This window comes from Beta vulgaris, chromosome 7, assembly GCF_026745355.1.
Source record: "Beta vulgaris subsp. vulgaris cultivar EL10 chromosome 7, EL10.2, whole genome shotgun sequence".
NCBI lineage: Eukaryota > Viridiplantae > Streptophyta > Magnoliopsida > Caryophyllales > Amaranthaceae > Beta > Beta vulgaris.
Genome location: NC_079208.1, coordinates 1,146,851 through 1,218,939, shown reverse-complemented (window position 1 = coordinate 1,218,939; position 72,089 = coordinate 1,146,851). Strand labels below are relative to the sequence as shown.

General features: G+C 34.1%; 5 protein-coding genes across 6 annotated transcripts in view; 4 read left to right on the top strand and 1 right to left on the bottom strand.

The window, feature by feature from the left end:
- Positions 1-12,829: 12,829 nt before the first annotated feature.
- Positions 12,830-29,753, bottom strand: LOC104898194 (pullulanase 1, chloroplastic). The gene is made up of 28 exons (XM_010685234.4): positions 29,229-29,753; positions 27,530-27,677; positions 27,099-27,151; positions 26,695-26,803; positions 26,137-26,273; positions 25,829-26,028; positions 24,912-25,061; positions 24,576-24,636; positions 23,344-23,464; positions 22,526-22,616; positions 22,352-22,445; positions 22,135-22,230; positions 21,904-22,044; positions 21,509-21,559; positions 20,391-20,461; positions 20,151-20,243; positions 19,425-19,515; positions 18,357-18,428; positions 18,195-18,251; positions 16,911-16,979; positions 16,745-16,801; positions 16,582-16,656; positions 15,228-15,316; positions 14,993-15,070; positions 14,717-14,855; positions 14,069-14,178; positions 13,843-13,942; positions 12,830-13,336 (listed from the first exon to the last, which is right to left on the bottom strand). The coding sequence occupies exons 1-28, from the start codon at positions 29,469-29,471 to the stop codon at positions 13,226-13,228; spliced, it is 2,907 nt and encodes a 968-aa protein (XP_010683536.2). The 5' UTR covers positions 29,472-29,753; the 3' UTR covers positions 12,830-13,225.
- A 2,104-nt stretch (positions 29,754-31,857) lies between these two features.
- Positions 31,858-36,424, top strand: LOC104898193 (GDSL esterase/lipase At1g31550). 2 transcript variants are annotated; one of them, XM_010685233.4, is made up of 5 exons: positions 31,858-32,184; positions 33,088-33,261; positions 33,849-33,997; positions 34,523-34,796; positions 35,974-36,424. In XM_010685233.4, exons 1-5 carry the CDS (start codon positions 31,902-31,904, stop codon positions 36,234-36,236), a joined length of 1,143 nt encoding a protein of 380 aa, XP_010683535.2. In that variant the 5' UTR covers positions 31,858-31,901; the 3' UTR covers positions 36,237-36,424. The 2 variants fall into 2 exon arrangements, with proteins under 2 accessions (XP_010683535.2, XP_019106248.2); XM_019250703.3 differs by lacking the exon at positions 33,088-33,261.
- A 2,626-nt stretch (positions 36,425-39,050) lies between these two features.
- Positions 39,051-43,916, top strand: LOC104898192 (acetylajmalan esterase). Its single transcript, XM_057396269.1, has 5 exons — positions 39,051-39,357; positions 39,879-40,112; positions 40,193-40,341; positions 41,301-41,574; positions 43,329-43,916. Exons 1-5 carry the CDS (start codon positions 39,051-39,053, stop codon positions 43,583-43,585), a joined length of 1,221 nt encoding a protein of 406 aa, XP_057252252.1. The 3' UTR covers positions 43,586-43,916.
- A 15,752-nt stretch (positions 43,917-59,668) lies between these two features.
- LOC104898191 (acetylajmalan esterase) lies at positions 59,669-68,054 on the top strand. Its single transcript, XM_010685230.4, has 5 exons — positions 59,669-60,139; positions 61,098-61,310; positions 64,062-64,210; positions 65,375-65,648; positions 67,617-68,054. The coding sequence occupies exons 1-5, from the start codon at positions 59,857-59,859 to the stop codon at positions 67,841-67,843; spliced, it is 1,146 nt and encodes a 381-aa protein (XP_010683532.2). The 5' UTR covers positions 59,669-59,856; the 3' UTR covers positions 67,844-68,054.
- Positions 68,055-71,695: 3,641 nt separating this feature from the next.
- LOC104898190 (probable pectate lyase 5) overlaps positions 71,696-72,089 on the top strand; it is a 7,302-nt gene continuing 6,908 nt past the window's right edge. The window contains exon 1 of the mRNA XM_010685229.4: positions 71,696-72,089. This exon is cut by the window's right edge and continues 259 nt beyond it. The gene's annotated coding sequence lies outside the window, so the exon portion shown is untranslated.

Here is a 72,089-nt window from a genome sequence, read left to right as displayed (position 1 = left end):
CGAAAGTTTTTCTGGGAAAACTCCTCGAAGGCACAAGGTATCTCACTCATTTCTTGGGATAAAATCTGTAAACCAAAATCTTTAAGAGGACTAGGTCTCAGAAAAACAAAGCTAGTAAACCAAGTTTTTTTTTTTACCCAAATTAGGATGAAAAGTACTCAAACCCTTCCAATTCATTATGTACTTCAATAATAATGAGAAAGTATTTGCTTACAACCTCATTCTTTGAATATAGAAACAAACAATCTGACTCTGTCATTTGGAAAGCAATCCTCTCTACCCGCAATCTCATTATTAGACGAGGAATGAAATGGAAATTGGGAACGAGAAACAATATATTATTTTGGCTTGATAATTAATGCCTCCCAACTAATATCATTGAATGCTTAACACTAGATCCCAACTCTATTCAGAACCCCCACTTAACAGTAGATGACTGTATCACCCCTTCTAAATAAAGGAATATAGATTACTTACGACTCCTTATCTCCGAACAATTGGTCCAAATAATATTGGGTATACCTATTTCAAAGTAGGAGCAGTTAGATGTCCCAGTTTGGGGACTTACAGATAACAGAAATTTCTCGATCAAGTTAGTCACTTGGCTTGCACATGACCCTAATAGTTTCCTAAAATCAAAATGGCCCTTTAATTGGATTTGAAATGTAGACATATCCCCAAAGATAAAAGTTTTCATACAAATGCTTCAAAACGCTCTGCCTACTCGTGACAACTTGGTAAAATGAAATATCATTACTTCTTTAGTATGTCCTTTATGCAACAACCAACCAGAATCTCGAAATCATATCTTTGGCGAATGCTCTACTGTTAAGAGATTTTGGAATTCCCTAGATGTTCAAAGCTTAATTTAAGGAAAATTTCCAAACCAATTCACTGAACAATGTTTGCTTTTCCTTCATTCAAAGAAAGACACATCCATCCCAAAAGTCATATTAATTCTGTGGAGTATATGGAATGAGTGTAATCTTCTCATTTTTTAACAATGACCGTACCATTTTCAACTTATAGAATTCTGTATAGAGCAAAATATAAGTTCTCTGAATGGCAAGCAAAATTCAAGAAGATTTAATTACTAACAACCCATTTTAAATATTCAGGTACCCCAAAAATATTCTTATTCGATGGAATCGACCAACACCCAATACTATTAAACTCAACTTTGATGGGTCAGCTAACAAAAAATCCTTAACTGTAGGCATTGTGCAACAACTGCGACTGCGATCTCCTTAATACAAGTGCATTTAAATTTGGACATACCACTCCTCTTGTGGCTGAAGCTCTTGCTCTCCGAGAGGGTCTTCTCACTGCCAAAAGTTTTAATATTCACTAGTAGAAAAAACGACGATTTGCGTCCCCTTATATGCGTCGCACTGAAACGGAAACGACGCAAAAAGGCAATATACGTCGCATGCCACACTATGTACGACGCAAAACATCAACAATCAAGTATCAGGGACAAAGAATATGCGTCGCACATGCCTTTGGTGCGTTGCAAAAGCCTAATGTGCGTCGGATTCCCTGACTCATGCGACACAAATCGTCTCCACCTTGAAAAAAATTCACATTATCTGCGTCGCACGTGCCTTAGATTGGTTGCAAAATCACAATTTGCGTCGGACCATTAGGCCCATCCGACGCAAGGTGGACCAGGCCCGCTCACTTTGTTTAAACCCTAACGCCCCATCTAAACATTGCAGCGCCTCTCTCAACTTCATTTCACTGTCACTCTCACTCTCACTCCAACTTCTAGCGCCCCATCTTCCTCTTCCATCTCACTGTCACTCCCCCTCTCTCTCTTCATCTTCCTTTTCCATCTCAACATTGCAGCGCCTTTCTCTCTCTTAATCTCGCTGGAACGTCGAAATAATCACTCTCACTCTCGCCGGAACAGTAAACGAAGATCTCCCACTCTCGCCGGCGAAGGGCGAGTAGAAGGAAAGTTGACGGTTTGTTTATTGCTTTAGATTTTAGGTTTTTTTTTTGTATTAGATCTAATTTTATTTATTTCGGTTTTTTTAATTTCGTTTTCTACTAGAAAACTGGGTAATTTAGGACTGTCTCTCGTCGGTTTAAAGGGTGAGGATTGAAGATTAAACTCTCGTCGGTGAAGATCGAAGAACATTAAACTCTCGTCGGTTCAGATTCTTTTTTAGTTATGTTTTTTGAGTTTTCCCCTGCGAATCAAGAAAGAAGATATTTCCAAATTCAGTTTTTTGTTAATCGATTCGGATTTTTGTTTTTGTTCAATATTTTCATTTCATTTTGTTCGTGTATTTTGTTATTCTATTTCGATTCTTGTAGTTCTTGTAGTTTCTCAGTTTTTTGTTAATCGATTCTGATTTTTGTTTTTGTTCAATATTTTCATTTCATTTTGTTCGTGTATTTTTTTAATCTATTTCGATTCTTGTAGTTCTTGTAGTTTCTCAGTTTTTTGTTAATCGATTCAGATTTTTGTTTTTGTTCAATATTTTCATTTCATTTTGTTAGTGTATTTTGTTATTCTATTTCGATTCTTGTAGTTTGAGATCTGATTCTTGTAGTTCTTGTAGTTCTTGTAGTTTGCAAGTTTGCGTCGCACGTAGCCCAAGGTGCGACGCAAATCACTCATCTGCGTCGCACCCTAGGCGATGTGCGATGCACATTACCCTTTGAATCTTGGTGTTGGGCTGGGGAGAGCCATCTGTGTCGCACCGTATACAACGTGCGACGCAAATAGCTAACTAATCTGCGTCGTTTTTGCATACGACGCAGATCAATTTTAGGTCATCTGCGTCGTGACCTGTGACGTCGGACCCAAGTCAGACGCAAATAGGGGTCCAGGGTCCGGCGCAAATCGACGTTTTTGTACTAGTGATTCCTCACCATTTAGTTGAAGGCGATAACCAAGTCCTTATCAGCATCCTTCAAGGTAAATTCAACTGCCCATGAAGCTTGAGTACCTCATAAAGGATATTCTCCAAATCATTAAAGAATTTTGGATGATCAAGTTCAAACACATATTGTGATAAGCAAATCAAGTTGCTGATCATCTATCAAAATTAGGGCAAACTCTGCCCAATTAAGCAACAATCATCAACTCGACAACAGACAAGAGTCTTTTCCCATATTCTATATTTTGATAAATTAGGAAATTATCTTGAGAGAAGGATTTCCTAATTTCCTCCTTGTAAATTGTAATTTATAAAAAAAATATTATAATTGCTACTTATATATATTTGGAATCAATTAGGCATTCTTCATATAATTTGTTAATCCAATACCTTTTAATTGTTCACTAAATTTTTACTCTATTATTTGCATCCACACTTTGCTTCCCTATTTTAATGTTGGGAGATATTGCAAATTGCTCAACTTAATTAATTTCTAGTTGCTAGAATCGCAAATTTCATGGCTACAATCTATCTGATATGAAATTTTGGAGTTCTTTAACATATAGGCGGTCAAGATGATAATGAAGTTTGTGATACACAAGTACAAATTTTTATAATATCAAATTTAAGAAATCTTTGAACAACACATAACAAACAACTGTAGTTTGAAAAATAAGATTTCCAAGTCTTGCCAATGTAAACATAACGCAAGCTTTAAGCAACATGTTACCGACTCACTTCATTAGTGTGCGTCCTTTCAACATACTCGTAGATTTTTTCAAGGAAGGCGAACGTCGTCATATCCTTGTTATTCTTATTTTATATTTTCCAAATTTAATAAAATTTTGTTTTTTTGACGGGAAATTTAATAAAATTTTGATGATAGAAACATTATTATGAAAACCTATAGTTATAATAAGTTGATCAATCATTTTGTAGATGGAATAGTATAAATACTATAATGTGTGACGCATATTGCAAATAGTATAATACTATAATGTGTGACGCATATTGCACATTCTAATGTCAATATGTATCAATTTTCAAAGTAATTTCTCCAATATAACTATATGTCATAGTTTGAATGATGAACCTATATTTAGCTGCTTTCTACGTAAGTATATAGCATATATTTTGTTGTCAATGATGCTGAATTTTTAAAGATACCAACTACATAGAAAAAACAGACGTCCAAATAGCGATTGTGTCGCTTCTTCATATTGTAACGTAACTACTAACTACGTAGTACGTACTAGCTATAATATCGTGAAGCATGACTTTGCTTGTACGATGGAGAAGCTTAAGAGAAAAAAATGTTAGCAATTTCAGTAGGAAAATCTCTCTTACTAAATTGGGAAGAAAAACTTCTAAAATATCATGCATGGGCAACTGACATTGGCGTATTTCAATAATATTAGGAAGCACGATAGATCAGTGTATCACTTTTACTCTGGTATATGTAGGATCAGAGAGTTGCAAACTTTCATATTTTTTTAAAAGCAATAGTTTCTCACTTACCGTACTATCGATATCTTTAATTATTCACTAATTAAAAAAATTGTATTTCTAAAAAATTTGAATTCGAGTTGCCACCTAAATTAAAAGAAGCTTATGTAACCGGCTTCTAGGTCTACCCTTCAGACAAAAAAAAGGTTGATTATACTCATTCCTTTCTCAATTATTAGTTGTTCCACTTTGACTTTTGTGGCATTTACATATTTATTTGACCATCTTTTTCTCACTGATGTATATAAAAAAAATATTATAATATAAAAGATTATTGCATTTTATGTATATCTTCACAATATGATCAACTTACTCTTAAGCGATGAAATATATTGTATAAAATTAAGCACACTAGTGGTTAAAATAAAGTGTGTATTTCCTTCTATTTAAATTTAATGAAACATTTCTTTCAAAAAACTCTCATATAAAAAAAATTATTTAATTTAATTTATTTTAAAAAGAAGTATCAAAAGTCAAACTCGAACACTGAGTAACAAATAGAGTATATATGGTTTCATATTCATTATTACCAACTAACATCCAATTATTGTGCAATCTAGTAAAATCCATCTAAGAGTCGGCATAAACTTTTTACTTGAAATTAAATAGAAAAAGTTTACTTCAAAGGCTAATGTACCCATTAGATGACCTAAACCCAAAAACTATTGTCGTTGACAAAGGCTATAGAACTAAGTACAAGTTATCGGCCGATTCCTGCTTAATGGTGGAAATTTTGAGAAGAAACTTTGAACTTGGAACTCGGAAGAAAATCTTGGTAATCATGTTTAGAATGATATTGGTGATCATGTTTCACGTGCTAGGTAAGAGTGGTAAGACTTAATTAATACATAAGTAAGTATAGAAAATTTACAAACGTGTATCACGCTAATGTGCTTTCACTTTGTTGGGTTTTTCTGATTTCAGTTGGTTTGTCGGAGCTAGACATGGTCAAGGGCCAACCGATCCGATCCGATTCAAGTTTAGGATTGGATTTTCTCAAACTTGAATTGGTTTGGGTTGGACCGGTTTAGGTTTGGTTTACCGGTTCAATGTTTATTTTGTGTAAATTAAAACGCGTTTTGATTTTAAATGTAATTGCATATACACTATTATTTATAATAAATAATTTTCGATACCATTCTTATACACTAGTGTTTTTGATAAATGGGCTGAGGATAAAGTACTTTCTGCATTTCTCGCCTGATTTAATGGGTCGTTTCGAAGTAGAGTGCAATTCACGATCGGGATATGTCGGGTCGATTTACTCATCCATCAATTTCGTCCACGAGAACCCAATTGGTAATATGCTCTAACGGTGAAGCATTTTTTTTATGTTAATTTTTGGTACGGACAATTAGTTCTTGGTTATGTGTTATAAGTTACTCATAGTAAACAAACTTATTAACTTCATAACTTTGAATTTGTAGTTGCAAAAATATTGAATTTTTATCACATATTTATATTTTATATGATAATATAGTCTTTTATTGTTTATCTTGTAGACAAGTACTACTATAAATTGTATTCCTTGCAATATCGACATGTGTTTTTCTACGTTGAATAAGAGGATAGAGATAAATCACTTCATAAGTTTGAAAAAATAATACTCTCGTTGTTGATTGAATATAGGATAGTATATTCTTTGTAGATGCAAGTGGTTAATTCGAACCTTCTACATTTACACTGTGTATCTCATACTCATTTAATTATCCGGCTTATAAGTCGTAGATTATGATTATAACCCTAATTAGTACTAGAATTTTTAGTTACTTAAGCATAAGTATGTGTGCCTATTATTAGAATTTCGTGTAACTTAAGTAAAGGTTTATCTTCATTACGTAAGGCAAAAATAGAAATATTACATCGTGTATCACGTAAGCCAAGAGTAGTTATTTACAACGTGCATTATCACGTAAAAGCAAAGACAATGTCATATGCGCATAATTGTAACTTTAAAGGCAACAAAATTAAACGTGGCGGGACGTGACTTGTCCTTTTGAAAAACTTTGGAGCTACGTTAAAATCCCAAAGTTTATTTTCGAGTGAACAAGTTAATTAATCTTTGCATAATAATATAGACAGAAAAGCCAAATACTAGAGGATTCCTTTGGATGATTATTGTTGCTTATGTACGTAAGATACCGATTTTGACTATAAGTGGTAGTATATTGTCATATAGATTATTGTAATGTAATTATTTGTGGAAATGAATGATATCATCTGTTAGTTGCATCATGATATATGATATTCGTGGACTATGGGAAGTTTCTAGAGGAAAAATCAATTTCTTTTCTTAGTGTAAATTAGTATATGAAGGAACAATAATTCAACTCCTTGAGTGATTCTTAAGAAAAAAAACTTCACGATTTATCTATCTCTTGAAAGTAATTTTAATATGTCAACCCTCTTCCAAATATCTTAAATTCATAAAGACCTCACTCACTATTTTGATTTTCCAATTTATGTGATCCCGAGATTTTGGAGAAAAATCAAAAAGCTACACCGAGACTTGAAATCAGATCTCAAATGATGATACTCAAGAAATGTCTCTATTCTTTTGGTTATCTAACCTTTTTATAGTGGTCTTAACTTGTTTTCTAGTATGATAATTTTGTTCCAAGCTCCTCAAAACGACCTAACATCTATTTATGCTATGTTAACTTTCAATATAATAATGATCGTAAAAATTGTCTTTAGGTTATCTAAATTTTCTATACGATTTTTTCACCATATAACCCTAACAAATTTTTTATTAACCAGATACCTCCGTTTTTTTTTCCAGAATTTACCATATACCCTCGAGTCTCTTGAAAATAAATTAAAATGCCCTTAATGACTAATGCAATTAACTCCGTTAGTTATTAATCCTAATTAATCCTAAGTGACCCCAATTAACCCTAATTCTCTAATGAACCCTAACTCTCTCTTCCTAATCCACAACACTAAACCACCACTACCTGACCCCCACCCCTAACCCCATCAGCCCCAACCTTTGCCCCACTAGCCCCCAACCCCCAATCCCAACCCTACAACCCCCCTTCCCCCTTCCCCGCAGTCCCCCTCGATCCCCCCCAAGCCCCTCCCCCGCAGCCCCCCCTCGATCTCCCCCAGCTTGCAACTCCCTCCCCCGCAGCCCCCCCCCCCCTCGATCTCCCCCAACCTGCAACCCCCTCATGAAGCCCTCCCTCTCTCTTACTCGCAGGATGCTAACCAATTTAACTCCTCTTCTTCAACACAATTTCAAAGGATTATGACTCCATTTTTCAGGTTGAATCCGAAAGAGGGTAAGGGATGTGAGAGAGGGGGACAACAGGGAGATCGGGGGATTGGGGGGAGGGGGCGCGGGGGAGATCGGGGGATTGGGGGAGGGGGGCGCGATGGGAGATCGAGGGGGGTTGGGGGAGGAGGATGGGGTTGGTGGGGGTGCTGCGGAAGGTTGGGGCTGGGTAGGGGTCATGTGGTGTTGGTTGGGTGGTTGATATTAGGATATTAGACTAGAGGTTAGGATTAGGATTAGGGTTAGGTTTAGATGAGTTAACTAGGGTTAGAGGGTTTAATTAGGTTATCCACTAATGGAGATCTAACGTCCGTTAGCTAAAAGGTTTTTTTTTTTGGAACTTGGAGGTATATGGTAAATTATGAAAAAATGGGAATATAGGGTGAATAAAAAATTTGTCAGGAGTATATAATAGAGTTCTTAAGCAGGAGCAGGCACATCGTGTTGAAGGCCGGGCGTTCTAAAGCCATTACTTCCCGTTTGTTTCGAGCAAAGCGGATTCTCTGGACTTACTGCTCGAATTGCAACTTACTTTATACTCCTTGCATATACCACATATATCATCTACGCACAAACACCCAACATGACCACATGCAACAACACATGCACAAAGACATGCATGATTGTGTACGAGGAGAGTCTCGCCGCATAACAAACATACACAAGGTTTCATATTAACATTGGAGTAGCTCATACAACTCATAAGTGTCAAATTTACTTTCTATCTTTACATACGTATATGAGATAATTTGTATTTAGGGATGTTTTTTTGTAACTCTTACCATTGCTCCTCCCCTATGGCCTTATCTATACTTCTATACTAACGTATTAAAAAGCGTTTTTAAACATGTATACGCGTTACATGGCACTCGCCTTATAGTTGTTCATTACATATCATCATTTTGCACATTTTAAAAAAATTAGAAACATGTTCCGTATAAAGTATGATCACGTGACCTCAAGTTAATATACGAAAGTTCTAATCCATAAGTTATGCAACATTAGATGATATCTTTTAACATGAAAATGTTAATAACACGGAAATTGCCGGGACTAAAAGCTATTTTTTTTTTTGGTTTAATACAAATTGGTTTCGTCTCTTCTAGTTTGATTTTTTCTACTTCTCTTCAACACTCAACATCTTGGGTTTAGGAGGGTAGGTAGGGGGGCAGTTTCTTTGAAATATTTATGGTTTAAGACTTTAAGGTTAGCTAAATATTAATATGATAACCACGGTCGAAGTGGTGATCTATGACTACTCAGGTCTCGCAATCCACCGTCCACTACTTAAAAGAATTATGGACGCTTAAGCACACAGAAAAGCTAAAACATATGGCCTGGATAGTTGATATTTATCACAAATTGGCTCTTTATCCTATTGAATAGGAAGCTTCATTTGCTAAAAGAATTAGAATCTCCATTATACATTTGGGTACTACAGGTATTTATTGCTAATTGCTAATTGCTAATTGCTAATTGCTAATTGCTAATTTGGAAGAGAAGAGTTCTACCAAGGATGTTTTGGCGGCTTGGCTTAGTGGTTAAGATTGAGGTGCTGTGAACGTTAGGTCACAACTTCAAATCCCTTCCCCTTCTTTGTACTTTGTACTGCTTTCGTGGCTTATATGGATACAAAAATAAATTTGAAAGAGTTTTTAAAAAAAAACAAATGATCGAGTAGAAAAGAAATTGTAAAAACGTACATACAGGTAAATTTGGATGTATAGAAAAAATGTAAGATTATCCAAGAACATAACTTCAATTTGAATGTAGAAAGGAAAGAAAAAATGGCCAAGAAATTGTTCGGCCACACCAAACCACGATGAAAGTGGTTAAGACTCGTAAATTAAGTATGTAACCCCAAACTCATATGTTCTTGTCGTGTTTTAAATAGTCGCACTAGAATTTTGATGTTTCTAATTTATAATTTAAGAAAAAAATAAATAATTAAATATGAATATTATTGTATGCTTTGCAAATACTGATATTACAATATGAAAAAATAAAAATAAATCTTAGATGATAATCATTCTACAATGTTTGGAAATTCAAAAATTGTTCAAAACATATAATTAGAACATTCAAGAGGAGAATTTGCGTAGGAAACTTCTGCACCTCCCTCACCATGAATTCCGCATTTTTGGAATTAAAAAGCAAAATAAAAATCAACTGAAAATTACCAAAAATACACCAAAATTTCTCAAAATTATTTAATAATTATTTACCTTTTTCTTTGGAACATGACATACTTGAAATAATTTGAAACACACTTAGAATATTTTAGAAGATACTTAATATATTAAGGACATAAGCTTGGAAATTCAAATCACGTATATATATATGTGTGTGTGTATATGTGTTTGTGTGTGTGTTTTGATTAGTTTCTTACGTAAAAAGATGTTTTCATGTTCTAAAAATCATAGCATATGTTCTAAAAAATATTGAATAATGTTCTAAAAACAAAAAGTTCAGTATGTCCTTTATTTAAATGTAATGAACCTATCCTCTCTTCTCTGTTGATATTCGACAAAAATGAAAATGGATCATTAATCAAGACTCGAGTATTTGGAGGACTCTTCTGATCCGAACAAAATTATAGAAATATATATAAGTAATTGTTTGCGAAGTTGTTTTTTACTTCAAATCCAAATTTTTTTCTTACTTTATGCGTAGGTCATCGACTCGCGTTTGGCATTTATTTACTTAATATTAATAAAAAAAGAAAGGATAATTTTTTTTCCAATAACAATAGACAAAGGATTCAAATTATTTTATCGACATGAGTGATATATATCAAAAAATTTATAACTTTTTTTATTAAATATTAAAAACGTATCGTAATATGTTCTAAAAAGTGTTGCGTATCTTTCTAAACATAAATATGCCCTCTCATATGATATATGTTCTCACATAAGGATAATGATATATTATATAGAGGCAGGAACCGCTGAAAATTAGCCTCAATATGAAAACTTAAAACCAACATTTTTGCTCATTTTACAAATTTTTACTCATTTTACAAATTTTTACTCATTATGTTTTTTGCTCATTTTTGAAACTTTTGCTCATTTTACAAATTTTTATTCATATGTTTTTTTACTCAATTTATGTTTTTACTCATTTTAAGAAACTTTTGTTCCTTCAACAAATTTTTGCTCCATATTGCCTTTTCAGCATAAGGAATGATTTTCACATGATCATATTTGCGTGTGGGGAAAGGGGGGGGGGGGAGATTATGTGAGATTGAAGCCATGATTTTGGTGAAGGTAGTAAGTAACATTAAGTTAGAGGTGATAAACATGGGTCCAACTCGACCCGAGAATGGGCAAATATTGGAGATAATTTTTTACTTGTGATTCGGGACCATCCCGGCCCGATTTTCGGACAAAAAATCCGGGCCACAGAAAACATGAATATGGGAAATCAGGTTAAATTTTCACCCGGTCCAAAGCCTGCTTGAATTACCGAAAATTTCGGTCCGAAACCTTGGCCTAGAATAGGTCATTTTATTTTTTGCCAAAACCCGATCCGACCTATGACCTCTTCATCATGTGACTTGTCGTAATTCCACAATGTTAGTTTGTATATGTGGAATTGATTATTGAGCTTTAAAGAGGATATTTTTGTCATTTTACTAAAATGGATTTGGTTAAGGACTAAAATACAGGATGCAAGCAAACTTCATTTGTGTATTTATCTTATCTTAATTACTTATATTAATCATGTATGGTATTTGGCAGATTGCTCATATTATTCATGCTCACACTAAAGCTTGGTTTCCATGTTTTATTACGATAATATGTACAACAATATCTTGATTTGGCTGAATAGAAATTTGCTAATTGATTGATAGACTATAATTTTTACAGAGCTATTATTAGTGGGTTGGCGTGTCTAAGTGCTATATCTATCAATCTATGTGCTATTTTGTCTCCTAATGCACCAAAATCATTAATCTCAATCAACACATATGACATATATAATTTATCAATCAAAGGGTTGCCAGATGCACATAATTACATAATATATACACTTTAGTAAGTTCGATCCATTAAGTAACGTGTATTTTTCATGACATAATTATTTGAATATCAAGCTTTTTTTTGTGTAATGCTGATCAATGAAGAAGAAATGAAGTTGTAAAGCTGTGGCATTAAGAAAACACGTTGTTAAGTTTCTATCTAGTAACCCGTACCAATCTCGCTCAATATTGCTCACATCTTTTCTCATTAATCAATCACGTATTTATACTACATGGTCAGCAAACCTTACTAAACATTAACTCATACAACATATCCAACTAGACTCATAGTTGTAAAATATTTCCTAATTCTATCTTATTAACTTTAATCTTATCTCCTAATACTAGACCTCTAGTATCATAATAGTACCATATATAATATTCTATCAACTACGATAACTATCCTCAACACCCTCCCGCAATCGTAACGACAATTTTATGGACGATACGATTGAAAAGTAAAAAGAGTCGAGATGCACAAAACCAGTGATGTCGACTTCAACAAAAAAGAGAATTATTCTTTCTTGATGATGAAAATGTTACAATCCATCAATCACCAATCAAACAGGAACACCTTCTGTTAAATTTCTCTATGAAGGACGCCATTTTTTTTATCTCCTAATTCTATCTTATTAACTTTAATCTTATCTCCCAATACTAGAATCCTATTATCATAATAAAACCATATATGACATTCTATCAACTAACATACCTACGTTATTCTCAACAAACGTACAATATATGATATGATTACATTCCTTATAACTAGATCATATAGGAAGGAATCCAAGCTGCGGGTGTTAGCCTAGTGATGTAAGGAATTAAGAATAACCTCCGATTCCAAGACCCTTGAGATCAAGTCACACCCCTAACAAAGTTGTATTTACCTCTATATATAGCTTTGAGCATTATTTTGTCCCTTCGAATAAATTTCCTTATAACTTTGTTGGTTAAATCTCGTCTTAATGTTTCAAAACTATCAATCAATAATTCAATATGGTATGCTATATGATGAAAACAATACAATAAGTCAATAATCTTCTTTACTTCTTCCTGTAAAAGGAATTTTAGGTGTTGAATGATCGTTACATTTAACACTACTACATCAGTACAACTTATCGAGCCATATTGATATTCGACGTAAATATAACAAGTCACTGTTTTATTTACGAGTCACAAAAGGACTACACAACACATAAGATTTGGGACTTGGGAGGCCCTTTATTGGGACGAACAAGTAACAAATTTGTCACCCTTTCTATTTTATTTATTCATATAGTGTAATATCCCGAAAATTTAAACCTAACTTCAAGGAGATAAAAGAGAGAATAGCTCTAAGTTCTAACCACCTGAGCCACCTGCTCGCTTGATTGGTACAAAGTACACTTATTTTTGCTGAAATGTAAGTACTATGAGGCCTCAGTTGTAGGCTTAAGTTATTTTGTTGAACCGTGCATTATTTAGAAAGAAACTCCTCTTTATGACAGCCATAGGCAGTCGTGATCTCAGACAACAACCTCTGAGTTCAGCTTAACTCTGTCGGGGCTCAACAAACACCGCGGTTGTCTTAGGGGGTACAGTAAAGCATCCTGCGGATGGCTCGTACTTCGACTGCTTGACAATCACATCGTTTGACATCGACTGCAGAAGGGCACAGCAAAGCATACAAATGAGGATGACAAGGATTATTATGTCTTACTTCCAACTATGAAGGTTTATACAAGATTACAAGAATTATGAGATACAAAATTATCACTAATGACAGGAGCTTTCTAATGAGTAGTGAAGCACATAATGTTTATTTGGACCAAGAATGAGGCTTTGTAGGTTGGATGGAATATTTTTACAAGAGATACCACTGTTGTAATTTGTAAATTATAATTCTCCTTTGTTTGGTTTCGTACCAGACCAGTTAGAAAGAAAAGAAAAAACGAAGATGACGGGGACAAATGACTTGGAGAAGACAAAGAGCAAGGTCGCGAACATGAGGGAAACTGTGGCTTTCCTTCTTTTAGAAAGGAAAATGTTATCTATCATTAAAAGAATTATTTTCCACCATTTACTACCAAATTAGGAAAAATGGGAAAACAAATTTACTAGGAAAATATTCTCCTTCCAACCAACAATGTCCCAAGGGAAAAATGTACCTGTATCGGATGCAGCTGTAGGGATTTAGCTCGCAGATCATGGTTGTAAAACTTGGTTTCAGTGGGACGAACATTGATTAGTACAACAATATACTGGAACCTGCAAAATTGAATTCAAAGAATATGGGAGAAAAGGAACATTAATTTAGATAAATCTTCTTGTGCAACAACCAAAACAAATTATAAACTTTCACTCAAGAGATGTGCAAGCATTTCATAAGATTACTTGGGATCGATTTGTGACAATGCAGGGGAACCAGCATGACCATCTTCCATGCTCATAACTATAATCCCAGGAATCCAAGATGGTTCATTATTGTGAAAGCGTACTCGATCCTGAGACAGAAAAAATCATATGCATAAGAATAGTTTTTATTACTCTGTAACCTAACTAACTAAAAGAAAATTTCTGATTTCTAGAATGCCAAGATGAGAAATACAGAATCTTTTGATGTTTCTCAGCAGTAAGATCTCATATCAGCATGTAGTATGCCCGAAATAGTTAGTTGCTGCTTACTAGAAGTAGTGTGCAACTATTATGGCCTATCTGGTAGCCAGTAATAAAAAAAAGCGGTGGTGGTAATGAATGTAATTCTATAAGAAAACTCTCATGCTAATGGCAATGGTGATGAATCTCCGAGTTATTCTTCATAAAATTCATTACCATTCAAGTGGTAATGGATGATAAGGAAAAATTATGAAAAAATAGTTGTTTGCGCGTGGCAAAACATAACCATGGACCTCGACAATCGACATGAGACTTCCCTTATCAAATTACACTAACTTTCATCACAATTACCGTCATTTCAAATCACTTACCAACACAGGCCGTTCAGAGAATTAGTTTCATAGTAATGCAAAAGGATGTGCTAACCTGAACATCCTTCGCACTCCTTAGACGAAAAAGTGGGGAAGAGTATCTAATTTTCAGCAAGTTCGTGAAATTTTCAACAGCAGCAATGATGTGGCTCTTATCAGGCTTGTAGGATGGATTTCCCAATCTTGGTCTTATACTGAAAAAGTAAAAAGATAAAACAATACAGATGCATGAGACTTAAGTATTCAACATGAACAGGAAGCCAATAATAATGGCAACATGATATGAATCCATGGTAGTTTAATGAAAGCTACTCAACGAAACAAAACTCACAAAGGCCATTTGCTCTCATTGTGATCCTTTGGAGGAAGACCAACACCCCAGTTGTTGGAGTTGTAGGTGAAGTCCAACCTGATGAAGACAGGAAAACAGGACTTCATTAGGAGATAGATACCACATTTTGAAATCAGTGAAGCCAGTCATCATAAAGTGTTGGAAAAATGAATGGCATTCACCGTGCAGACATTTGAACTGAGAAGGAATCAGGCATTATGAGTTTCTGACAAACCTGTTAAACCAATCCCCAGAGTTATAAGAATCACGATCAAGGGACTTTGAGCGCAGCATTTCATCACCGGCATGGAAAAACGGTATTCCCTGAAATTAAGAACAGATTAGAGAACATATACTTATTATTTTTATACAAATAAATATATAGTGCATATAGTTTTAACTTTTAAATTTACTTATTATTTTTATACAAATAAATATATAGTGCATATAGTTTTAAATTTCAATCAGAGGTATTTAGGTTTGATTGATACGCTAAAGTTTAGAAAATTGTCCAGCTTTATGCATTAAAACTGACTTGCAGTAGTGGTTCGGATGTTAATCCAGCAACAACAGGAGACAAATCCTATGAACTAAGAGCAGAAACTGCACCATGTGCACAAGAAACATAACACTTGTTCTCCAAATATAAGTTTCTAATGTGAAGAGATATATCATGAATAAAATTTATTTTTCCATCAATAAATCAAAATCTAATCCTTTCTACATTACTTCACCTATCGCCACATCACATTCTTCTTCATGAAGAGACTTTTCAACCATACAATGTCTTTGATCTCCCAGGTATGCGTTGGACGGTTTGAGTCATAATATTTACCAGTCAAACCCACGAACAACCGACATTTGATCGGGAATCCTTAAGAAATTAATTTACAATGCCACAAGCTCACAACTAACCTTCACTAGGTTAATTTTTACATCTTCATAATATGAGTGCAATCTATCTTTGAAATTCATTGTTAAGCGTAACCTAATATTTGGGGACGGACGTAGTACTTACCCTAGATGATGAAAAAGCATCAATCAATAATTCTCTATGATGCAAGCAGTGCCATTAGGTCTCAGTTTGGTACTAGTTGAATTCTGGTTCTAACCTGGGATCCAGTAACACCAAGTGAAGGACCCTTTATTCATTATCTTTTCTTTTCACTTTTTTGGACATGTTCATCTTTGATCTGGCTCTTTAACCTCACTTCATCACATTTCCTTACTACAATGTTCTCTCCGTGACTCTTAAATACCAGTTAACATGTTAAGCCAAATGAAGGCCGAGCTTGGGGAAAGTCGACTTGACTGGTAACACTTGCATTCGAGTTTAAGCACATTTCAAGCTTCTTTGAGCGTGAATTTTCAATGTTAACTATCCATGCACTAGTCGTAGCAAAGAAAACTTTATAGAAGCCCTTTTTTTTAAGCTTTTTGTATTGTATGTGACTTATTTTAGACTGCTGACGAAATATGTATAAATAAATCTCCTTTACTCGGATCATAACTAAAATTGTTATCAATAGGCATTAATAATATAATAGAATACATAAAGTTGCAAAACATCAAGAAGCAAGAGTTGTAACCTGAGTAAGTGCTATGATACTGGTAGCTAGATGATTTATCCTACATCTCTCATCCACCGTGATGTAAGTAGGAGTCTGGACAACCAATGAAACCAATGAATCATGTCGCATCAAGAGAAGTTAGACTTGACTAATAATGACTTGTGTGACTAAATTTGTATACCTTCAAACTGACAATATCAAACAGAGTTTCATTGTCATGAGCTGAGACATAGTTGATCTACAAAAATAAGGAAAACGAAAAGGGAAATAAAATTAGAAGATTCAGAAGCCTCAAGATGCATCTGATGAAATTTGATATTAAAATAGATATTTAAATTGATACTCACAGTTTCTATTGGCTGCATAGCATACCCAACTGGTGATCCACCATAGGTTCGAACATCAAAACCTCTTACCTGGAAGGCAAAGGTTCACACAAATAGGTTTCATACAAATTGCCCAGCAAAGGAAGAAAATATATATGCTAAATAGCATTTACAGTGGCGTACAAGATTCTACATAGTGTCATCTGATGAGAATTGGAGGCTAATCCCCCACTTCGCAAATGGTTATAAATGAAATGAACCTTAGTGACATTTTGTATGGGAAGTGCCATGTTAATATCCAAGGCAATGCAAATCTACCCCCAAACATTTTTTCTCCTTTGCAAAAAAATCATCACCATCATCCATCTCCACTTTGGAAGGTGGCATTGAGCGAGTGGTAATGAAAATTTATGAAGGAAAAATCATATTTAAGGATGGAGTTTCAATACCATATATATTGGCACAAAACTTTTCGCATAACACTACAGTAAAATTTATTACCATTACCTCCTGATTTAAGATTGCGGCCATAAAGATATCCCAAATAGTCTAGGACTACAACTGTTCATAGAGGATTTATGACTGCTATGGACATCCATAGTCAAGGAATTAGCAATCATCTTGCTTGACAGATGCATTCTACATTAAGCTTATCACGCTCAACTTTCCTGTACTAACTTTTTTTACAAATACTAGTATTATTTTCAAAAAATCCTTACTATATATACAGATAGAGTTGTAGATAGATGAACACCTAGTTTCTAGACTAACTACTTAGCTATACAGGTATGTTCTCCTAATTCAATGCCTCTTTGCTGCTAATTATCAACCTTCAACTTTCAGTCAAGGCCTTTCAAAAGAAAAAAAAAAAAACTTTCAGTCTAAGGACCCACAGAGAATAAAAGGATGAGATGTTATGTGATATTAGTCAAATACATATAGGAAATATCACATTAGAAATTCAGGAAATGATTGATGACCAATGATACTGCTAATAAGATTTATTACTTTTTCAAATAGTTTTAGCAAAAGAACACATAGCAAAAGAGAACTCGGGTTTATAAATAAATCACTCTAAAAAGTCGAGTCTTGTGAAGTCATCAAATAGTAACAAAGGGATACATAGAAGAAAATGGCCCTAATGTATAGCAAAGACAAGGACATGGAAAATGTGATGCCAAAATCTCTAGAAACATTGAAACCGTGTCTAGTGACATTACAGTTTAATGACTGTTAGAATAACATGTAAATACACCAAGTAAAAGAATTTGTTTACAGACAGGACTTAGTCATCAGAGAAATTACCTCTCTCCCGTCACAATTTGTTAGGACATAGTCTCTCAAGTTTGCAGCCAGCCCAACCTAGTTTACATCAACAAAAAAAACAGTATTATTGTAATCAAGTGTAATAAAAGAAATAAAGAAATAAAGAAATATGTATAAGTATAGAGGCACTGAGTATAAAACCTGAATATGATCTTTTGATACGGCAAGCATACGATCTGCATTAGCTTGACCACCATGGTCCTGATCATTAGGCTGCAATTTAAGAACTATTAACTGATGGGAAAATACATGATTGGACAACTGTTAATGCCTAAACATAATCAACAAGTTAGAGATTAAAGAATGCCTGCTGCTTCATTTTCATTTATTATACTTTCTAAACCTGAGATTTCCGAAGATTTCCAATTTATGTTAATTAATTCTTCATTTCACCTCAATCACCCATGTCGGATCCTTAACACTTGGACACAAGGAAAAAAAAATTGTAGATGCGTGCAGGTTCATGGTAACGGTCGCGATGTTGTGGAAGCAGCTTGTAATGGATAAATGTAACGGATCGCAGCTAATGCAACAGTGTGAATTTTTTTCAAAATATTGACATTTTAGAATTTTAGCCTCAGATTTGCATTAGTAATACTTTTTCATCATAATATGACCAAACCTATCATACGATTGAATAATATACTTGGTGAATGACTAATTACTTTATACATATATGCCGCATTCTGTTATAAATATAAATAGAAACAACACATATACATTACCCAACCAGAATGCCCACATAAAGTTCTTCTCCCTCTCTTGGCGTGTGCATGTGATTATTATTGCAATGTATGTTTTTCCTTTCTCTTTTTTTTGCCCAATTCTGACAAGGACAGGTTGTAACGGAAAAAAAAACATTTTATCGTGGTGACTCAGTAAGTCACCATCATGTAGCCGACGAGCGAGAAACGGACATGAATTTTATCCTGGCCGCTATGTAACAACATGTTGCAGAACGCCAAATCTAATATCCGTTATATAACAGCTGTTTCATAATGAAACAGACGAGATTTAATTCCATGGTGTGGATTTTGATTTGACACTTATGGACCAATAACATAGAAAATTGTCATAGATAGCTGAGTGTGATAATTGGACACATACCCATGATTGCCATGAGTATCCAAGTACGAGCAACATAGTTTTAACAAAGAGAAACCATAAAGACAAATACTCAACAAATGGTTTGCAGAAATAACATTTTACCTGTAAAGATAAACCAGTCACAAAACCTTGCTGCAAAGCGGGACCAAATGGACCCCCACCAAGCACTGCATCTCGAATTCGATCATTGAAGCTGAACAAAATTTGATATTAGAAATTGCACTGAAAATCAATTCTGCACGGCTAAGAATTTACATCCACAAGAGCAGTGTTGAACTCTTTATTTTTGAAAAGACAAAAGAACTACCATGAATTGAGAATACTTTACAGTCCACTTAAGACCACAGGAATAATCATCTCCAAGCATAAACTTAATAGAAACCAAAGAGCATAGTAGGTCAGTGGTGTTTTCGTCGGTTGTCTGGGCCCTAGAGCCACTACCTAGGTTTATTCAAGCTCACCACAGATGTTCTGTTATGAAGGATTTATAGGGAAGTTCTTGGAGAGGGTACCCAACCAAAAGGCCAGTCTTACCAAGTATTAGTTTTGTAAGACTGGCCTTTTGGTAATATAAATAATATAAATCACATCATTGTCAAGTCCTTCAGTTTCTAATACAAGTAATATAAATCAAAGATAAGGATAACAGTTAGCCTCAGTTATAGTGTGCATTGTATTAGAAACTGAACAGAGATGAACCACATCATTGTCAGATTACATCTTCACTAACATATGAAAATAACAGAAACAAACGCATCATACCAGCTAACAATTTTTTTGGATATAAAATCAGTTAACAAATTTAAGGAGTAAATGTTTAACATGTACCTTCCAATCCCTGTTCCACCAAGATTTAGTTGAGACGCATTTACACCACGTGCATTATTTGCAACTTCACCAAAGTCCCATCCTTCACCATATCTAGAGGAAGAGCATATGATGATCGAAACAACAAAATTAAACCAGAATAAACAGAGACTATAACGGACAACACAAACTCAACATGGAAAGAGGAATCCAGAAACTACAGGTGACAAATTTAAGTTTGCCAACTGATTGCACACTTACAAATAGATGCTTGAACCTTCTACCCTATCTTTGCTTTTTGACAGGCCTTGGAGCATACTTGTTGCTTTCACCTGAAACCAGTAAATAAAATTACTTAGATTCAGACACCAGAAGCAAACTACATAGTAGTTATCAGGTCTTGAGCTAAGAGCATTCACCAAATATTACGTTTATGGTCTAATACACTCAACAGTAGACGCCATTCACACCTTTTCTCCTTTTTTTACTAGAATTTTTTTTTTAGAAATTTCTAACAGCAAGAAGAAATAGCCAGTGAAAGTTGCTTCTGGAAAGCATTTGATCAGTTTTCTTTATTGCTGAAGTATAGTACAAGAGTAAGCTTTCTTGTAGATTTCAGACTGAGGGTGTGTAAATAGTAACTAATCTGGGGAGTTTTCTCCTTCACAAAGGTAAGTAGGTAACCATCGCTACAGCCCATAGAAAGCTACAATCTGCTTGTACTGAATTTTATGGACAAGTCTACAAAAGAGCTTGATAGATTGATCATGCTCAACTCACTTTTTTCCGAAAATGTTAAAAATTTTCTGTACCGTCTAATTTGATACTCCAACGAAACAAAGATCTTCACCCAAATTACATTCCAAATTCTAAAAGGAAAACTGAAAAATCCAGACACATTAGTCACTTTCCTTCCACATACATACTATATCGATGATAGATTAGCCACTTAATTTTTCTGGTCGACATTGCATGCAGAAATTTTTTGCATTTTGCATATATGATATGTGAAACTCAGGCAAACATGGATGGATGATGATAATGGCCACATTGCTGCCTGATTCCCTTATATACCTTTACAATGATACAGTGCACGTTACTATGAGCCTTCTTTCGAACCACAGACACATGCATTTGATGTAAATTTTCTATAATGCCTTTACTTTTTCCCTTGTGGCTCCACTTGGAGGTATAAATATCAGTTCAGATGTATGTGTCCATTATACAAGCAATCTAATGTCTTCCATCAACAAATACTTAAGTTTATTTGTAAGAAAAAGGGAAGACGAAAGTAAGCAAGAGACATCAAAACTACAAACGCATAAAAGTAGCACAACCTATAGATATAAAGAATAATGCACAGAAAATAGTTTTCATACCATCGTATGTTTCATTATGTGGCCCATTAGATCAAATCTGAAACCATCAACCTGGCAAAAGATGATTATAGAATACAAGTTTCAGACATTTAAATATAAAAATGAGAACGCAAACTTGAAAAATGTCCAAAAATTTCAGAGAAAAAATTGACAAAATAGGGAAAATCTCAGCCTAATTTAACACTAGGTAACAATTCAAAAAGACCTATGCCCAAGCCATCTAAAGCTAATAGCAAAAACACCCAACAGTCATCTGCCGCTCTTTCTCAGTTAATAGGAGGCCTAAAAGAAAGCCATAATTTATACAGATGACATTCAAATGCTTCTCTTGTTTAAATCCAACGCTATGACAAAATCACAAGACAATCTATGATGAAATAATGATACTCAATCACCTTATAATTGACTGCCCAAGATTTTAGATCATCCAAAATCAGACGTTCAACCATATAATGCTCGCTAGCAGTGTCATTCATGCACGTGGTATTCTCAATAGCACCATCAGCATCCCTTCTCAAGTAGTAACCTGGAACAATCTTTTCAAAAGTAATGGTGTGTATATCAGCTGACCGAACAAATGGGAGAAATTCAATGGAAAGTATCATATCAAAAGAACAAGATGCAACCTTGTCCAGGACAGAATTGTAATCCAATGGGCCACTGCTACTTAAATGGTTATAGACAACATCCAGCACTACACGAAGCCCAATATGATTTAGCGCCTGTCACCAAAAAGGCTTTCTTAGTTTTATGATAGAATAATAGAATGGGTACCCGTATTTGAATTCTATTCTAGAAAAGATAATTCTTTTATCCACTTCAAGTAGAAGGAAAGAGACACACCTGAACCATCTTTCTGAACTCAATTATACGACTCGGACCATTTGGATCAGTTGCATAGCTTCCCTTAGGAGTTCCCCACAAAACAGGGTTATACCTTCGTAGAATGGACAAAAATTGATAAAACATCAGATATTGTTGCAAAAAAAGGTTTATACTAAGAAGATTGGAGCTTACCCCCAATTATATCCATCCTCATCTCGGACGGCAGTTATATGAGCTTGTTGCTCTTCTGAATCAGGTGGTAGTGTTTCTAATACCTTAGTATCTGCACAAAAAGTATTTATTATTAAGTTGGGGGGTGGGGATGGGGGAAACAAAAAGGCATAGTGTAAAGGCACTGCATCTACATATATTTGGAACTTCCTAATCTCGAACGAAGTTTATTTTTATGCTGCGGGCTGTGGCATATCAGCTAAGAGTAAGACTATCCTCAGAATTGCTGATATTGCAGCCTGAAGGAGTAAATCACGTTCAAAAGAGCAAGAATTAAGAGCCAATAGAAGGAGCCTTACTCTGCCAAAACTCCATACAATAGATAAACGGAGAACGTAATCTTGTGTCACCACATGGAAGGATAAAGGCCAAGTTATTTCTATTTCAAGCCAAGGCTTCTGGGAAATTAAAATGTCCCCAATCATTTGAGCTTGACAAAAATAGATGCAGAACAGAACATGGTGTGTCAAATGTACCTCTCCTCCAAAAGTCATAAAACAAAAATTGAAAGCTATACAAACTAAAAGCATGGAAAGATGCTTGTTCTCACATGTTAGGTTAAGAAGCTTCTGCACTCAAAACATTTTCAGAATTATTTATATATATATACACACACACATTTATATGGGAACTTCAGCTAGGGCCTGATCAAGCAACCAATTAATTCTGAAGTCCACTAACACAATTTCAGCAATGCTTGCTCTGGAACCAATAAGAAGCCATTCTGATCTACACAGGTTAACATCGAATTGTAGAGAAGAAGGCAGAAATACACTTACCTACAACTTTCCAATTCTTTTTGTCATCATCAACTTCAGCAAAGTGGAAGGTTGGTAGCAGATGCACGTGAGTAAGACCAGCAGCAGACAACTTTTTCAAATGAAGAACACCAGCTGAGTCCTTCACATAGAGGTTTAATTAGTAATGCTACATTAATAACTCTTTCTCACCCGCAGGAAGTATGAAGGTCTTGTATCCAAAAACCAAACCATTCTTTGGGAGATATAAATAGTGATTTGTACACTCAATATATATATATCCATCAAGCTACGAGACAGCTTATGCTAAAACTTGATATAGACTTCATACACAAAAAAGTAAAAGGAAAGAGGGGTGTCAAGGGAACTTAAACTTTACAGAAATTGTCCTTCTGCTAGAAGATACACAATGATTGCAAGTAAGGAAATTCTGAATAGACTTGGTTTAGATGAAGAGTTAGAAAGCATTAAATTGGATTTACAACAAAGAAATAAAGACGCTAAGGATCTTTCTGTATGATTCCAAACTTCCAGTATCTCTTCCTGTCTACTTAGATGTAGACTGCCCATCAAAAAAAGTACTTAGATATAGCCTATCTCAGCTGAACTCGTATTCTTAGTTTGACGCTTTGACTTATCGCCACTCAGTGTTTGTTAGACACCAAAACAAACCAGAACTTGAGAATAATGCAAATAAAGTTTCTTCCTCAGATCTCTCTAGAATACCTCCTCTCAACTCTTTCCATGTCAACCAATCCTAAGACTCTGGTCACTCATATCCCCTGTCAATCCTACACTAAATTACTATAAACTTAACATCTACAAGAAAAGTTAAGTACATCTCAAATTGCAGAGCATCAAATATATTACCACCCTGACATATATGGGTTGGTCAACTTCTGCTTAATGCTGCATCTTAACCCACGAAATATGCTATAGATATAAGTATAAACTTTGATATATCTTGCAAGCTAAGATAGGTTTGTTTATACATACCATGAAATTTGTTTAGACCTTGACGGCAGGTGGTTTTTCTTTATCTCGGTTTTCTTCGCTTATTTTCAGTTTAGTGATTATCTAGCTCAAAGGCAGTAATTTTAGGGGAAAATTTCAACAGACTGCAATTTATTATAGGTTACACACTTTAAAATGGGGTTTTGTGTACAGAGATGAGGTAGACTACAGAAGAAACCATCCATGCAGGTTCAGAAATAGACTTTAAGAGCATACAAGTGAAAAATAAAGGAAACTACCTGTGATGTGAAAGCAAGATATCCACCTCGGAGGTCAGGTTGCACGGTAAAATCATTAGCGCTGTAGAAGAGCACAATCATTAAGGCCTTAATACCTTGAAGAGAGAATACAGTACATGTAAAAGCAAAACAAAAAGTTCTTTTTTTTTTACTGTACCTTCTTTTTTACAAAATTATTAGGTGATTATTTTTCCCTGGTCTCCATACATTACTACCATTCAAAAGTGATGCAACAAATTATGTACGAAAGAATGATTCCTAATATATTGACTTAGATAATTTTAACAACTACCGAAGGATTAATACGTCTCATTGTCAAGAGAATAGGAAACCTACCTGAAATCTCTTACATGCAGCTCATAGATACTGATGTCAGATGGCGAAAGAAGATGAGGTTTCTCATCAGCAAGGTTTTCCCATCCTTCAGGTTTCAGAGATTCAGAATTCAAGTCAGCCAACAATGTTCGTCTTCCATCAGCTGAAATCCTAGTTAAACAGAGAAACCCAAGAAATCATCCTCCATTTTAAGTTGGATCAATGCCATCAATTAATGACCGAATGTGTACTTTTAATAACCACAGCAGCTTCATGGACAAACAAAACCGCATAACATCTATACTAATAATATGTTATACTCACGTACTTCTATGAATTGAGAAACAAAAACCCCATTTTATGTAACTCAATAACATTTTCCCTCTATAGAATAATTAATCAGTCCAGCCTTATCCTCTCTATTCAAATTCTTATATAACTAATGATTTAACTATACAGTTTTAGCTTTATCTTCCAATAATGTTGAATAATACACAATGAATATATAAATATATATCTCTAATAAGTGTGAAAATGAATTTTGTTATGACTATCTCTTTAAACGCATAAATGTTGACAGAAAAAACTCAGATCTTATTTTTATATTTTTAAATTCAAGTGTAATTGTTTTCTTTCACATAATTAAAACAACGGTCATATGATTTTCTCTATATTTGGTAAATTCAAAATCAAAACTACTAAAAAACAAAAATGCTTTATATACATTTACTTATCCCTTACTATCTCAATCTATTGAATCACCAATATCATATCCCTTTTACGGATCCTTTTTATCCATAAAGAGCTAAATAAGTCAAAATATAGCTTGCTTTCTTACTTTCTGTTTTTCAATGTATTTATACAATAAACTAAGGAAGCTTTTATACAGGATACATTTTTTTAAGTCGTAACTTTTTTTGAAAGGAAAACTAACATACCCTCTGGCATATGGATCATTAGCAAAGCACTTTTCAATTTTCAATGTGGTATGGTGGTAGACATCAACTTCATACACATAGTAACAACCCTCCCAGCTTCTTGGCCCAACAGCGCTCCAAACACCATTAGTATCATTTAGTTTGACAGTTTGCAACGGTTCACCGCCTGAAGGGTCCCTAAAAATGCTGGCAGAGACAGTCTGCTTGTTTGGGACAGATACAAGAGAAAATCCTTCAGTTATATACTGACAGTAACTTTAAAAACACAAAAAGAGATCTTGAAGCCCAGAAAGAAGTGGACAATGTACTTGAGCAGTGGGAGCCCATAGGTTAAGTGATATGGAGTCTTCCGAAAAGATAGCACCCAGAGGCCCATCATATGAATATAACTCATCGATTACACCGGGTAGCTGTAACCCAGTAACATTTCTACAAGTCCCATCAGCTGTAAAATTATATGTAATGTCTATCAGTAACGAGATCTGGAAACAAGCATCCTTGTCAAAACAAATTTGGTTGACTATAAAGGACATTAGATGCACCATGAATTTCAAAAGATCGGGAATTATTATTTTTTACTTATAAGCAACATGTGCAAGAAAGGGGGGGGGGGGTGGGGGAGAAGATCATACAAACTATTGACGACTAACAACATCATTCTATTTCCTTTTAATAGTTTGAATTATGAGGAAATCAATTGCCCCTTTAACATAGAAGAAGACGAAGACTACAGAATAACTTTCACATGTCTTTCTAGCTGTCAAATTCTGAACACCAGGAGAACTATAGGCATATGTCCCTTGCAAATAAACACACTTTGATGAAATTTGTTTCGAGGATGGGAGAGGTCATGGGTTAAAGCTTACCACTGAAAGCAGCAACTGCTAGTTGACACTTCAGCAGATTGTCAACATCCAGATTGGCAGGAGCTCTTAAGGGCTTGTATCCCCTAATATGGGGAAATTTTTCAGTGACCTAAAAAAACAATAAGATAAGATCAAGAAAAACACCTCTTCATGAAGTACCGATTTCGCAAACATATATTAGTATGAAGTATGAACTACCAATATGAGTTCACTCATCATGCTTGCAAGTGCCAATATTGATATGAACTTATAAGGAAGACTTGATGCAAGAGAGTATAAGTTATGCACATATATATCAAAAAAAAAAGAATAAAACAAGAGAAGCGGACTGTAATGTTCTGTTTACTATAATACAAGGTAATTGTAAGAGCAATTCAAATTTTACTGAAATCAAATCATCTTACATTGGTTGGCAGTCCTCCATTGTCCTTCTCAAGCTTAATCTTCACATCACTACCTATAAATTCCAATATCAGCCAAGTTAGAGTAGAGCATCTTTTTCAATTATATACTTCAGTGTTTCTAAGTAAATGCAATACTTTGACTTTCAAACCTGTAAATGCATAAACTGACCATTGATATTTTAATTATTTATTCATAAAAATTATAATAAGATGATGTATAGAAAATATAGGTTGAGACTAAACCATCAACATATCACATAATTGATAATAATATTTGATTTTTATATATTAGTAAAAGATGTGGTCAATGTTAGCATAAAGATAGTGCAAAAATCACTGTGCCGTATCATTTCAGAAGCACAGGAAGTATATTACAAGGGATGAGGCTGCGTAGGTACTTGTATAAGAGAAATATAGCATAGAAAGCAGACCTTGTATCCCAGCATCTGTAACCATTAGTGAAGCAGTTTTACTAGCAAACAAGTAGTATGAACCATTCCCAACGTCAAAATTCCAGGCAATGATATACTTGCTAGGCCAATATGCTCTACAATACTTCAAACTCCCTTGCAAGCCATTCTGCAACAATGAAGTATCCACTAATCATCAAGACATTTGTAAGGTAATAAATGGAAGCGCAGCCGTAGGAAATAACATCCTAATGACTGCTGCATAGTACAATGACAACAACAACAACCAATATTTAACCCACGAGGTTGGTTCACCTACATTTTATAGACTAATTTTCTTCATGAAACCAGCAAGGGAACACATGTTCTAGATAAAGCTCTAGTTATTAGACGAATCCCAACTATACCTCATCAAAGAACTTTAGTCACTGAAGCCTGCTAAAAGAAATAGTTTGTCTCTCATTCAGAAGAGATAACTCTCCCAAAAACGTGTCATCTCAAAGGAAAACCCCTTCAAGAGAGTATATACCACAAGAAACCATGGTTGAAATTGTTATACGCTTGACAGAAGTGAGATTTTCCGAGGAGCATATTCCACTTCAAACTACAAACCACTTATTCTATTCAACATCTTCTGATATGTTTTAGTATATTTCAATTACCACCACATAGTGGTTCTATCAAACTCATTTTAACATATTTTACAAAGAATAAGTTCAAATAAGTTTCAATAAGTTCCACCAAAAAGTTCAAATTAAGCAAAATCAATAAGATAAAACAAACTCTAGTTTGAGGAGGTCTAGAGATATATAGTTGAGGGGCCAAATTTCCAACACAAATTCTCACACACTACACACCCATAGAAAATGAAAAAAAAAGTTACTCCCTCTGTCCCTTAATAGATTTCTCATGTCTAATTTGGACACTATTCGTAGGTAAAGAAGATCCTAAAAAAAATTCCAATAGTATAAGATAAAACATAGTCATGTGGGGTCTTCTTTGATTAGTCTCATTGTGTACATTTAGAAAATCAAACTTTTACGATTTTTACTAATATGTAATTAGAGATATTAACAATAAAATTGCGCATTGGCAAACGTGCATTGGAGAAATGGGAAATCTATATAGGGGCAGAGGGAGTATATGATTGCAATTCGAAGTTCGAACATCCGAGTGACACCTAGTTCATAAAGATTACGAGGAAGTTTGTTCATAACATTTTCTCAATTGGATTTTGTTATAAAAATATGTATATTAAAATCAAAATTTCATGATCTTATATTGCTAATATATAATGTCCTACTTTGCCTTTCATATAGGAGTACCACATTTATGAGCCAATATACAACATTTGTTCTTTGTTCTTAAATATACAACCACAACATGTTATGAACAACCTCCATTTTACTTAACTCAATTATATTCTTTGCTACTCCAAAAGTTCACATTTTTAGAAATTAGCAAATGCACACAAATTAGCAACACTAAACACAAAACCTACTTCATTAACCTCCATTTTACTTAACTCAATTATATTCTTTGCAACTCCAAAAGTTCATATTTTTAGAAATTAGCAAATGTACACAAATTAGCAACACTAAACACAAAACCTACTTCATTAACAAACATAATTCCATAAATTTCATAAAACATATCAACAAAATCACAAGTTCACAATACAATTATTAAATAAGAAAGTCAAAAAAGAAAAAGAAAGAACCTGAGAAGCAGAAGAAGAGGAATCAAGTTCAACAGCCATGGAGCAACAACAACAACAAGATGATTTCTTTGATGATGAATCAAAAGGTTTAGAACTATAACCAATAGCAGTGGAGTTTGAGATGGGTAGTTTAGTAATTACACTAAAATTGAAGGGTTGTAATGAAAAATTACTGAAGCTTCCAAGATTAGTGTGGTGAAGATTAGAAGGAACAACAATGGAGTTATATAGTAGTGATGACATTTGATAAAAAGGGGTAGTGAAGTTGAAGCTTTTGGTTATGGCGGTTGAAGCAGAAAATTCAGTTGAGTTGCAGAAAAATGATGGTGTAAAGTGAAAATTTTCGGTTGATTTTGATGAAATCTGGTACTATGATGATAAAGGCTAAGTAGCATTGTTATGGTTTGTTTGTCACTTCCCGCTAATTGTTTGGTGTGCCTCTTTTCCAATCTTGATGTTGTGTAGTTGTGTGCGACTGTGCGTCACTTGTGTGGAAACTGATGAGAAAATGTATGAGATTAGATAAATGATGCTTATTGCTCCCTATGAAATGGGTTGGGGATAAGTGGAGCTGGTATAATTCGACCCGATCTCGAAGGTGGTGGTTTGGATATGATGAAATAATTCGAGATTCGAAAAAGAAAATCCGAGCTATATTTGAGAAACTAGGTTAAACTTGTACGGAATGTTTTTTCAAAGGAGTGTTGGAAATAAAAGAAATCTGAATTTGATGCTTGTTTAAAACTAATTCCTAATTATAATGTGAGTCTATGTAGGTTTAGGATTGCAAACCTCATTTTTGTTTTACTATCCTCTTGTTTTCTCTTTGTAAAGAAATCAAATATTTATTTTGCTTTCTCTGTCATCGCTGCAACCGCAAAGTCTTTGCATCTCCGATCACGACAGCACCCGACTGAGCCACTATAGACCACCTTACCACAACGCACCAGCTCAATCCATCACAGTGACTCCTATCCCGGTAAATATTTCTTATGTCACAGTTTAGTTGTGATCAAGCATGGAAATATAATGAACTTCACTGCTAGAACTTGGGTCATTAATGACAACCTAATAATCACGAGCCAAAAATCATGTGACAAGTGCCTCTTGAGACGGGGCTAATAACCAAATAACGATGGGAACACCCGTTAAGAAATGTCTTTTGCCACGGGCTAATGACGGAATTCTCCATCAATGATGACCCCCTTTCATGATGGTTAATGACAGAATTCTCGTTACAATTTCTTGTAGTGCTTGTATCTGATGTGTCATATTAATTATCATTTTTAGGTGCATTTTAGAGCATTTAGATTCATATTTAGGTTCATATTGCAGTTGTACTCCTATTCCATATGTTTTCTTGTTTTTGATAAATTTCAGGTATCAAGAATGTACTTAGATTAGTCTAGCTTGAGCATTAGGACGGACCATTTGGAAAGAAGCTACATTAATAAGGATTGTCATTTGTAACTTATAGTACGATTTTGAGCTAAAGAAATGTTGAAAATGATTCACGTCTACTCTTTTGACCATACCTTATGATGTGTTTATGAGAATTAAATATTTTAGTGGATTCGGAAACTAGAATTAGAAGAACTTTACAACGATAGGTGGTACGAGGAGAATTCTAGTCAACAAGTTATCCCTTTCGAAATAAGATCTACTTCTAGTCAAGAGCGAGTGGTTGATCGGAGATGGATGAATTCATAGCATATAAACATTGATTCCCAAACTATAGGTGGCAATTTCTCGTCTTGTTTTCTTCCCTGTCTTCAGTTTCCAGCTTGTTCTCTCGATTTGTTGAATAAGTTTTGTGAAGTTGGTGGGCAGTATTCATATGATAATTTCAATAGGTATTATGGAAATGTTAAAACTTCTAATGGAACGAAATTGACAAGAAGATGGAGGGAACTTATCATATGACATTAAAAACTAATAATCTGTCATAGACTCATAGTGTTTACTTTGTGTATGTGAGGTGGTGCTGTGCTATCAAGTTTGTTGCTTAATTGCCTTCACAATGTCTCTCATTTACAATGTTCCATGAACACTATTGTGTTAATTTTATTCCCTTTATTTCACGAAACTCAAATTTCACTCAATTCTCTTATCACCAACGCCTTTTGCATAATACTTAATAAATTACATGCCTTAGTTTTTCTTGAAATATACATCAGATGCGTGATAAATGATAATGATGATAATTTATGTCAAAATTCTCAAAAGTTGATGGATATCCTTGGACATATATTTAACTAAAATTATTAAAATTTTAAATATAATAAATTTGTGAGTAAATAGATGTGGCAAGCATGTCATTTGTTTCACTTAGGTCATAGATCAGGTCAAATTCAAGTGATGATTTTTGATTACATCTACCGATTTATAGGATTACAAGTCACTGGTCGGGATGCTTTCATCAATTTGTCTGTTCGGGTAAACTAACTTGAAATTTAACTTTAAATGAAAGAGTTAATATTTGAAATAGTGTAAATTTAATATCTAAATTGTATAAATCGTGCATCGCACGAGTACTATACTAGTATCAAACTAATACAAAATACTTTCATAATAAGTTTCTAACTATAATGATTTCCTTGGCCCTTATAAATTCAATCCCCCTTGTAAAATCACTAGTACACGAATCATTGCTCAATATCGACAAAAAGAAAAATGACACACTTCTTGTCTCACTTGCGCATGCTATGCCTTTTCTTCACATCATTATGTGCTCCTATTGTTACTCCACATAGTGTAGGAGCCTCCCTTAGAATCAAAGAAACACTAAATCAGGCAATGGAGTTTGAAGCCATCTACCAATTCGGTGATTCGCTTTCCGACACCGGTAACTACGTTCGAGAGCACGCAAGCTCCGCCTATAGTAGGCTCCCTTATGGCCAGACCTACTACCCCACGGGTCGTGCCTCCGATGGCCTTATAATGGTGGATTACTTTGGTACATTTCTTGAACTCACTACATTTCTCCTACTCTCCTTCATCTCTAATGTATTTACGTTTGATGGTTACGAGAAAAACATATTTTCGTAAAGGGTTTTTTCTTTTTTGATGTTTCATTGTTTGGTTTGTAAGGGGGTAAAACAATTTTCTTATAAAAAGTTGTACATATGAAAACCCAAGCTATTATATTGTCAGTAGAGGTGGGCATGGGACGGCCAGTACGTGGGTTGGCCCGGCCCAGCATGGTTTGGGCCGGCACGACACAGCCCGCTCAAGGCCAGGCTCGTTGTCCACTACATGGGCTGTGGGCCTTGCCACGGTCAAAAAAAATTATTTGAGGCTCATCCCGACACGAGCATGCCTATCTGGCGCGCGGGCCGAATGTCGCTTTTTCTTTGTTTTTTAGTATAAAATTGCCAAAAAACAAAAAATAACATAGAACACTAGTCAAGCCCAACGGCCTGGGCCATGCCGTGGGCAAAAACTGAAAATTTCAGGCCCGGCACGGTTTGCCATCCACGGGCTCAAGCCTAGCCTGCCAGTGCCCAATGCCCAATGCCCGTGAACCAAGCCCGTAAATTGGCCCGCCCGGCCCATGTCCAGGTATAGTTGTCATGATCCAAAATTTTGCTCTTGTTTAAAAGAAAACCACTACTATTAGCATAACATTGAATAACATGATAAAGGACCATTATAGATTTTTTTTTATCAAGCATATTAAGAATTAACCAATTTTGTATAAGTATTTTTACGTGTTAGACCAAATATGAGACTATTTCATCAAAAACTTTACATTTTTTTCTTCTTCATTATGATGGTTATTTGTTGTGTCTTTGTTACTTGATATATTGAGACAGATTGAGACCAACTAAACTTCTTCATTTCGAATTATGCATGGTAGCAACGTATTTCAATCTACCTCTACTAAACCCATATCTTGCCGATGGAAGCGACTTCACCCAAGGGGTTAATTTCGCCGTGGTAGGTGCAACTGCTAATGGTGGAGATTATTCCTTGGCAACGCAACTTAGTTGGTTTAGATGTCATCTCAACTCAACTTTTTCTGATCCAATGGGTAAGGTGCATATATGTCATTGAATCGATTAATCTTTAGTGCAATTTTTATCATACACCAGGGTGTATCTATGAGCATGGTACACTCAATACTATTTTCTGGCTCATTTAGTCATTTGAATCTCTCATAGTCTCACTCTGCTCATTTAGAGGTTCTATAGCAAAATATCGCATTGTGTGTACCATACACATAGTACACCCGAGTGTATGATGAATGCATATCTAAGATATCTTCTTAATTTTGTATCTTAGGCTTTTGGTTGATCGGGATGGAAATATTATTTGTAGAAATAACTTTCTATGAAAAATTTCCTAATATATTTGCAAAAGGCTAGTGTAATTTTGTTGATTTAAATTTATCTCCTTGCAAAAAAAGTTTAAGAGACGATAAAAATTGAAAATATACGAGAGATAATGATGAATCTGGGAGTATTAGAAAGAGGAAGGTAAAGAATAAGGAAATATGGCAATCTTTTATTTGAAAAGGAAAATGAATTCCGAGAAAATGTTTTTCTCTCAACCAAACACGATTGTAATGTAATTATCCAAGCACAGTTTTACAATCCCATTGTATTTGCATGATTGCAGCAATCAAAGAAAGACTCCAAAAGTCACTAGTGCTAATGGGAGAAATTGGAGGCAATGATTTCAATGGTCCTTTCTATCAAGGCAAATCAATACAAGAAGTGTGCAAGCTCATCCCTGGAGTTGTCAAAACCATCAAAGATGCAATTGAGGTGAGCCTAAAATCTACTTCCTTCATCTCATATTATTTTAAAAGAAAAAATTCAATCGATTACAAAATATAGTTTGAACATCTTTTTTTTTTTTTTTGCATGGTCATGCAAACTTTGTATTATTTCTTAATTATATTTTGCATTCTTTTTGGCTCCATTACTTTGAACATGAAATTGACAATACAAACACCAATATCTCATGTCACCTATGTTGCTCGGACTCTTCATTTCACCTCAAGTACTCGTGTCAGATCCTCAACATTAGGACATGGGTGGGGCACTTGGACACTTTGTTTTGGGCTAAAAAATAGAAAAATTTCCAAAAAAATAACTAAATCGGACACTTGGACACGTACCCGTGTCAGACATGGATACCGAGTCTGAGCAACATAGCATGTCACATCTACTTTTCAGTTATAAATACCAATCAATAACCTAACGACTTAATTTATAAAAAACTTTGTATCCTCCTATATGTTTCAACTAATTAATTAACTATGTTTGTTTTGCTTAATTATATTTCAGGAAGTGATTAGCTTTGGGGCTACTAATATTGTGGTGCCAGGGAATTTTCCTATCGGTTGTGTGCCACTTTATCTAGTTAAATTTGCAACTAATGATACCTCAAAATATGATGAACTTGAGTGTTTGAAAGACTACAATGATTTCTCAAAGTTCTACAATCAACAATTGTTACAAGCCATACAACAATTGCAACAAGTACACCCAGATGTGGCTATTGTCTATGCTGACTACTATTCTGCATTAATATCGGTCATTATTAATGCTCCACAGTTAGGTAATTAATTTTGACATGATCAACTTACATGCTCATATTGGATAATAATTGAAGAGTAGTTAATTAATTGGGAGTTCACCTTTCTTGAGAAACAAGTTAAAGCTATATATTCTACCTTAAAAACACATATTGATCTTGAACTGAATGAACATAAGTGCCAATTAAGGCTACCTAAGTTAATCCGCAACAACAATTATGTTTACTACTAGGCGGGTGAAAAAACAATTCTTGGTACTCGGTTTTGGATCTGGAACTAGTAAGAAACCACTCTGGATCTAAAACCGCATCTGGTGGTTTTGTTTTAATATACGACCAATGTAAAGGTGATCAACTTGGGCCCAGCCTGAGAATTAGTATGTTTTGAGAAACATTTCTCGGCCCACGTTTTGGGCTCGACCCGACATAGTTTTTGGGGGAAAAAAGTCGGGCCATGAGTAACCTAAATGCGGAATTTAAGGCTAAATTTTGGCTGGCCTGGAAAGCTCGCTTGCCCCAGCCCTAAATAGCGGGCTTTGGCGCATAAATTTTGGCACATTGCTTGGTCTGACCCGGCCCAAGGCTTTGGCCCGAAATGCGCCACTTTTTTGGCCAAAGTCCGACCATGCATCATCAGCTCTAAGCCAATGAAAAAAGGTTCGGGTTCTCAACTTTCCAAAATCGAGATCGGATTCCCGATCTTCATCACCCCTAGTTCTCACTTCTACTCTAGTGCAAGTGTGTAGAAGTACACCTATACATTATATTCTTGCAAGTTTCATATGGGCTTATATATATACATTCTCCGTTATTTATTAATTACTACATATAAGGAAGGGCGGGAGTGCACGTATTAAGAAATACTTCCTTCGTTTTCATGTACTTGCAAGTTGCAACACATGGGTCACCTGCCTCCCCCCTTGTTGCAAGGAATAAATAAGAACGGGGAAGTAGGAGAGAGATAGACATAGATTAAAAAAAAAGGGACTCATGTGATAAGGAGAGCGATATAGATAACATATTACCAAAGATGGATATGTAACAGTTAATATATATAGAACTTCTAAATAAAGGAAATATAACAATTAATAAAGAACGGAGAAAGTATAAACCTACTTAAAAATTGGAATACTAGATTTTTCAAAATAGTTATCCTCCCTTTTATTGGTCCAAATGAGATAACTTAATTTTATATGTACAGGTATTGAGCAAGATGGCACTAAAAAGGCTTGTTGTGGAGCTGGTAATAATCCTTATAATTATGGCACCAAAAGTTGTGGTAGTTCTGGAGCTTCAGTTTGTGAAGACCCTAGTAAAAGAATAAACTGGGATGGAGTGCATATGACTCAACAAGGAAACATATTTGTTGGAGAGTTTTTACTACAACAATTTGTACCTGCACTTCAAAAACATCTTCGTACACGTTTAAGAGAACCTAGAAACCTTAGAGATTATCTTAAGTAATGTGGAAGCATTTTAATATGGAAGAAAGGGTTCATCACTTACCAGCTCTTAGCACTTAGTATAATTTGCTATTTGCATTGGTTTTATATGATTGTTAAATCATCTTTAATATAATCGTTGTAATCTATGATATGATCAAAACATGATATTCGTTACATCCCAATATAATAATAAGCTTGTATTCCAGAGGAATAGGTACGAGAGGCGTTTCTAAAATAGTGTGAATTTCTTTTAATGACAAGGAGTAGGATCCTATCTCGACTTAATCTGGTCGGTTTTCTTGGTCTAGTATTTGCGAGCTAGATACTTGAGAGTAGGGAGGAAAAGATAGGGAGAATCCCTATCCTCAAGTACCGCATCAGTTGGAAGGCTTTGAAAGGTCACAAGGTGAATCTCCAACTAACTTGACGTAGGCAGATTGGCGGAAAAGTTTGAAAAGGATTTGCGACAAAAAGCCTAAACTGTTTTGCGGAAAATGGGCCGACAGAGTCCGATTGACTATTGTGATACCTTTTCGGTAGCGGAACGACCCAACAAACTTTTTTATATGGTTAACTAATCACTTTAGATGGTGATAAGAGGAGTAACTCCTAATCTTATAAAGTGGTTTATTCTCTCATCTTTCTTCAATGTGGGACACTCATAAGTGGGTTTTCAATGGGTTTCAACACACCCCCTCACTTGTGAGTGTCCTTAGAAATGCTCTGATACCATGTTAAATTTAGATTATTTGAAAATGGGCCTGGGTAACCCAATAAGGAGGAGGAGAGTTTGATGGCCCACTTACAAGCTAGGAGGTTCCATCGTAAAACCAATTGGTGATAGGAGGAGTAACTCCTAAACTTATAAAGTGGTTTATTCTCTCCTCTTTCTCCAATGTGGGACACTCATAAGTAGGTTTTTAATGGGTTTCAACAAGCTCTGGGTGAATTCTAGCTAATCAATAATGAATAAAAACGGCTTAAACATATTTATAATAAGGTAGATACTAGAAACACGAGCAAAAAACAAGAGACAACTTCCTAGCCGACCAACCCCCCCAAAACTATTGTTGCACTTCACAGCTTCACTTCATCGCCTTATTCTATCGTTGCTCTTTTAATGTTGCTTGTTGAAACGATCTTCCTTTCAATTTTCCTCAATGTTCTCAAGTTTCTACGTTTAATCTTATTATATATTCTTTTTGTAATTTATACAAATATATTAAAAGGCGTGCATAAGCAAGAAACAGTGCCACGTGGCGCTCTCCATAGGGAGTTTTAGTTCATGTGATCCATGTACAATAAAAAAATTTAGAAATTGCATAGTATAGGGTTTGATCTCGAGACCTCAAAGTACATATACTAAAGTCTTAACCACCAGACTAAATTGTATTTAGTGTTATTATTATAAAGTATTATATTAATAAATAAAATGTTTTCTTACTCGGGGCATAGTCCGAGCATAATAACTAGTTTTATACCAATAGTTGTCACATTATTATATAATGATTGCACATTTAATGCACCAATGGTCCTAAGTATAAACGTAACAAAAAACGATCTGACTCGAACGATCCGAGTTGAGACATGAAAATGGCAAGTCGAGACTTGAAATAATGACCCCAACCCACCACGCGAATTAGACTAACTAGATCCGTAGTGAATCAACTCGAATAATATATACTATCAACCATAATTTTTCACTATAATATGAACGGAAATTTAATTCTTTTTGTTATTCTAATACTCTATTATTTATTTTAATAATGTCTCCTATCTGTCATCTCTAATTATTAAGTAAGTTTTTTTGTTGTTTTTTTGTATTTTAATTATATATTTAATACAAATATTTACTTGACCTATAATAGGGGCTCGACCTGCTCTTTTTAGATCCGAACATGACCTGGCATATATATATATATATATATAATATATATATATAATATTAATTATATATATATATATATATATATATAATATCAAGCTCGATTCGAACCCGACACGAAAATCAGAATACCTAAAACTGAACATATTCGAATTGTCCCGACCCATATCCAATCCGAACAACCCGTTTACAACATATCGTAACCCATTGCTGATTGCCCCCTAAAGTTGTAATGAGAGGATATGTCATCAAATCTAATCACTCATTAATACTTTTGCTCACCCTAAATATATATTATGACTTATGAGACAGAATGGTAGTTCCGTATACATGGACCATGATAGGACTTCCACCCATAATTTTGAATCTTGCCAGCTATATGTTTTTTTGGCTATAGCTCGTTTGGCTTTTATTTTATTTTTGATGGACTCGTTTAGCTTAATTTATGTAATTATGTCAACAATTATGTATTGGGAGGATAATCATCTATTTAATTGAAGGTTTATACATCGATGCATTAAAAAATTCATGTGCATGCTTTGGATCTATCTAAACTTAAATCACACGCCAAAGAAGAAGAATAGCATGTGTGATTCTTACTTATTACCATCAAGTCAAACCACAAAATCAGAAAATTTAAGAAAGTAATCAAATCTTTGGAACTATATCATAAAAAAACTAAAAATATATATATATTTCATTAGATGGTTTCTTTCCAAAAATATTCAAAATGATTCTATTTACATGCTATAAAGGAAATATATATGAAGAAAACAAAATCAATGTCGTAAAATATTTCTTAATTAACAAATAAATCATGAAAATCCTAAAAGATGTTACATTTATACTTTCCAAAAATAATAAATTGGTTGTTGCCCCCTAAGAAATCACACCCCTTATAAATTCAGTAGTGCACAAGTCATTTACTCGATAGACAAACAAAAAAAAATGAGGCACTTGTTGTTTCACTTGTTCATGCACTACTTTTTACTCTCTACATTATCATGCACTAGTGCTACTACTAGTATTACTACCAATAGTCTAAGACCCTTCCTTAGAAACAAAGGCACATTAAATTTGCCTACACAATTTGAAGCTATCTACCAATTTGGAGACTCCCTTAACGACAATGGCAACTTCATTCGGCAGCTGCCCGGCGGGCCAAAGTCCGCGGTTGCGAGGCTTCCTTACGGCGAAACCTTAAAGCGGCCGACGGGGCGTGCCTCCGATGGCCTTATCATGGTTGATTATATTGGTATGTTTCAAGAACTCTCTACGTAATATTTCATGCTCTTGTTTTCCATTTGTTAAGTGAGTCTTAACATTTTGGCAATTTTGTTCTAGATATCACAATAGTGTTAAACATATTGGGTTCCGTGCTAATTATAAAATAATATTATTATTACAAGTACTTAAAAAGTAATCAACATTACAATAAGAAGATTTTTTTCTTTTTTGAAAAAAAAAATCAAATATTTTCATTATTTTTGGTAAAATCAAGTCCAGTACGAAGACATTCATAAGCTGATCGACCGTGATAATAAAAAGTAGTAAAAGAATACTCCTTGAGAAATAAGACGTGGCATGGACAGTTCTTCCATGATCTTGCTCATTTCCAAATTCCTAATACGGGTTTTGAACTATATAGTTCAATTCTCTACCATAATTGCACGTGATTCTTCTATGACTGGATAAAAAAAAGTTGATATCTAGGTATGTTTTTACCATTACTTATTTATACAAAGTAATTACTTTTTGAAATTTTTTGTACAATAGCAATGAACTTTCAACTACCACCATTGATACCTTATCTTGCCAATGGAAGTAACTTCACCCATGGAGTTAATTTCGCGGTGTTCGGCGCTACTGCTACTGGCGGAATAGGAGCCAATTCCTTGGCTTCACAACTTGATTGGTTTAAGTCTCACCTCAAAGCAACTTATTCTAGTCCAGCAGGTACTTACTCAATATTTGATCAATTGGTAGGTTTTCTTGGGGTTGTAACTTTGTAAACTTTGAAGTACATGTTTAGTGATATATCATTACGTAAGTTATATTGGCACAATTATATTGCATGGTTTAATTTGCAGCAATTAAAGAAAAACTCCAAAAGTCATTGGTGATGATGGGAGAAATTGGAGGAAATGACTTCAATGGTCCTTTTTATCAAGGCAAAACGATACCAGAGCTAACTCCACTCATCCCTATTGTTGTGCAAACCATCAAAGATGCAGTCGAGGTTAGTTAGAGCTAGACGTAACAAACAAGTTGTTCTTATTACGTTTGATTTGATTAGAATTAAATTTGGTTTAGTTCGTACTTGAGTAGTCAACTACTTAACGCTTTGGTTTAGGTCACATTCGAGTCCTTATATATTACCTCCGGTCTTTATTAGTTTACTCGTATTTTTTTTTTGAAATGTCCCTTATTAGTTTACCTATTTCTTTCGTTTCTAGTTTTGGAATGAGACCACTAACTTTTCATCACACATATATTCAGCTTTAAATTTAACCTAAAATAATAGTTTCTCTTTCCTTCTATGTCCCACACAACATTATTTCTCCTAAAACTGTGCAAAAGAAACGGATAAACTAATAAAGATCGGAAGAAGTACTTTATTTCCATTCATAAAAAATTGCAAGATACATTTTGATTTTCATACTATTTACATACTTCAGTTTGATAATATACTAATACAAGTATATAGTAACACAATGGTTATTATGCAAAATGTTATATGAATATATCATCTCAAAATATGAACTTTTTTTTATACTTATTGCCAACAAAAGGTTATCTAAATATATTAATAGTTTAAATTTCACAATGACACACATAAAAGTTTTTGCAACTTTTAAAAGAATAGAGAACTATTTAATTTTAGACGAAGAATTTAATCGATATTATTAGTCGTATAAATTTAACTGTCGGTTAGAGTTAGATGGCCCCAGTTCATATTAATTTCAGTTTGGCATGAAGGCAATACGAAATACAAAGAAGCAAGGAGAGGGGGATACGAACCTGTGACCTATCGTTCACAGCACCTCAATCTTAACCATTAATTAGGTCAAGACATCCTCGATGGTTAAAATGGATAATTTAGTTCAAACAATCAGCTTTCAAGAGAAAAGTTAGTTGTAAGTTAAATATTATGTGCATAATATTAACTTATGTTATTTGCTTATTTATATTTTGTAGGAAGTAATTAGCCTTGGAGCTAATAATATCGTGGTACCCGGGAACTTCCCTATAGGTTGCGTGCCACTTTATCTAGTTAATTTTGCCACCAACGATACCTCAAAGTATGATGAACTTCAATGCCTCAAAGACTACAATGATTTCTCGAAGTTGTACAATCAACAATTGATACAAGCTATTCAACAATTGCAACAAGAGCACCCAAACGTGGCCATTGTCTATGCAGACTACTATTCAGCACTCATATGGGTCATTACTAATTCTCCACAATTAGGTAATCTTATAATTAAATCTTTAATCAACATGCACATGATGCTTATTTATTATATTAGAATTTAACAACATGCATCGCTAAGTGGGATCCATCTTAAAATCAACGAGTAACATTGCAAATGGTGTATAAAAACACTTATCTGAAAGTTCAACGTAAAGTGTGAATTGTACAAGAAACAAATTTCATCACGTATACGACACTACACATATGTAATATACTTATATACATCCCTTTCCACTTTACAAATAAATTTCATAAAAAAACAACTTTAGTCTTAAACATCAATATCTAATTTAAATACAAATAATTAGTTTTAACAAGTAATAATGAGTAATCACATGGAGTACGAGATAAAAAGTAGTGAATAAGCAAAAATCAGGTTTATTGGCTAAAATCAATTCAATTTTGATAATAATATGACTTAAAGGTGAGTTTTCAGATTTTTATTTCTGAGGTTTACTATTTCATTATCTTTTTTTGGGGAGGTACTATTTCATTATCTCATAATAGAATAGTTAGGATTGTCTTGTGAAAGACTTGCTTATTCATGAGACGTGTAAATTATACTCCCTTCCTTTTTATTTATTATAGACATTTTGATTTTTGACATTAATCATTAACTATACTCTGATCATTTTTTTCATTGATTATACGTAATTAAGAAAAATATAATTATGTCAGATCTTTTAATTCGTCTTTCACGATATTAAAATTTTATAATTTCTAGCTATGTTAAATTAGAAAACACATGATAAGATATGTACGTTGACAAATATATCGAGTCAAAATATTCATTTTATACAAAACAGAGGGAATGCTAGTGTCAAACTAGTCGAAATAAGAGACATTTAACCCTTGAGCTAAACCCATGCCCAGCCCACAAATCTTGGAAACCAAAAAGGTGTTTAGCGACCTCTTAAATGGGCTGGGCTTATACATAAAATAAGTGGCAAGAGGTTCTATATATTCTAACTCGTAAATTGGGGTTGTTTTCACATAATTCTCTAGTGGTGTAAATAATTTTGTTCATATTGGCTATGGGAGTTTTCCCATACCATTAAATATACTATTACATATTCTCTTCGTCTCTTTTTAATCTAAACACTTTTATTTTTAATCTATTTCTTTTTAATCTACACGGTGTTGCTTTTTCTATTTTTGATAGCATGTCACATCTAGTTTCTCCTCTTTTTCCACCCATGTCATTCACTTTTTGGTATTTTAACCCACATTTTACTTTCTCTCTCTACCTTTTCAGTTTCCCTCTTATACTTTTGTACTTTCTCCTTGGTCCCCCCCCCAAAAAAGTGAAGTAAGTAATAAATTAGAAAGAAACGGGAGGGAGTAGTACTAAGGTTGAAGTGGTAGAGTAGTGGTATCGTTTCTCATCTCATATCCCCGAGGTCTAGAGATTAAACCTTATGGGACTTATTTGAGCAATTCCCCTTATTCCTCCCTCAAGTAAGCCCCCTTCATCTTACCTTAAAAGAAAATACTCATAAAAGTACTCCGGCTTCGTCAATACTTCTTGCATCCCATCTACGTTTCTATTAAAAAATAGAGAAAATTAATGTCTTTAAGTTTATAATTGAATTTTCTTTTCTTTATGGATTTTGAGAAACTAAATGCAATGATGTAGACGTAATATAATCCTAGATTTTTGTGCCAATTTTACAAGATTTTACTAACTAAACTAAATGACATCTACCCTCGTTGAAATTAAACAAATTATTGTTTTTTTTATTGTTGTGTAGGGATCGAGCCCGGTTGCGCCAAAAAGGCTTGTTGTGGAACTGGTTCAAATCCTTACAATTATGATGGTCACAAATTTTGCGGTAGTCCTGGAGTTTCAGTTTGTCCAGATCCTACTAAAAGAATCAGTTGGGATGGTGTTCATATGACTCAACAAGGAAACAAATGTGTTGCAAATCTGTTAGTAAAACAATTTGCACCAAAACTTCAAAAAAATCATGTTCATATACCTCGTAGAAAACCTATTAAGATAAATTAAACCTAAGAGATTATCTAAATTGATGTCGAAACCATTCAAAGAAGGTATATAGGGTTCTCACATAATAATTTGTTACTTAAAAGTTTTTAATCATACAATGGTTGAGTCTACATATGCTCAAAATTAATTTAACCTTCATAATGAAATGACAAAAGATGTTTTCCATTTCATTTGTTGCAACAAGGAGTACATTCTAAGCTTATACCTTGTTACAAAATACATATATACTTTTTTCATTTCACATTAGTTGAAATAATTTGACTTTTGCATTCTTTATATGCTAGTTTCAACATTTTATTTAACTTGTATAGTAATAGTATTATATATTGCTATTATCGCCATTTTAAATCCAAAGTCGCCCGATTATATCAAAGAGGATGACTTTTGGTCGCCCACAGGCTCGGCCATAAGCATGTGCATTATGGGCCTCGACAGAGGGCCTTGCAAAAATGATGGACTCCAGTTTAAATTTTGATACGTATAAATTTTTGAGGTAAATATTTGTAAAGTTGTGTGTCTCAATGGTTAAGGAGTTAGTGTGTGTTGAAATTCTTTTCGTCAATATGAAGTTAGGAGTTCGATCCTCCACAACCATTTACCGTTCTTCTATTTTCCTTTTTCAATATAGCTTTATTATTATGTAAGCTGCTACACTTTTACAATGGTTCTTCGGTTTTCCCCATCTTTATGTCTGTCCTAGTGGCTCCATTGATGAGAAATTAAAATTATCCAAAAAAAACTCAATGTCATTATATGTGGATTATGATTTTAACTACGTAGTGTTATAAAATAGTTCAAGTTCATCGACTAAGGCCTCATTTAATTATAGTCGTACAGAGCCTCCGTAATGAAGGGCTACGTAGTTGCCTTTCTTGAGTTAGAACCAAGAGGGATATCTGCAACCTTATCAAACGAGTATTAAAGAGGGCATCTAATACTGGATCATATATATATATATTATATTATATATATATATATATATTATATTATATATTATATATATATTAATATATATATATATATATATATATATATATAGGATCCGGTGAGAATAGGCTCCTATGTGAGAATATTTTTTTATGTGAGAATGAATTTCATCCGTAGGTTACCAAGAGAATCAAGAAAACGACATTGAGCAACTACACCTGCAAAACTATTAGAAAATATCATAGTGACCATGTATTATATCATAATAACCAATCTATCACATGTTTAAAGAAATTAGTCAAGAAAAAAAATACTTCATCCGTTTCAAAATAAGTGCAACACTTCTTGTTTTCACGTTTGCCAATGCATTATTTTAACCATTAATATCTTCAATTATCAATAAGTAAAAATTATAAAAAGTTGATATTAAAAAAATTCACTTTCATACGAATCTAACAAGATCCCACATGACTATGTTTTTTCTAAAATGTAAATCACCAAAGATAATTAAAGTTTAAATTGTGAATAGTAAACACTATGCAAATGTTGCACTTATTTAGAAACGGAGGAAGTATATATTATTTACTATTTCCATATCATGGTGACCCTCTGCTATATCATAGTAACCCTCTGTTGTATCATAGTAACCAACACAACCCTCTGCTATATATCATAGTGACCCTCTGCTATATCATAGTAACAAACACAACCCTCTGCTATATATTGTACAAGTGTGGGAATAATTGTGTGTTAACCTGTTGTAGGTTAACCTGGCATTCAATATATATAGTGTTTATAATACAGACCTATGACTATGAAAGTACCCTTCTACCCTTTACAATATAATATTATCCTTTTACATATAATATTATCCAATACATCCCCTCAATCTTTATGGGGTGAAACAACGGATAGATTGGTACGATGTTTAGTAAACAAGTCAGTAGATAGGCCTTTAGTAAAGATGTCTGCAACCTGAGACTGTGTAGGAACATGTCGAACAATAAGACCTCCCTTGGCAACCATTTCTCGAACAAAGTGATAGTCAACATCGATATGTTTGCTACGATCATGATGAACTGGATTAGCAGTGAGATAAGTAGCAGAGACATTGTCGCAATAGACAATCACAGGACGACGGAGAAAATGGCCAATGTCAGCAAGAAGTTGCTTGAGCCAAATAGTTTCTGCAGCTGTGTAGGCAACTGCCCTGTATTCAGCTTCAGTGGAGGATTTGGAGACAGTAGGTTGCTTTTTAGAACGCCAGGAAATTAAATTCTTCCCAAGAAAAACAGCATAGCCAGTAGTAGAACGCCGTGTGTCAGGACATCCTGCCCAATCTGCATCAGAATAGGCAATAATAATAGTAGGAGAGCTGCTGCTATATAAATACAACCCATAATCCAAAGTGCCCTGTAGATATCTGAAAATTCTTTTCACAGCATGAAGGTGAGTAGTACGAGGAGCATGCATAAACTGGGACACCATATTAACAGCATAAGCAATATCAGGACGAGTCATAGTTAAGTACTGCAATGCACCAACCATACTACGATAATCTGTGGGATCAGCAAGAAGTTCTCCATCAAGCAGAGACAATGTTACTCTAGAGACAACATGAGTGGTAACTGGTTTAACAGTATGCAGATGGAATTTACGAAGTAAATCAGAAACATACTTATGTTGTGATAAAAATAAACCAGAGGGAGTACGCACAACCTGTACACCTAAGAAATAATGAAGATCCCCTAAATCCTTCATAGCAAATTGAGAAGAAAGAACAGAGATGAATTTGGCAACAAGAGGAGGACTACTACCAGTAAGGACAATGTCATCAACATATAAGAGAAGAATAAGGAGATGACCATAATATTTGAGAGTGAACATAGAAGTGTCACAACTGCTGCACTTGAAACCGATAGATAAAAGGAAGTTGCTAAACCGGGAGAACCAGGTCCTAGGAGCCTGTTTCAAACCATAAATGGACTTCTGAGACGACAAATATGAGTAGGTTTAGATGGATGAATAAAACCCGGAGGTTGACGCATATAAACCTCTTCATTGAAGAAAACCATGAAGAAATGCATTTTTGACATCTAACTGACGAATAGACCATTTAAGAGAAAACTGCAATAGTAAGAACCAAGCGAACAGTAGTAGGTTTAACAACAGGACTAAAGGTTTCAAAGTAATCAATACCTGCCTGCTGATGATTGCCAAAAACAACAAGTCTGGCTTTGAACCGCTCCACAGAACCGTCAGAATGATATTTAATCTTGTAGACCCACTTACAACCAAGTAAGTTCTTATCATAGTTGCGAGGTACCAACTCCCATGTGTCATTTTTAATCAAAGCATTATATTCATCTAACATAGCTTGACGCCAACGTGAGTCTTTAGACGCTTGTTTAAAGTTATTAGGTTCAGACTCAGTTATATCAGTTTTTAAGTTCATGAATATTTTAGGCTTTGACACTCCAACTTTGAGACGCGTAACCATCGGATGATGGTTAGTGACGGACGACGAAGGAGGAGGGGTGACAGGGGTAGATGGACAAGTAGGGGAGGGCATGGGAGACACCGGACCAGAAGGCGAGGAATGAGGAGAGACCACGAGGGGCGACACGGGGGAAGGAACATCCGCTCGAGTCGAGCCAGCGGTGGCTGGCGTGCCATCAAGCGAGGCTCCAGGCGACGCAACAAGGCGCGCTGGAGTGGGCGAGGGTGCTGGGCTAGCTGGCGAGGCTGCTGGAGGGGACAGCCCAGCGAGCTGAGACGCAGCAGCAGACGTGGCATGCAGACCAACATGCGGGGGAGGAAAAGGAGCGGGCGTGGACGCAGGGAAGGCCACGCGAACCTCGGGCGAGGGGAAGGGAGCAGACGGGACAAAACTCGACTGAGGAGACACATTTGTGGGGGACCAGTCCCAAGTCAAAACTAAGGGTGAGGTATAGGGGACAGTAGAGACAGAACCAACTAAAGCACGATACGGAAACTTATGTTCATGAAAAAGAACATGACGACTAGTGTAGACTTTCTTGGTAGTAGGATCAAAACATCGATACCCTTTATATTCCAATGCATATCCAATAAAAACACAAGTTTTAGATTTAGGTTGCAGTTTGTGATTTTTAGAGTTCAGAAACAAAGGAAAGCATTCACATCCAAATGTTTTCAAAAATTGATAGGAAGGAGGACGATGAAATAATTTTTCAAAAGGTGAAACACCCCCTAAAACCGAGCTGGGTAATCTATTGATAGTGTAAGTGGCAGTATATGATGCATCAACCCAAAATTCCGCAGGAAAGTCAGAATGAATAATCATAGTACGAGCCATTTCAATGATATGACGATGTTTGCGTTCTGCAACACCGTTTTGAGCTGGAGTGTGGGGACAAGATTTTTGAAAAATAAACCATTGTCAGAAAAATGTTGAAGAAGAGGAGAATTGTCAAATTCCCTTCCTCCATCACTTTGAAATATTTTAATTTTGCAATTAAAAAGATTTTCAACCATCTTTTGAAACATAAGGAATTTTGAATAAGCTTCCGATTTTCGACGTAAAGGATAAATCCAGGAATAGCGCGAAAAATCATCAACAAACACAACATAATATCGAAATAATTGATTTGACAAAACAGGAGATTGCCAAAGATCACTATGAATTTTATATAAAGGATATGTAGAAATATGTTCAACAGAATCAAAAGGTAAACGATATATTTTTCCTAGCTTACATCCTACACAATCATCATGAAACTTAGAGGTACATGTGATGGATTTATTTGAACATAATTTTCCTATAATGCTAGAAGATGTATGACCCAGACGAGCATGCCACACGTCACCCGACTCCTTAGTGGCTAGGAAAGCAGGAACAAGGCTCAGGAGGGACAATGCTGGGCTGTAGAGGGTAGACACCTTGCTTACTGGTTCCCTGAAGCAGAACTTCCCCCGTTATCTGGTCCTTAACATAAACAGAATTTTTATCAAAACTCACAACACAATCATTTTCATGACACAACTTGTTAACTGATAATAAATTATGTTTTAAATTAGGGACATGACAGACAGATGATAAACGGAGGGGACGACTTGCAGTTTTTAAAGTTAAATTTCAGTACTTTTAATTGGGAGTAAGGTACCATTACCAACTACAACAGAACTAGACCCAGTATAAGGAGTTTTAATAGAAATTGTACCATCCTGAGGAGTCATGTGGGATGCAGCTCCCGAATCCGGGTACCAGACTGAGTCATTAGATCACCACCAACAGACAGTGCAGCTAAGGCTCGAGTGACACTTTCTGAGGAGAAAGGAACAAAGTTATGATTGAAACGCTGGGGACAGTAGGCAGCTTGGTGACCTGGAAACCAACACAAACCACATGTATCGGAAGTAGGGGTAGAGGTAACATTGTTACTATTCGATGAATTACTCCCTGCAGACGACAAATTATTAGTAATATAATCTAGGCAAGGCATACTATAGGATGACAAGTTAGAAAATTTACTTATACCATTTGAGCGTCCCCTTACCATTGTTGTTGTTTTTCCTCCAGGGCCACGATTATTTGTTCCACCATTCCAACCATTATTATTCCGAGCATTGTTGCCCCCATTATTATTACCACCTCTGTTTCTGTTATTCCTTCCCCGATTTCTCCCTCCAGATTATTCTGGGAGGAGGCAGGTGAACCGACCAGTAGATTTAACGGCAAGTAAGGCATGATGGGATGAGGAATCAGATGCATCCTTAGAAGATTTCAATCGTTGTTCATGCAGTAGCAACTTGGGACGCAAATCATCAAAAGTTATAGGGAAAGGATAATGCAGGAGGGTAGTAACTATATGATCGTACTCAGGATCACGATCTAAACCAAAAAGGGTATACTGCACTAAATCCTGGTTCGACACAGGACATTGAATAACAGCTAAGGAATCAGCAATCACCTTAATTCTCGTAAATACCATCCATTGTCTGGAATCAGTCTTTTTAATACGAGTTAACCTTCCCTTTAATTCCATAGATCGGGCCATACTAGCATGCATAAATCTAGTTTGCAATCTAGTCCAAATTTCTACAGAGGTAGATAAGTCATGAACATCCACAAAAACATCCCTAGATAAGGTGGCAAAAATCCAAGACTTTACTTGCTGATCAATACGCAAATATTCATAAAAACGAACATTGGGAACAGTATTACCAGAATCATCAAGAACAGTAGGAGAAGGAATAACAGCAGTACCATCAACAAAGCCAAGTAATTGATGGGAAAGAAGCAGACAAGTTATTTGCGTTTTCCATAATAAATAATCTTCAGGAGAAGATAGAGTAATGGTTACCAGATTCGTCAAGTTAGGGGCCGATAAAGTCGGAAGACTAAAAGGGGAGGCTTGATAAGATGAGCCAACAAGGGGCGTTGACGGTAAAAAATTTGACCAAGCATGCGTGGGAGTCGGCATGGTGGAAGTCACGGCTGGAGTTGCGCTGGGGATCGAACTCGCCGGAAGGACGTCGCATATCCCGGCGGAAATCTGGGCGTGGCACGCGACACGGAGGAAGGTGACGAGCCGGTGAAGAGGGGCTGGGAGAAAGAAGACCCAGCGAAGAGGTGAGACGTCGCAGCAGCGGACCAAGGCTGCGGGAGTGCGGCACCGGAAATAGGTGCGACGACGTGGCTGCGGGCCGGCGAAGGCGAGGAGACGGCGGAAGTCAACGCCGGCGAGGAAGAAGCAGCAGTGACCGGCGCGGCGGAAGCAGGCGCAGAGGTCATGTTGAGTATTGGGGAAAAATACGGTGGTTGAAAAAAATTAAAAATTTGATTTTGTTTTTTTTTTTTTTTTTTTCCGTTTGTGATTTAGGAAAACCTAAGCTGTGATACCATGTACAAGTGTGGGAATAATTGTGTGTTAACCTGTTGTAGGTTAACCTGGCATTCAATATATATAGTGTTTATAATACAGACCTATGACTATGAAAGTACCCTTCTACCCTTTACAATATAATATTATCCTTTTACATATAATATTATCCAATATATATCATAGTGACCCTTTGCTGTATCATATCAACCAAAATAATTTCTAGAAAAAATAGTGTATGTGAAATCCGCAAATAATCGAACTAAAACTTTGAAGAACTAAAACTCCATGAACGACGATACAAAGGGGAGAGAAAGAGAAGATAGAGAGAGAAAAAAAGTAGCGTGAAAGGGGTGCGGAAGAAGGGGTAAGGGTTAAACTAACTTACGAAAATGCCATTACTCATAAGTGTATTTAGGATGGTTAGATTAGATTAGATCCAAAGGTCCAGATTTGTTCTCACATAAAAAAGTGTTCTCAAATAGAGGAGGTGTTCTCACAAGAGCCCTCCTCTATATATATATATATATATATATATATATAATATATATTAAAGATGTTCCTAAACAATGATCTATGCCACGTGGTGCTATCTCTCAGTGTGTTTACTTTATATAAGCACGCATATAATAAAAAAATAAAAAATGCATCTTATAAAATTTGATCCCATAACCTCACGCTTATGCACTAATGCTTTAACCACCGAACCAAGTAATATTTGGTGTTATATTTATGAAGTAAAATGTTAATAAATGAAAATTATAATTACCTCGACATGCGTAAAAACTAGTTGTTATTAAATAGTAGTTCATGTTTACCGACTAAGGCCCGTTTAATAGTAATCGTACAGGGCCTCCGTAACGCTTGTGACGGCCCCTGTCATCATCACCATGCCTTTTTAAGTCATCTTCCTCCAAACTCATTACATGACCATCATTATTATCATCCTTCTTTTTAGCCTCATGTAGCTTTTCATTGGCCATCCTATAATCCATACTAGCAAGAACTCTAGCAACGTCCACAATAATAACCAATGAACATTCGTTTTTTATCCCGGTTAATTCATCATTCCAAAACATATCATCACGAAACCTGTAACAACATTGCATGTATTTACATATTTCATGAACTAAACCTTCAGCCGTCTCATCTCTAAACACTTTGGTAGTCTTTACCACCGTCAAGACTACATCATATTCCGAACTAACAGGCTCTTCATGGAAACTCCGAATAAGCGATTCGTCGAAAGTCACCCAACAAACTCGGAGGCAATTCGTTGTTGTATGCACTCGCTTATGGTTCCAGGTTCACCCGAGTGGATAGTATCATAAATCTTGAACACCATTAAACCTTTATTAGTTCTATCTTTGAGATAATCGTCACTTTGGTTATTTTTAGGCCGGGCATATGAATAATTGTATACGTTTACACAAGCTTCTTCTTTCATCTCTAACTCAATTATGTGGTCACACTTATGGCGTAGGGTTACAGGGAAAGGAAGGGTGTAATGATTTTATGAGAATAAGGTGAAAGTACGTAATTTACAACTCTAGAGTATTGAAACACAATAAATGAAATCTCATCTCATCCCTTTAAATAGAAAATATTAGTGTTGTGATTTTCCGACTTAGAGTTGGTTTATATTTTGTGATTTTGTCTTATAGTCCTATTAGAGTTAGAGTTGGTTTATATTTTGTGATTTTGTCTTATAGTCCTATTAGGAATGTTTGGCTTGGACCTCAAGTAAATGGCACCTATTTATTAAATGATTATCAATATTAGTCATCAATTAAAGATATGTACTATAAAGAAAAAAATAAGAACTTCCAAAGAGGAGGACTTGATGTGGGTATGTAATACGGCCCACTAACCACTTTTTAGTGAATTTGGTTTTATCAACATTGGCCCAAGGCGATTAGTTCACTTGCCTTGCCCTAGTTATGACCCTGTCTACATGTTCAGTGTCAGTCCATCCATTTTTTTAAAATTATTTTTAAGAATATTTTATTTTGGATTTAGTTGAAAATTTGAACTGTTTTTCCAATTTTTTTTGTTAAAAAAGTTTAAAGAATTAATTTTTTTAATATTAATATAGAATATTTACGAAATATATGATCTTTGCGTAATTTTTTTAGGTAGTTTTTTGAAACTTTTTTGAAATATTTTAAATTTATCTGAAATTAAGTATATAAAAAGTTAAACGGAACAAGTCTTTAGAATAACTAACAAGGATATAATATGTGAATTTAGCCTTTAGGTGTGCAATTTCAAGATTTTCCCTCACTTCCCTCATTGCACTTCTTCTCCTGACTTACATAAGCTAACAAACGCCCCAGGGACACTAGATAAGTTAGCTAAAAGTAGAAATAGATAAAATTGCAATAAATGTAAATCGACACGTGATTTTGACATGCATTCTAAAATTTATACCAAATTAGGAAATAAATTGAATGCTTATCTAATGTCCCAGGGTGTTCGCTTGCAATATCTTATAGAAAAAAAAAGGATACTCTCCTAGAATTCTCAAATTTAGGACCATTTCATGTGAAAAGTGGGACAAAGAAATGGAGTAAGTACTCCAGAGAATAAAAGGAGAATAAAATTTGATATTTAGTAAACAACAAGGGAAACTTACAAATAAATTCGTGTAAATATTTCAAACAATTATAATCTTTATACAATTAAGAGTTGTTTAAAATATGCTTTGAGATAAGTTTTATATACCATATTGATAGAGAATATTGAGGCATGTTTGCTACATAATCTTTTCTATAAGCTTCATTGTCAGCTCATTAAGAATACTTTGGTTTATTGTGATAATCTCTAATAAAGCACAAAACATGTAGAGATGAATATCTGTTTTGTTTGAAAAAAGTTGTATTGCTTCAAACCTGAGTACTTCATGTTCCATCACGATATTAGTTTGCAAACATTTTTACCAAAGATCTACTTCAGTCCTCGACAACTCTTGTTGGATTATTCCATATCTAGTCTAAGCGTTCGAACTCCTCCCGCTTCAACGACGAATATAATTTTCTTTACTGTATAATTATACTTTGGGTAATATTTATATTTCCTATTATATCTTTTGTAATCCTAATTTTATTGTAATTAGGTCTCTCTTGTAATTTTCCTATATGAGCATATTATATGATGGGAACTCTTCAAATCTAGAAATTTACATGATCCAATACACAGGCCCAGCTCATTACATGTTCAACATGTTTAGTAAAACAGGGCCTCAGAATCTTATGGGCCCAAATTTTGTGTGAACCGACCAACAAGTAAAAGATTTTTTCTACAAAAAATCCAATAAATAGGAAAAGTAGTACATTGGAAAGAAAAAAAATAAAGAAAACACTTCTGCTCCAATCTTCCACCCAAAGTCGAGAAATTCTCTCCCTTCTACTTATTTAAAGTTTCTAATAATTTCCATAATTTTGTTCAATTTCCCGCAGTGACGGATCTAGGATTTTTATATAAGGTGGGCCAAACTAAATGCATTAGTTTTATTTGAATATATTTGATATAAATAATGCTCCCTCCGTTCAAAGGTAGATGAAATATGAGATAGTGCGGAATTAATTTTTTGCTTGAATTATATGATAGAATATAAAAGTAGGGTTCGTTTACTTAGATAAGAGAGTATGTGATACTATAACTTTTCAGTAGTGAGAATATATATCTCAACAAAATATATATTATGTGCTAACTCTAAGAATTTTAGAGAATAAAGAAACATAAACAAATTAATTAACTATATTGGAGAACTAAGTAACAACTTGCCAAAAGGAAAATAGCCTTACCCTTTCCTAAGATACATCACCGAAATCCAAAAAGCAAATATAAAGTAAGAGACTGCAAACATCGTTGTTTTGAATCGAACGCGGGACTAACATGGCTACATTGCTAGCGCCTAGCGTTTACACCAACTGTTATAAGACAAACATTTGCTTTATTTTTCTAGAATTAATATGTGTACCATTTCTGGATCATGGGGTGGGCCATGGCCCGGGTAGGCCACCCCCTAGATCCGCCCCTGATTTCCCGTATTAATGACTAATAAATTAAAGGTATCAATTAAAGGCATTAATTTTTTGAAATCTAAGCCCTTCAATTTAAAGATATTTAGCTTATGCATGAGCTTGAAAACTATAGTTTGGCTACTTTTGAGCTAAATCCTCCATACTCCATAGCCAGGCCCTACAATATATTGATTTGATTCTAATAGGTTGGGCTTGAATAGACTTATTGGTTATATATAGCTTTATAACCAATTAAATACATGATAGAATTTCAACTATAGACGTAAAATTTGACTTAGACATAACATAACATAACATTGCTGATGTTTTTGACAAGCCTAAATCCATACCGATTAGAGCACCCACAATGGCAAGCTACAACTACTTGTAGCTTTGTATGCCACATCAGCTTTTCAAACTACAACATTCCCAAACTACAACCTCTTCCATTGGAAAACTACAACTACTTGTAGTTTTTGTATGTCCACATGTATTGAAAAGTAAAATATGAAAGAGAAAAATGAAAGTGGGGCCCACAAAAATTGACAAAGCAAGTAGCTTTGTGGAGCTACTTGGCTTCACAAAGCAACAAGCTAAATTTCTCTCCAATAATAAAGCTACTAGCTCTAACTTTTGAAAAATTGCAAGCTAGGACCTCCAAGCAACCATTGGAGTTGCTCTTACCGATAAGAGGTCCCTATTGCTTTGCTTTTTGGAGGTGGATCTTTACCAGATTATGTTCCCACAAAATTGCTTTAATAGTACAATTAGTTTTGGAGTTTGCATTTTTTGAGACCTTCAAAATAAAATGCACTTATAGTATTTTTTTTCCGGATTTTATACCGTTTTCGGTTAGTGGACTAATTTTCTGCGGGAGTTTGCATGGGTACCTCAAAGGACATTATGTCTCCCAGCTGAGATTTTTTCCATACTCAAGACTCGAACCCAAAACCTTGGTTAAGAAGCGAGAGGTCCTTAACCACTCACGCCAACTCCAGTCGGTAAAATGTACTTATTATAGTTATATAGTTATACCTTTTACAAAGTTAGAAAGGGAAATTGGAGTGGGTATAACTTACAAGGTTGGTAAATGGTATACCTGAGCATGCAATAAATTGCGGGTTTGATAGGGCAACATTAATTCCACTAATTATGTTATATTAGACGTCTAGATCCAACATCATTATAACAATATTAGGTATATTAATGACTTAATGTGATTTGAGTGCTCATAATGCCCCATTATTAATAATTTCTTATTGGGTAATTTATCATTAGGAAAAGATAATATATTTTTACTTTTTATGATTAGTTCCATTTCACTAAATATTATTTTGTGCATCTGTGCAAACCCAAAATATGGTTTCGATTTCATTTTATACGATCTCTAACACGTATTTTTGACCATCAATATCTTTATTTACTTATTAATAAAATTACAAAATTTAATATTAAAAAACTATATGTTGAGATAAATCTAACAAGATCTCGTATAAGTATTTTTTTGTAATATTTGGTCAAAAGTTTTAAAAATTTGATCATGAAAAATGAAACAAAAACTATATTTTAAAATGGAGAGATCAATACCTATTTCTATTCTCTAGTGGGTGATGTACTCTAAATTGGGTGGACAAACTATTTTTTTTATATGATGTAATAATATTAAGAGTTAGCAACTTTTACGCGAGAGATAGAGTTTTTGTTTTATATTTGTGATATATAGCTTTTTTGCTCTAAGATTTTCTCTTTCTCTTATATATGATGATTGCCAAACTTAATGGTCAACCAATTAGCATTTTCGTAGCCGGAAATTAATTTACTATAGCTAATATTGTAATCACATAAATAACCTACAAGTGAGTGGAATTACCACCTACATTGAATATGAGAAGAGAAATAGGCAATCTTGTAAATTTGAGGAGTCACTCCTTGAATTGGCCGATAAAACCTTCTTTAAACTTGTAAATTAACCATATATTTATCAATTAACAGATGCGACTCAAATCAATATTACCTCTATTTCTCAATAAGTGTGTTTTTGCTAAGAAACTAGGCAAAAGAGTGATGTATTAAGGGTGATCGAGTCAAATCCCAAGTTAGAATGTAATCCCGAGTCTTGTCACTTGGAATCCTGAAAAACAAGGAAAACTGGCCCGAGGATGTTCTCGAGAAAGCCCCTCCGACGCTCAAGTCAGTGCCAGGTTAGTGAGAGAAAGTGAGTCAAGTCTAGAGAGAGATGCTCTAGTTTTGTTAGGTGAGAATTGAATACCTGTTCATTGATGAGACTGTTGATATTTATAGTGTTGGGAAATTCCCATAAAAGGAAATCCTTTTGGGGAGCATCCCAATAGGGGCAATAGCTAGGAAAGTTGTCATCTTTTTGGGGGTAAAGCTGTCTTATACCTGAAAAGCTGATGGACCTTTTTGGGAGCCTATGGCCTAGGCCTCTTGAGGGCATTTTTTCTGATGTTTATTGGCCCCGGTCATGGGTCCAAACAAAGTGCAACACTTTCAATATTTGCAATAGTCACAATAAGTGCAATCAAGTTCAAAATGGTAAATAAAGTTCAATATTATTACAAATATGCCGCCAAAAGTAAGGAGGTATCACAACTTTTTTGTTTCATCACTTGAATTACTCTACTTTATTGTGATACTAACGTTCTCGCTCTACATTCTTTCATATTTTCACACTTTTTATATGTCGCGCTTATTGAAAAATGGAAGAAATATAAGGGTTGACTAAATTTAACTTCCAATGACAGAGTAACACATGAAAGTGTGGTAGTTTTACTTTTATGATGATATCGTTTAATAGAAGAAAATAATACCCCAAAAACACTAATCATGTCTCCCTGTAGCTTTAGATGTACCTTAAAGCAGGGATCTTCGTCCATTAACAAAGCATCACTCTAGTGGAGTAGGAGTACTTCGGAAGGCTAGACTTTCAAAATTGTATAATGTGAACCTAAGACTAGCCACTAATAATTTTTCCTAATCAAAAAAGTAGGCACTTTATCATTTCTTAAATGGAACACATCCAACTTCCTAGGAATAATTTTAGATATGTGGAACACCATCCCTAATTAGCATCATGTTAGTTACTACTGTTTACTAATTAACCATTAATTTGATTCAACTGCTTACAAAAGTCTTCAGCTAATCGTGGCTTAATCAATTGAGAGTTTCTTTCTTTCAAGAAAAGAAAATTTGGCCTCCTAATAGTTTCCAAAACTTCATATTTTTTTGAACATGATACAAATAAGATTAAATTATATTGGCTTTCTGAATGATAAAAGTATCAGTTCACTATCCGATTTATAATAACCCTCTTATCTGTCAATTCTCTATCCCATACTTTCTATGAGCATCGAACTCGTACCATTTTTAGATATACAATAGTATTTATTATGGTACATTGAATTAGACCTCCAAAAGTTTAATTTCGCCTTAATATGAAGGCCTAACTAGAGCATAAAGCCCATTAGACGAAGTCAATATAAGTCAAAGTCAATAGAAGAATGCACTTATACAACCTTTTGAACTTGAAAATAACCCGAATAACCTGATTTAGAAGTTGGGTTATTTTCGGGCCAGGTTAACCTAAAATTAACCTAGACTTTCATAACTTATACAATCTATCTTTTATTATTCTTATTTGTATTGGGCGAAGCCCATTCCTGATTACCTAAATTTCATTTCAGGTGATTAACATATTACATATACCTTCATAACTTAGCATGTGTAGTTGAATTTCATTTCAGGTCATTTTAGGTTGGTTTCAGGTCAACCTGAAATTCGAAAGGTCGGATTTGGGTTATGATTTTCTACCTGAAATTAGAATCAGGTCGGATTTGGGTTAGGGGTAAGTGAAGTGAAATATAAATCAGGTCAACCTGAAATTGACCCAACCCGACCTGATTGCCAGTCCTAGCGCCAAGTGGGACTCTTCCTTAGGTGTTTTACAACATGTCATCCACATATAATAAAAAAAGGATAAAAAAATGTCATGTGTAAAATTCGATCTTGTAGCTTCAAGTTTATATACTACAATCATAACTATTACACCAAGTTATATTTGATGTTATTATTTCAAAGTTAATATTAATAAATAAAAACTATAATTATTCGAGGCATAACCCACACCTAAAAACTAGCCTCAACTTAAAAAATGATCTATTTTAACTAAAATGATTTGATCGCACAAAGAATTTTATGATAGACCTCACCTGATGGAACAATACTAATTGCCAAATTAAATAATTATGTGACATCAAACCCGCAAGGTGTTTTTGATTGTTGGGCAATTAGATATGGGCTGCCATTCCAGAATTGACTTTTATCGTCGCCTTACTAATTACTAACATTGAATTCTGATATAACATATGCTACAATCGTATTGCATGTCTGCATCAAAGAATTCTCATGCACAATAAAACATATACTTCCTCCGTTCTATTTTAAATGAAACATTGGAGGAAATAACACTATTCACTGATCAATTTTAACTCCAATTTATCGCTATTATATAAAGAAAAACATAGTCAAGTGGGATCTTGTTAGATTCGTCTCGATGCATACTATCAAATTATAACTTTTTTATATTTTTTACGTGTACACAACTAAAGATATTAATGACTAAAGAAACGCGTTGGGTTGCGTGAAAAAGCAAACGTTTCATTTAAAACGGAACGGAGGAAGTACTACAATTTAGAAGTAAATAAATTTCACAGTATTTGATTTGATTGGCTTTGTTAAAAGCATGAGTTAAATTTTAGTAGACACTAATTTAGAGTTGGGCAAATACCACACCGGCACACCGTGGTACGGTGGTAGCCATATTTTATATACGGACGTCCTAGCACGAAACAAGTAAAATTATAGTCGTTTTTAGGTCGTACCAATTTTCTTAAACAAATTAAAGGTAAAATGCACCATCTAATCGGTTTATGTTGTGATGATAGGTGCCTCTTTATAAAATTTAATACAACTTTCTTCCTTGATAAAATTGAGCAAGCTAACATACAGGTCGCTAATTGTACTTATGCTGCGTTCGTGTTAAATCTTTAAAATAATATCCATATATCTCCCACAATTCATAATATGAACCTGCCACGTAAGATCAAACTCGTATTATATCATGCTAACTATAGTACCGATCCGGCCTATGCACAACTATAATCAGTAAAACTCCATGACTCTATGTTGCCATACAAATAAAAATACATCCCCATTATATAAATTGATGTAAATCATACGCCAACTACAAGTGAAGTAGCATACTAGCATGTGTTTAACCTTTACTATGAAGTCAAACCACCAAATAACACCTGCCTTCCCATAATCATGAAATACATTACAATCATATTTTCTAACCATAAATGTTCTTTTCCCCCCTATAAAAGCTCCCTAGTGGTACGAGTTAAGTTATTCCACACACACACACACAAAAATAATGACACACTTCTCATTGCATTTTTTCATGCTATGCGCAACTACTATCATAACATTTACAACACAAGGTGTAAAAGCCTCTTTTAGAAGCAAAGGGAATGCAAATGTAACAATGCAATTTGAAGCCATTTACCAATTTGGTGACTCCCTTTCCGACACCGGCAACTTAATCCGGGAGCCCTACGGCGCACGAACCGCTTTTGCGAGACTTCCTTATGGCCGAACCTTCTTTCACCGCCCTACGGGCCGATGCTCCGATGGCCTTCTCATGGTGGATTACTTTGGTATGTTCATGAGCTTTAACCTTACACTAATGCACGTATATATCCTCTGTTTCCCCTGTTTACGTGGTCCTTTCGATGGTAATATAAGGTGTAATATGTTTCTCTAACCATATATAGTTCAAATTAAGAGAAACTAATATTATATAATAGATTAATATTATTCGCAATAATATAATAGTAACATTTTTTTTAACATAGAATACAAGAGAAAAAAAGACTTGGAAAGGAAAAAGAAGTGAGATTCATGTGATAGGAGAACAAGGAGAGATAACATAATACAAAATATGTAAAACGCGAGTGTTAATATTTGTGTAAATTATTTATTTTTAATAAATATTAAATTTTACGGGGAAATGAAGGGAATATGAATAAATTTATAATACAATTGTTGATGCAATTATTTAATAATCTAGTTTTAGAGTCTTTCTTTTTAAGTGCTTAAATGATGTCATATTAAATATGACACCACCTTGTAATATGTTATTTCATTGAATATTCTTTTATTACTCTAAAAATGAAGAAAACTACTTGTAAAAGATTCCAGACTCTTATTTCTCACTTTATAAGTCATTATATTAGTTAAAAATTATGCTTAAAGTCGCAATGTATTCAAAGTAAAACCTAAGAAAACACATAAGGGTTACCGGACCCATATATATTAGTGTGTTTTGTACTTCATCTACAGATAGTAAGAGTGTTGAGAAATTATGTACGTTCCTAACGACCAAAACAAAATGCAAAATTTCCCAAAAAACAAACAAAATGAAAAGTGGAAAATTTGTAAACATAAAAAGTAGTGAGAACAATTTCTTTTGCTTAAATAGTCAATGACTTAGAAAAGAGTGGGACATTTTTTGGACAACTTTTTTTTTACTTATAATAATTTGTTTATTTTTATATGTACTTTTAACTTTTAGTCTAACAAATTATTTTATGTTTCAAAATTGTTGCATGGTAGCTATGTACTTTCACCTACCACTACTGAATCCATATCTTGCACGAAGAAGTGACTTTAGCAATGGAGCCAATTTCGCCGTGGCAGGCGCAACTGCGCTTGATCCTGCTGCTTTGGCTGCGCGCAATGTATCTCTACCTCTTACACGAAGCACTTTGGCTAGGCAAATTCGTTGGTTTAAATATCTTCTCCACTCTACTTTATCTAATCCGAGAGGTACGTTCTACTTTATACCATTAAGAGTGCGTTCTTTTCACCTTAAAAAAATCAGAATTTATCAGACCTGATTGACCTTGATTGACCCTTATCAAAACTTATTGTTTAGTGTTATGTTAGACCTGATCGCAAACCTAATTTGAATTTATTGGACCCTAAACTTTATGTTTAGGGTGAAGAGAACACATCCTAGATACAATTATAAATCTATAACTATCCATTTCTTTTGTTGACCTTATTTTCTTGTCAAATTAAGAGTGCATTTGGTAGCAAGGTTGTTGGGTTTCCATATCTTTGGAAGACTTATATTTCTTATGATGATTAAGATCACTTAAGAGTGTTCCATATAACTATGTGGGCAACAATTTTGTGGGCACATTCTTGTACTAATTTGATGTAGAAATTGGAAAGGAATTATTGAAGATTTTTATGAAAATATCATTTATAAACCATTGGGTGTGTACCTACCACAGAAAGTTTTAGTGGTTTGTGCATTTGTGCATGTAGCGTATACGTATTGTTAACAACAAAACATTACACATTGTTATCGTTATCAACATTTATTATCGACTATTAGTAAGCAATAAGGTTATAATCATATATTAAATACATGTTTTGATGTTACTTATGAAGTGATGGCTAATAAGAGGTAGTTCGTAATTATGAAATGTTTAATAAGTATGTTATAATATCTTATTCATGTATCTACGCCAAACAATTGCAAATATTTCATTTGTTCTCAAATAAATGTAATACTTAGTTTTAAAACCTCATAAACTAATTATTTTTTGAGACTTGAATTTTTTTTTCATTGCATATTTTTAAACTATCAACTTTTTTTACATTTTTTTAATATGCAATCAAAATCTCATGGTCAAATATGACTTAAAGACCGTGGGAAAAAAGAAAAATAAGCTAAGGGTTTGTTCTCCCCAGCTTATTTTCAGTTCAGTTCAGTTCAGCTCCAATAAGTTCAGTTCAGTTCAGTTCAGTTCAGTTCAGCTCCAATCAGTTTAGATCAGTTCAGTTCAGTTCAGCTCCATTCTTTTATAACCATTTTGTTAAATACTATTATTATGTTGGTATAATTTATTTTACTAATTACTCTTATTATTATTATTATTATTATTATTATTATTATTATTATTATTATTATTATTATTATTATTACTATGATTATTATTATTATTTAAATATATATCATTACTATTAAGTATTATTATTATTATTGTTGTTGTTTCTATATATTATTTAGTTTATTATAGCTTTACTCATTATTATTACTATTATTATTAGGAAGAACATGGTTTAGGTCAAAGCACAAATAAACCCACATTTTATTAGCCCATAAACCAATCAAATCGCGTCAAGACGGTTTATGATGTAATTTTCGCGGTCCAACCCAATCATTATTTTTATTACTAAACATTTTTTTATTATTAAATATAATTATTAAAATAGTAATATTAATTTACTTCTTAAATATTATAGTTATTATATATCATTGTCAAATATTAATATATTAATACAAATAATATAAAATAATTATTATTAATTATCATTATTATCACTAATTATTATTATTATTAATTTATGATTATTAATATTATTTATTTATAACTATCATTTAAAAATATCCAAAATACTATTATTATTATTCATTATTATTACTTATCATTATAATTAATATTTAATATTCATATTATTATTGTTTAAAATATTATTTATATATTTATTGCATTCATTTTAATTCAATTTAATTTAATTCAATTCAATTCAATTCAGTTCAATTCAATTCAATTCAGTTCAGTTCAGTTCAACTCCAATAAGTTCAGTTCAGTTCAGCTCTAATAAGTTCAGTTCAGTTCAGCTGTTTTATACTCCCTCTGTTTTTTTTATTGTTCTCACTTAGAATCTTGACACTATTCATAATTAGAGAGAATCTTCTCAATTTTTTTCAATTTATAAGAAAAAATATAGTCATGTGGGATCTTGTTTGATTCGTCTCAATTAGTACATTATTAATATTCAATCGTTATAATTTTTACTAATATATGATGAAAGATATCTAAGTTCAAAAATGTGCATTGAAAGATGTGTAAATGGAAAGTGAGAAAGATAAAAAAAAAAACAGAGGGAGTACCAAATAGAACAGGCCCTAAGTGTCGTACTTATCTAAGGGAATATTATATAATGTGCTATAATGAGAATATAATGCTAATGCTCTTTTATTTGTTTACTTTTTTGTTAAAAAGGTCCTTTTTGTAAATGAGCTCGGTTAACCACACTTTAGAAACCCTAAATTCTGTAACTAAATATTTAACATCTTTTGTTGAGATGTTAATATATTTCCCCTGTTTCGTTTGAAATGCAAAAAAAAAAAAAAAATTATATTTTACAAAAAATACTCCTTTGTTGCACTTAAAACGAAATGAAGAAAATACTATGTTGTTAAATAACAATGATAAAATCATGCGCTATCTTGTAGGAGTATCATAAAATGTGCGGTGTTTTTTTGAGCTTCTTATTCACATGGATTCCTACTCTTATGTTTACCATGTTCCGTATTAACATTTTCCTTGGAAGAAAGGAGAAGTTACATTCACGCAAGAAATATTATTGTTCATAAATGTGATGGAGGAATCCAAAATTGCACCAACTTTCATGATTAATAAGATAATACTACTCATAAAACACATAGAAACATGTTTGATTAACGCAGTTTCCTTGTAATTGCATGCATGGTTGCAGAAATCAAAGAAAAACTTCAAAAGTCATTAGTGATGATGGGAGAAATTGGAGGCAATGACTACAATTTCGCTTTTTTCCAAGGTAGAACCATGCATGAAGTATATAAGCTTGTCCCTTACGTCGTACAAGCCATTAAAGCTGCAGTACAAGTGAGTGTATAATTTACACTTCTTTCCTTCCAATTTAAACCTTCATATGTACGTATCTACTAATGTCTCAATAAGATTATAAGATCATGTCACCTTTTCCTATCACAAATTGGGAGGTCTTGATCATTTAATATTATATAGAAGTTTTGATGCATGCAATCCTAGCTAATAATTAATAATAAGGATAAAATTATTATCTTAGATGGTTTTAGGGATTTAAGATAAAATCACACGTCAATTGATTGATGTTACTAATACTTAGTAATCTGTTCATTTTTACACTTTTATGTTCTTATAGTTAGTCCTAAGATTTGCATATATCGTTTTCTTTTATTTTATAGAGATTTATACAAGAAATAGTATTATACTATCATATAGCATCATACGAGATTTGTTTTGACGTCCATTTATATAATGTCATTTTTTCGTGATTTTGTTAAACACGCTACTGAAGATATTAAATCAGTTATGTAGATTGAAGAGGGAAGACCATGAGAAAACACGTGAAAGAATGAAGTAAAAAAAAATGAAAGAAGTAATTATTATGATTAGGTTTTATAATATGCATCTATTTATAAATTAATAAAGATGTACGAGATTTATCAACATTATATATGATATGATATGATATGATGAGAAGAGCTTTAGAGATCAGGGTAGGTCGATGCCACCCAACCCAAGTCATCCTCACATAGATCAATCCATTTAACATACATGGAAATTGTGGACCAACATCGAATAGTCAGCCTGAATTAAAAAAATATCTTAATGAGATTTGACAAAAAAAATTGACTTGCTGACCCACCTCGGTCTCTTCAAAGACAAATTACGACTTTTCATCTTAGCATTTGCCATATTGACTCGAGAGAGGATATAAACGACCTAGCTATCTATTAGAAGAGCTAGAGTTTAAACAATATGGCGACAATCGAATCTTAATTCAAGAAGTAAAATAAGTGGTCGATCACTAGTTTTTTTTATCCATATGAGTCACGAAAGTAGTACAAAGTACAAAGAAAGGGAAGGGGGATTTGAACTTGTGACCTATCGTTCACAACATTTCAATCTTAACAGTGGTCGATCATTAGTCATTACATGAAAGTAGAGTGGTTTACAATAGTATTTAGATAACTAATCTAGCTAAACTATATTGCATTTTTGCAGGAAGTGATTAAGCTTGGAGCTACTAACATTGTGGTGCCAGGAAACTTTCCCATTGGTTGCGTACCTCTTTATCTGGTTGGATTTCCATCCAAATATGCATCAAAGTATGATGAATTTCAGTGCTTAAAAGACTACAATGACTTCTCAAAGTTTCACAATGAGCTTTTGATAAAAACCATCCAAGAGTTGCAGCAAGAGCACCCGGGTGTTGCCATTGCCTATGGAGACTATTACTCTGCCCTAATGTGGGTCATTACCCATGCTCCTCGGTTAGGTAAGTTGCATGCTCCAATGAACTTGGAACACTACCTTGTCTGCACACTTGATAAGTACTCTCTCCGTCTCAAAATATAGTTCTCATTTTTATTTTGGGAGTCAAATTTTAAAAAACTTTAACCAAATATTCGTAGTAATGTATAGAAAAAAAACATATTCATGAGGGGTCTTGTTAGATTCGTCTCAATGTATAAATTCGTAATATCAACTTTTTATATTTTTTACTAATAAGAAATAGATGATATCGTAGGTCAAAGGTACGTCTTGGAGACTGTGCAAAATGAAATGGGAACTATATTTGGGGACGGAGGGAGTATATTAAATAGGGTCGTCTAAAAAATTTTATCGATGTTGTGCTAATATGATCAATTGAACAAAACCCAACCGGTACACATATTTTACAAAATATTCTTATTAAAGGACATAAAAAGTCGATGAAGATTTTGGAACATAGGAAACATATATAGACATTATTCTAGGGCATCATTTTCTCATGCAACACCTAGATTGGTTAATCAATTCATGTGTACATTATGATTGAGTGAGCTTAAAAGAGGAAGACCATCCTTTGGCTCTTCCCCCACATCCTAAAACAATGGTTTGTTAGGTTAAAAGTTGGCGTGACTATGTTGCATGTGCTGATGTGCATAACAAGAGGGATACCACCCGTGACTTTACGACTTATGTTATGAGTGGTCCTATACCTAGAACGGCCTCCTTTGTTAGGACCCGTCGTAGAATAATGAGTCTTCTCATAATCATGCGACTCTTTTGGGCTAACATGTTTACATGGTTGGCGATGGAACATGGTCTTCAAAATTTGGGTCAAGTGTATATTATCTTGATATGATTTTTCGTTTATACTTTATCTATTTCTAAATACATATATCATTTGAATATTAATTACTATTTATTTATTAACTTTATACCTTTTTTTCTCTTAGAAATGTAAATTAAAATTTATAGTCAAGTGTTGTCTTATTTGATTCGTCTTAATACATACTTCTACATAATGCACTTATGCAGCCCTTATCGCCATCGATCATCCCGACTCTATTTTTCTATATCTAAACTTAGGGTTTTTCTAACCTATGCCACAAGGCATAGGTTAAGAATTTTAATATTTTATTAAAAATATATATAATACAATAAGATTTTATTTGGGGATAATAAATAAGGATAGATACTTAAGATAGAAATAATTATGTAATATTTTTTTAATTTGGTCGGATTTTGAAATGTAAAACATTTTGTATAATGATATCTTCTATAAGACTTTTGATACTTTTAACCTATGCCTTGTGGCCTGGCATAGATTAGAAATTTCCTTGAACTCAATCTTATTGCAATATAAATAGAGGTGCCTAGAAGAGAGCATAAATAACTAACAGTTGACTCTCTCCCCTTGTTAGCCAACTATAGTTTCTAGGAAGAGTTTTTCAATATTTCTCAAGATAATATATTGATCTCTTTTCCCCTTCAACATCCTAAGCCTATGCATGGCTGTAAATAAATTTTTTAATTCATAATCATTATGGAAAGTATTTTGTTGATAACATTTTTTAGTTGTATTTTCGAGAATAATTGTTGTATATAATAGACTCACCAATATTGCATATGGAATTATGAATGCTATATATGAAAATGAAGGTATCAACATTATCATGTTCAATAAGATGATGAAAATCTGATTCCAATGTTTATATGTAACATTTGTTTATCTAATATACAACATTTATAATTGAATAAACTTTTTATAATATGTCATGAACAAAAAGTGTTATAAAAGCTTCTTATTAATATCTCGAGTATTATACCAAGGATATCTTGACCTAATGGTTAAGATTGAGGTGTTGTGCACGATAGGTCACAAATTCGAAACCTCACCCTTCCCTTCTTTGTATTTAGTACTGCCTTCATAACTCCAATGGCTTCTAAGTTTGATTATTTTTTCGCCTTTTAACAGGGTTCGAGGTAGATGGGTCAAAAAGGGCTTGTTGTGCATTGGGTAACAATCCTTATAATTATGATCCAAGAAGAGGCTGTGGAAGCCCTGGAGTTCCAGTATGTCAAGATCCTAGTAAAACAGTAAATTGGGATGGAATTCATATGACTCAAGAAGGGAACAAAAATGTGGCAAGATGGTTATTAAGAAATATTGTACCTACACTTCAAAGACATATTCATGTTTAAAACAATAAGTAATATATAGCTTAATATCACCCTTTTTTAGATTACTTGCATGGAAAATATAACACCATGGAGTAGATTGAATAGGCATGCGAGATTTGATAATATATACATATATATTCTTGGCAAATGTCAATTTAGAGCCATGTTTTATTCTAAGCCTCTAGCTTTGGAGAAAATTTTCTTAATTATACTAACCATATATAATTGATAATTCCTTTGTTTTTCAGTTACAACGCTTATTATTTTACGTTCTAAAACATGTAAATTTGACCATTAATACTTTATTAATAGGAAACGAAAAGAAATGTTAATGTGAACAAATTCCAAGTACGTTTCAAAAATGATCTCAAGTTTACTTGTCATATGAGTTATTAACTAATGATAGCTAAAACAAGTTCAATTTCTCATTAGTTCTACATCACAATAATTTAATTTTTTATTTTATTTTTGGTACATAAGAAATGTTAAGACATCCTTTTCTAAAGGAGAAATCTTTATGAATCAAAGAAAACAAATTTATGTAACAAAATATACATTAAAATATCCATATCGGCCGAGGCAGCAGAAGAGTTGTGACCTTTTGCCATTCAAATTATCTGTGCCAATTTCGACAATGATGATTTCAGTCAACTCTCCATGAAAAAGTCTTCCAAGAGTTAAAACGTTTTTTGACGGACCTCAAGAAAAAAATCTAAGCCCTTTAAAAACTTTGGGCTGGACTAGTGACAATAAAAGTCCTAAAATATCAGCTACTTTTGGACCAAGTCTAAAGTGAAAAGGGCTTTAAATTTGATTAAGACAGTTTAGAAAGATAATGGCTTATCCAAAGATAAAGGAATTGGAAGAAATTGTGATCCAATTTACAATGCAAAGAATATTTGATTCCCACATTAAATCCAAAAGCTTAATTAGAGCATATGAAGAAAACTTTTTGCAATTTGGAATATCTAATCTTCTTTCTTACTCTTTTTTTTTTCCACTTTTCAGAAAAAGTTTTGATCTATATTCCTACAATAATATATGCCAAAGTTGATAATTTTATATTTACAAGCTAGTACTATGATTTAAAATATTTCTTGAGATAGTCCATAAAAGTGTATTCCTTATATATTTGTATCATTTTCTCATTACAAATACTAATATTCCGTCTACACGGGAGAAAATTATTGGATCTGATTGATTTTGGTTTATTGTGGATCAAATCACATGGTAGATGTAGATTGTTTAACGCTAATTACATTATGTGAAAACATAAATTGCAATGATATTATCACCAAAAAGTAATTGCAATCAAAAAATTATTACAATGATATTAGTACAAAAAAAAAAAGTTGAAATGATGGATTAAGATTGTTTAACGATTATTACATTGTTTTGCATGTTGAGGTCACTTTACCGTGATTTCAGAAACGAGCTCTTGTACCAATATGTTTTTGAAAACAAAGTTCGATATTTAATACTACAAGTGGCAAATTGCACAAAAAACTTCTAAAATCCATCATTCAAGCCCATAATCTAAGTGGATTGGTTGAGGTTTGGACCCGCAACTTCTTACTATTCCCCCGTATTAAATATAGTGTTTGTTTCTCTTTTAAGGTCAAACTTTAAAATATTTGATCAAATATTCTCATTAATATATACAAAAAGACATAGTTATGTAGAATGTTGTTAAGTTCGTCTCGATATCTACTTTCATAATATGGGACGGGGGGAGTAAAAGATAAGAAAAAAATTGACATCATTAGTCCTAATTGTATCTTTGAGTTGCAATTATTGATTATCTTATACTATATGTCCCAACTTTATTATTGTTATTATAAAACAATTATATAACCTACTAAGGGCGTGTTCGACAACAATAGCTGTAGTAGTAGTTTTTAGTTGTTAGAGTAACTGTTAGCTGTTAGTGGTTGGTGTGTAGCTGTCAGCTGTAAGCTGTCCAAGTAGCGGTATAAGATATTGATGTTCGGTAAAAGAAGCTGTCAAAGTAGATGTTTACAGATAATTAATTAAAAACTTAAACAAAACTTTAATATATAATTTATGCACCACTAAAGCTACCCCAAAAGCTACAAATTGTAGCTTTTCACAAACACTCCTTAAACACTACTTGTAACACTAAAAGCTACTTCCACCACTACTTTGCCAAACACTACTATTTTTCTTAATTAGTATTTTGACCTAGTCAAGATACTAAAAGCTACTTAAAAAGCTTGTGTTGAACACGCCCTAAATTGGTTAATAACCACGCTTGCAACTCCTTGACAAGCCTTTGTTTTTAGAATAAATTAACCTAATGGAAGACTTTTATGACAATTTAAGAAGAAGAAAAAAAAACTCAAAGGATTATTTCTATCACTAATTTCATAATTTCAATTTGTCACTTTATCAGCAATCAGGGGCGAAGCTAGAAAGGGGGAATGGCAGGGGCTCGATCCCTATAGCCAACTTTGTCTTCCATATATTTTATTAAACTGACTATTATATTATATAAGGATCTTTCTAACCTATGCCACAAGATATAGGTGAATAGTAGGGATAGCAATGAGGCGGGTCTGGATCGGGTCCACAGGCCGAATTATTTTTTACAGTCTCAGACCCGCGTCCAGATCCGTTGGATCTAGATTTTTCAGACCGAGACCCAGATCCGCTAGGTCTAGCGGGTCCACGGGTCCTAACTGGGCCCTAAATGGATCCTTCTTAATTTTAAGTTTTCATTATATTTTTGAATATATGTAATTAAAAATTGCCGCCCTAATATATATAGGTCATGTATCCATGGTTAAAGCATTATCTAAACAAAATATTAAAAATTAACTCATAAAATATTAAAATGTTACAACTTACAAAGTTACAAGTCTTAGATGGAGTTAAAACATTAACGAGTTCACAAAATCACAATTCATAAAATCTTAATGTTTATGCAAAAAAAAATTTCTAATATGTAAATGCGTCTGCAGGTTGGGTCTGGGTCTAGCATACGTGAGGTCGAACCCAGACCTGGCCCATGTTCTTCGGTACCCAGACCCAACCCGAACCCATTAGGCCTAAAATTTATGGACCTGAGCCCTTATAAATGGGTCGGGTCCTAGTCGGTCTGGATCGGATCCATGATTATCCATTGCCATCTCTAGTTAAGAGTACTAAAAATCCTATATAAGATATTATTATACAACAAGATTCTATTTTGAAATAATATATAAAGAAAGATACTTAATATAGAGATAATTATGTAAGATTTTTTTAATTTGGTTGGATTTTGAAATGAAAACTTTTTGTATAATGATATTTTATATAAAATTTTTGATATTTTTTACCTCATTGTTGCATATGTTAGAAAAATCCATCATATCCATGCTCTTACCTAGAGGTGGGCATGGGTCGGGCCTGTTCACGGGCTCGGCCCGCGGGCTCGAGTAAATGCCGGGCCGGGCCGGGTCCATGCCCATGAGTGGTGGGCCGTGGCCGGCCAGGCTTGAACTTTTAAAATTTTGTCCACTGCCCGGCCCAGGCCCACGTGCCCGCAGTCCGGCCCATGTTTTATGTTGTATTTTTGACAGTTTTAGGGTAAAAAACAAAGAAAACAAGCGTTCGGCCCCCGGATCGGCCCACGCAGGCTCGTGTCGGTGCGGGCCGGAAGTAAAGTTTCTTGACCGTGACAGGCCCGCGGCCCACGTAGAGGACAACGGGCCGGGCCGGGCCTCGAGCGGGCTCGTGCTGGCCCGGGCCGGCCCGCGTGCTGGCCGGGCTCATGCCCACCTCTACTCTTACCTAAGTGGGATAAATAAATATATATTTTTTTTGTAAAATTGCTTTAAATATCCTTAACTCCGTAAACTTTTGAATCCTGAGTTCGCCCTGTCAGTCTGTAACCAACACCACCCGTTAGCCATCCAATAACCCATCGCATCGTTCGAGTCCAACAACTAGTTGTTTATTGTTTTCTAGAGAGACAATTTCATTGAAGACATCAACAACAAAGCAACGTATAGCCCGCCGCCGCCGCATTTCCTTTTAAACAATACGATGAAGCAACGTAGAGAGAGACTAGAGAGTATAGAGCAATAACAATGGCGGGTGATTCCTTGTTTCCCGCCTCTTCTTCCTCTCAATCTCTCTCTTTCTCTCTCTCATAATATCACTTCTTTTCTTCCTTTCTTCTCATTGAAATAATCAAAAAACCTTCCAACAAAGTAACTAATTTTTCACAAACTGCTTTCACACATTAATTCAATTATTATCATAA

What these genes read in the sequence shown, in the direction of transcription:
- LOC104898194 (XM_010685234.4), bottom strand. Translation starts at nt 29,471, where the DNA reads ATGTCATCACTACTATATAACTCCATTGTTGTTCCTTCTAATCTTCAC. An exon ending in GAGGATGGATATAATTGGGG is followed by an intron (nt 22,446 to 22,525) that starts GTAAGCTCCAAT and finishes CATTCTACGAAG; the next exon opens with GTATAACCCTGTTTTGTGGG. An exon ending in GTATCATAGCACTTACTCAG is followed by an intron (nt 15,317 to 16,581) that starts GTTACAACTCTT and finishes TCTTAATTTCAG; the next exon opens with GGAATACCGTTTTTCCATGC.
- LOC104898193 (XM_010685233.4), top strand. Translation starts at nt 31,902, where the DNA reads ATGACACACTTCTTGTCTCACTTGCGCATGCTATGCCTTTTCTTCACA. An exon ending in TATAATGGTGGATTACTTTG is followed by an intron (nt 32,185 to 33,087) that starts GTACATTTCTTG and finishes TATGCATGGTAG; the next exon opens with CAACGTATTTCAATCTACCT. An exon ending in AACTTTTTCTGATCCAATGG is followed by an intron (nt 33,262 to 33,848) that starts GTAAGGTGCATA and finishes GCATGATTGCAG; the next exon opens with CAATCAAAGAAAGACTCCAA.
- LOC104898192 (XM_057396269.1), top strand. Translation starts at nt 39,051, where the DNA reads ATGAGGCACTTGTTGTTTCACTTGTTCATGCACTACTTTTTACTCTCT. An exon ending in TATCATGGTTGATTATATTG is followed by an intron (nt 39,358 to 39,878) that starts GTATGTTTCAAG and finishes TTTGTACAATAG; the next exon opens with CAATGAACTTTCAACTACCA. An exon ending in TACTAATTCTCCACAATTAG is followed by an intron (nt 41,575 to 43,328) that starts GTAATCTTATAA and finishes ATTGTTGTGTAG; the next exon opens with GGATCGAGCCCGGTTGCGCC.
- LOC104898191 (XM_010685230.4), top strand. Translation starts at nt 59,857, where the DNA reads ATGACACACTTCTCATTGCATTTTTTCATGCTATGCGCAACTACTATC. An exon ending in TCTCATGGTGGATTACTTTG is followed by an intron (nt 60,140 to 61,097) that starts GTATGTTCATGA and finishes GTTGCATGGTAG; the next exon opens with CTATGTACTTTCACCTACCA. An exon ending in CCATTAAAGCTGCAGTACAA is followed by an intron (nt 64,211 to 65,374) that starts GTGAGTGTATAA and finishes GCATTTTTGCAG; the next exon opens with GAAGTGATTAAGCTTGGAGC.